Source organism: Heterocephalus glaber, unplaced genomic scaffold (genome assembly GCF_053883595.1).
Source record: "Heterocephalus glaber isolate CG9 unplaced genomic scaffold, H.glaber_assembly_v1.0 deba00001457, whole genome shotgun sequence".
Lineage (NCBI taxonomy): Eukaryota > Metazoa > Chordata > Mammalia > Rodentia > Bathyergidae > Heterocephalus > Heterocephalus glaber.
The window spans coordinates 1,423,181-1,488,022 of record NW_028258305.1 but is presented as its reverse complement, the minus strand read 5'-3'; the positions used below and the strand labels follow the sequence as shown (position 1 = coordinate 1,488,022).

At 39.2% G+C, this 64,842-nt stretch overlaps 2 protein-coding genes and 1 pseudogene across 4 annotated transcripts; 1 reads left to right on the top strand and 2 right to left on the bottom strand.

The window, feature by feature from the left end:
- Positions 1-11,097: 11,097 nt before the first annotated feature.
- On the bottom strand, positions 11,098-12,206 carry LOC106009827 (RWD domain-containing protein 1 pseudogene; annotated as a pseudogene).
- A 15,388-nt stretch (positions 12,207-27,594) lies between these two features.
- Dnaaf10 (dynein axonemal assembly factor 10) lies at positions 27,595-51,874 on the bottom strand. 2 transcript variants are annotated; one of them, XM_004849946.3, is made up of 8 exons: positions 51,568-51,873; positions 44,700-44,800; positions 42,166-42,296; positions 37,447-37,548; positions 34,410-34,525; positions 33,395-33,529; positions 31,087-31,184; positions 27,595-28,784 (listed from the first exon to the last, which is right to left on the bottom strand). In XM_004849946.3, the coding sequence occupies exons 1-8, from the start codon at positions 51,748-51,750 to the stop codon at positions 28,577-28,579; spliced, it is 1,074 nt and encodes a 357-aa protein (XP_004850003.2). In that variant the 5' UTR covers positions 51,751-51,873; the 3' UTR covers positions 27,595-28,576. The 2 variants fall into 2 exon arrangements, with proteins under 2 accessions (XP_004850003.2, XP_004850004.2); XM_004849947.3 differs by lacking the exon at positions 31,087-31,184 and having other exon boundaries at positions 51,568-51,874.
- A 281-nt stretch (positions 51,875-52,155) lies between these two features.
- Pno1 (partner of NOB1 homolog) lies at positions 52,156-62,101 on the top strand. Of its 2 annotated transcripts, XM_004849945.4 has the most exons (7): positions 52,162-52,445; positions 52,683-52,832; positions 54,178-54,261; positions 54,679-54,739; positions 54,946-55,063; positions 59,534-59,604; positions 60,730-62,101. In XM_004849945.4, the coding sequence occupies exons 1-7, from the start codon at positions 52,233-52,235 to the stop codon at positions 60,795-60,797; spliced, it is 765 nt and encodes a 254-aa protein (XP_004850002.1). In that variant the 5' UTR covers positions 52,162-52,232; the 3' UTR covers positions 60,798-62,101. The 2 variants fall into 2 exon arrangements, with proteins under 2 accessions (XP_021118187.1, XP_004850002.1); XM_021262528.2 differs by lacking the exon at positions 52,683-52,832 and having other exon boundaries at positions 52,156-52,445.
- Positions 62,102-64,842: the final 2,741 nt, after the last annotated feature.

Genomic DNA, 64,842 nt, shown 5'->3' with positions numbered 1-64,842 from the left:
GATCGAACTCGGGACCTTGCGCTTGTGGGGCAGGCACCAGAACCACTGAGCTAAATCCCCAGCCCAGCATCTGTTTAGAAGATAGAAATAAAGAAAAAGAAACAAACATATTTATCTCAAATTTTTCATTCCTTCTTTCTGAAGAGCTAACTGAAATTCTCCAGGGACATAGGTTATTTTCTTCCATAGAACAAAAAGTAGTCCACAAGCCTAATAATCACAGTTTATAACAAAGGAACTTTAAAGCACTTCACCTCCATTTTGTGGATAGGAAAACATAGGGACACAGTAACTTCGATTCTATGACCCATCCTTTGTCAAAATGAGTAATCACTAAGAAGCTTCTATGCCAGGGCAGGAACCTTTCCACTTAATGGTTTAAATTGCCCTCTCAGGGTAGATTTGGATTTTTCTGCTGCAAGGCAATTGTATCCTTGCTCAGAAGTTCTTAATCCTAGATAGTTAAATGTTTCCTTTGCTTAAGCAGTGAGCAGACTTACACAAACTTCTTAACTAAAATAACAAAAGAAGAAGAAGGAGAAGAGAAAAAATGGGTATGTCTAGCTTTGGTGATTTAAATTAAATTACTCTTCATCTACCACTTAGTTCATTTTTCTTTTCTTTCTTTTTTTCAAGAAACAAACAAAATAGCTCTTCAAAATAGCAGTGACTCAGTGGTTTGGAAGAAGCTCAAGTTTGATGTTGCTTTGTTTTTTTGGGGGGGGGAGGCAGTGGGTGCCATATTCAAACCCTATAATTCAACCCAATTTGTTGGTCCCCTTTGATTAAAGCATTTTTAAAAATACAGATAGGAAGCTGAGATTTGCACTGAGATAAAGATGGTCAGCATAGATCAAAAGAATTGCACATATGTCAGTTAGATTAAGTGACAGGATGTGGGAAGTGGTGTGTCCCCTATCCAGTTACTTTATGCACAAGTACATTTGCTGAATACAGGTACTCCACAGACAGAAACCATGGAAATTAATGGAAGCAATCTATAATGGTTAGAGTGTTTATTCTGATATGGATCCAAGACCTCATTTCTCCTAATTAGAAGTATCACTGTAATTTTTTATAATTATCCATCTTGTTTTACCCTGGATAGTAAATTATCTTTGATACTTTCATCTGGCTTTTCTGAGAGGGTCAGCATTACACTGTAAGTACTCTATGCCCAACATACATGAATATAGTAATTATGTATAAACAGACTATTTCCCCAAGCCTATTAGAAAGAAAACAATTTAAAATCCTTCCCCTCAAAAAAAATTCATCTAAGGTATTATGGGGCAAGTATTGTAAAATAATGTCAATATTAATAGGGTCCAGAGAAGAATGCTAAATTGGTTTTGGAATTACTTGAAATTAAGGCAAGGAGGGAATGAGAAGGAGCAAATAGTTTGCTTGCTAATAAAATGTAAGAATCATACAATGATTATTTTTCTGGAAGGGTAAGTTGCAATAGAATCGTGTTTCAAAAGACCATAGTCAATGCTGGATGTTAATTAGGGATGGATTCAAACATAGCACATGCCTGTAATCCCAGCTACTCAGGAAGCTCAGGCATAAGGATTATGAGTTCAAGAATAATCTGGTAACCTGGGTAATTTAGTGAGACCCTGTCATAAAAGTTATGAAGATGATCTTCAATAATGAGGACCCAGCTATAAATCATAGCAATTAAAAAGCTCATATTAGGGAACTTTTTTTTTTAGTTCTTTTATTGGTACATTTTAGGTATACAATTCATTTACATTTATCATTGGGTGTTTGTACCTGTACATGATATATCTTGGTTCTTATTTTTTTCCCCATTACCTGTGCGCCCTTCACCCCCTCCACCCTTCTCCATTTACAGAGATTTCGTTTCCATTTTTTTTCTTTTCTCATAGTTTTTCCTTTCCTTCTTTTCCTTTCCCCTTCCCCTCCCTTCACTCCTTCATCTTTGGACCTTTTTTCCTATTTCAAATTATCAGTTATTCATTTTAATCATTTTAACCCTTGTTTACACTATCAATTTCTCACACTAGTGAAACTATTCGGTATTTACATGTGTGTCCTATTTATTTCACTTAAGAGTATGGCCTCAATATGCATCCATTTAGCTATAAATGACTCTAGTGTTTTGTTCTTTATGGCTGAGTAGTACTCCATTTTATAAAAAAAAAACACACACATTTTCTTTATCCAGTTTCCAGTTGATGGGCACTTGGCCTGCTTCCAAGCTTTAGCTATTACAAACTGTGCCATTATGAACATGGGTGCACATCTATCACTGTGGTATGATTCTTTTAATTCTTTTGGGAAGATACCCAGCAGGGGAATAGCTGGGTCAAATGGGACCTATAGTCCTAGTTCTTTGACGTATCTCCATACTGACTTCCACAGTGGTTGCACCAGTCTGCACTCCCACCAACAATGGAGAAGGGTTCCTTTCTCCCCACAACCTCGCCAGCATTTGTTATTGGTTGATTTCTTGATAGCAGCCATTCTTTCTAAGGTGAGGTGGAATCTCAGTGTTGTTTTCATCTGCATCTCTTGAATGACAAGTGATGGTGAACATTTTTTCATATATTTGTTTGCTGCTTTTACTTGTCTGAGAAATGTCTGTTCATTTCAGATGCCCATTTTTGAATTGGGTCTTTGAATTTGGGGGGTCTGATTTTTTTCAATTCTTTATATATTCTAGATAGTAGTCCTTTGTCTGAGGTACAGCTGCTAAAAATTGTTTCCCATATTGTAGGTTGTCTGTTAGCTCTGTTGGTGGTTTCTTTTGCAGTGCAGAAGCTTTTTAATAAGATGAGATCCCAGTTGTTGATTCTTTCTGCTAGTTCTTAGGGAACTTTTTGCAGCTCACCATAGGGGTTGTTTCCTTAATCTGGTCACTAAAGCCTAAAATTCTAGAGCAGCAGCTTTTCATTTATCTTGACTAAGCTTGACTGGCCTCAATTTTGTCATTATCAACCCAAATTACATTTTAGCTAAAATGGTTCTGTACCCTTGATTGTCCAATGGGCCAGAACTAGAATGAGATGCATGAGGCACTTGCTTCAGGCACGAAACTTGAAGGTAGTTTACAAAATTTGAGTAATTAAGATAAATAACATTTCAAATTTCCTTACTTTAATTCTATCTCTGTTGAAAACTATGATTATTGAAATTTTTTATATACTGTTCACCATGGAGTTTTTGCATTCACTTTTAGTATTATTTATCTTGATTAATGAAGTTTTGGGCACTCTTAAATTTTGTATCTTGGGCAAGTACTTCACTCACTTCATACACTCCTGGGCCTAACAAACCCATCCCAACATTTATATAACTTCACATCCTGAAATTCCTTTCTCTTGTCCAATTTAAAGTTTCTCAGTCTCAGCACTTCTGACATGTGACAGGGGCTGTCCTGTGCATTGTTGGGTACTTAGCAACATTGTTGGCCTCTAACCCCTAGTGCCAGGAACAATGCCAGATGCACCCACACTTTCTACAATTAATGATAACTGAAAGTGTCTCCAGATATTGCTGGACCGTCCCAGGTTGACAGCCACTGACCTATCCAACATACCATATGCTGAAAGCCACCCATTTCTTCCCAGTGTGTCCTCAAAAGAAATAGAAAGCAGCTTTTCAGCATCTTCAAAATAACAACCCCATGAGATTCTTTGCTTTGTAGAGCATGTGTTTACTTTTATAATCTAATTAGAGTGATGATAATCATGTTAGTGTGTCTAGACTTACTAAGGTCAAACCGCTGGCCTTTGTAAGGCTTATTCCTGCCAAATATCTGACATCTCAGTAGACTGCTTGGCCATCTGAAGCAGTAGCTTTGCCCACAATTTGGAGACGCCTTGTAATTGTAGCTCCCTTCTCAAACTGTAAACTCAATTCCCTCATTGAATTAGGTTGCAGAGATTAGTCCCCTAACTACATTTTAGACTCTTCAAAGTGAATTTCATCTTGAAATTTATCGATAACCTTTATGTAAGCTATCATATTTTCTTCTGTCTCAGAACCTAATGAGTTCTAATATAACTCTAATGAGTTATATTAATTCAGTAATTCAACTTCCTCTGTGATTTTAGTTTTTTAAACCCTACACTTTGGGGAAGCCATTTAGCCTATAATGAAGAGAAAAAATACTTAGTATTTTTTCTTCTTATTATTCAAAGTATGAATTTATTATGAAAATTGTAAATCCCAGAAGTAGACTTGGAAATCAAATTACACCAGGCAAAAGTCCATTCCTAGACACAAGTTTTGCAATAATACATGGAAGAGTCCCACACTCACCACCTGTCATATGAGTTATAAAGTAGTTGATAAATGAGCTAAAACTTGTTCTTGGTGACATACAATCTGCCATCTTCCCCCTTTGGCTCTGCTGTCCAGTAATAAGTTCTGGGTAATTAATGTGTTTTGCCTTTGTGGTAGAAAGCATGTAAGTGGGAATCATCTTATACTGAAGATAATGAGCTTGGGTGTTAAAATAGTCCAGGTTGTTGACTTCAAACAACAGAAACTATGCTTTAAGCAGAGAAAAGCATTTGCTGCTATATGATTGCACAGCTCAAGGAGTTTCTGACACGATTACAGCCAGGCTAAGGAAAGCTGGGCAGAGGTCGACCATTACCAGAATGCACCACCAGCCAGTGGTGAGACCACCACCACTGTGCCTCATTGAACAGCAGGTGCACAGCTTGTCTGGCAGTCACAGACACAGGACTTCGGTGCTTCTCCTACTACCACCACCTCAGTGCCTCTGAACCCACCACTGTCTCTGCTTCTTTCTGTCATCAGTCTCCAGTTCAAAGTCACTAGCAGGTGCATCTGTTTAGTTAAGCCTGGATCGCATGCCTTCATCCTGGCTGATGGGGAGTTGGGAAGTGTGTAGACCAGCTGTGGCGAACCTATGGCACCCGTGCCGCAGCCAGCTGTTTGTTATTATTGAAAGCTCTAAAAGGTCTTCTATCACTGATCTAGACTTTTAGTTTCTAAAGGCAAAGGTGGGCAGCTTAAAAAATAGATAGCTTCCACTGCAGGTTTGATAAAGGGTGGTAATTAATAATAGCAGATAAAGCCTTGAGCTCTGGAGTCAGAATATCTGAATTTGAGACCAAGCTCTATTATTAATTTTGTGACCTTGGGCAAACCACTTAAAATCTTAATCATTTTCACCTCTAAAATACAAACAATATCAATACTTGCCTTAGAGTCCCTTGTGAGGATTAAATAAAAATGTTCCTGTAAAACTGCTTAGCACAGTACATGGCACATAGTATTTCTATATGCTTGTATTTTTAAATGAGCATATGTTCATAACAGTATTCAACACTGATCACAAAGACAGGTCTTCCCAATGCCTGTTCTCTTCCCCCTTTATAAACCCTAACCCAAATACTAAGAGAGCACTTGCATATCTCCAATTTTTCGTATAGTTTAATGCTAGACAACTCAATTTAACTTTGTTCTCCTCCTTTAATTCATGTACGATCTAGCAGAGAGAATCCCAATGAATAATTAAAATAACTCTGCATATGCTATAGTAGCATAAAAATGGAAGTTCACAGAAGCTAAGCTTAATTTTGTCTGGATGGCTAGAAAATAACGGAAAGAACTTGACAGGGAACATGAAGAATGGATAATAATTTCCAGACCGAAGAGAGAGAAATACTTCTACCCAGCAATGAGAACACCTACCCTCAGCACAATGGCATGAATACAGGTTGTCTAGAGAAGGGATTGACAGGACAAGAGCACAGGAGCAATGGGGTAGTGGGAAAAGATGAACTGGGAAAGACAGGTGGGAGCCAGGTTGCCAAAACCCTTCAGGGTCATACCAGAGTGGTAGTCTTTCACTTGCTAATACCCATGCCAGTACAATTGCTAGGAACCAGCCAGGCATAATGGCACATACCTGTAATCCCAGCACTCTAGGAGCTTGAGAGAGGAAGACTGCAAGTCCTAGTCCAGCATGGGCAATTTAGTAACTTAACAAGACCCTGTTTCAAAATAGAAAGGGTCTGAGGATATAGCTCAGTGTTAAGGCCCATGGTTCAACCTCCAGGAGCAAAATAAAATTTATTTTTAATTTCCTAGGAAGAGACCTAAGGCCCTAGCAATGTGTTATATCATTGACATAGTCAGTATCTTAGGTCACTGTTACAAGTCAAACTTTTAATTCATTATTCAGAAGTTCAATCCCAGGTTGGTCTTGACAAAGCAGTGGAAAAAGCGAAGCAGGCCCTAGTCCTTCCTTGTGTCAAGACTTCCTTTGCCCTTTAGTTGACTCTGTCGCCACCTGAAAGGCTCTGGCTGACATCGCCCAGTGCAAAGCTGCCACAGGCTATGGGTTCAAGTTTGTGCTCCCAGCTCCAGATTCAGCCATTCTTCTTCCTCTTCCAACACATCAGAGTCCCAATTTCTGTTTAATGGGCCAGACTGAGAATGAGCTCAACAGATACTAGTCTCCACATTAGCTCAGGCCAGTAACACTCTCTGCAAAAGTCACTGTGGACTCCCAGAAACAGCAGGAACAAGTAGTTCCTGATCTCATTTTCTGTTACTTCTGAGACTCACATCTTCTCCAAGATTTCCATTCTCCCTTCTCACTCCTGGCGTTGTTAGAACACAGTTGATAAAATGGACGAACAACTTCCAGAGACCAAAAAATTAAAATGCACAAAAGCAGGATGGCTCCCAAAATAATGAAGTTAGCACTATGGAAATCAGTATGGAGATTCATCAAAACTCTAAAACTAGAAATTTCATTTGACCCAGCTATTCCCTGTCTAGGTATCTTCCCAAAAGAGTTAGACATCATCTTACAGGGATATATGCATACTCATTTTTATAGTAATACAATTCATAATAGCTAAATCTTGGAAGTGGCCTATATGTCCATCAATAGATAAATGGATAAAGAAAATGTGGCATTTATACACAGTGGAGTAATACTCTGCCATAAGGAAAGATAAACGAGTCATTTGTAGGAAAATGGATGTAGCTTGAGACTATAATTTTAAGTGAAATAAATTAGACATACAAGCTTCAATATTACATGATTTCTCTTACATGAGAAATCCAAAATATAAATAGAGAGCAAAATAGAAGATAGATAATAGAATGTAGGGAGATAGATCTTTCTCAAATAGGAAGGGGATCAGGAGATGGAGGGAGGAGGAAGGAAAAGGGAAGGAAGTAAAAAAGGAGTTAAGATGTGTTATGTGTGTGTGTCATCTCCACACAAGAAATGGAAACATTATGTCCTGCAAACATGTACTAATAAAAAATAAATAAAAATTTAAAAATGAAATTAGCAGTCACTTTCTTATTTCTTCTCAAGAAATACAAGCCACTTTGAGATAGGCTCTGAATCTGCCCTTCCCTCTGGCCTCTGTTCTCTAAGACCATTAACACAGGGGTAGAAGCCCTGAGGCTCCAACATCCACACAGCTCATAAAAGGATGAGTTGTCTCCTTGCTGTGCAAGTATTTCAGCTCATGACCACAGAGCTGAGTGGATTTCTTTCAAGTTTTGTTTCAGCTGCCAAGAACCCAGGGCCTCAAGGCTTGGGGGCAGCTCCAGGAATCTTCTGGATTTCAGAAGAGAACCAGGAAGTCAGTGCTGGCAGAGTGGTTACTTTAGTGATTGGGCTGGAGGCTGAAGAGGCCCCCGGCTCAACCTCTTCTAAACCGAGGTGGAGATGGCTCTACAGGGCCAGCTTCTTCAGTAACCTCCTCTCAGAAGACACAGGGACAGATAAAAATGTACAATATATTTGAGACAGAGCTGTTCCTTCAGTGCTGATGTATTCTCCTCAGTCTTTTCTCCTCACAGCAAGCCAGGGCATGTGAAGCTAACTGGTGACAAGAGCATTGATCCTATTGAATTTACTCAGTTTTTCTCAAGTCTTCAAGCATAAAGTATTACAAACCTTCACGTGTATACTAGGGAAAGAAAGGAAGAAAAAAAATGATGGCAAACCCTGAGGAAAAGCCTGTGAAAAAAGATAAAGCAATAAAATTTCAAATCTTAATTTCCTGAGATGATGTCTCTAAAGCTGTACTTCCCACACCTCTGAGCAGGACCCTTCAAACTTCCATGTCAAATCACATTATAACCTTGTTTCTTATTTGTTTGTGACAGTTTTCAAGGGCCAGTAAATCGCCCACATGTGGCAACAAAGTTCATAGTAGAGATTTCTTCACTCAACTAAGCTTCCTGCATCGCTTTTTGTGGCACACTGGTGAAGGAAAGAGACTTGTTCCCCCTTTCAGAACTAAATCATGCAATTGCTAGGGACACAGTTTAGAAGCAAACTGAAATCATTCACTTGGTCAGATAATCTGCAGAACAACGACTTCATATGAGACTCCTTGCTTTTGAGTAGAAAACAGCCACGTAGAGACCTCTGATTTTTTCCAGTTAAAGCTAACAGAAAAAGCCCCCCATCCAAAATGATTTTCTTTATCTTCTCTCCAGACACTCCCCAGGCACCCACATCCTGTCACCAGAGAAGGCCTAGTGTTCTAGGTACTGCCTGGCTGTTGGGGTGATGGGGAAGAGAACTATGGAAAGCGTGACAGCAGTGAGAGAGAATGTTCCTGGCATAGGCAGGGCGGGGCACAGCTCACTTTGTCTCCTGAACCTGTCTGGTGGCATAATGTACACAGGAAGAGGCAGGAGTGCAGAGCTGGAATAGCACTCCCAGGACCTGGCATCACCAAGCAGGTGCCAGGCAGGTGGTGTCAGTGAGTGGAAGGAGTCAGATGGGCCCCTAAAAAGGATGGGTCTGAGAAAAGGAAAACCACATCAACTGCTATGTTATTTGCTTTTGTTCTTATTTTTTCAAAAACACAGCTTTCTGTCTTTTTCACAGTAAAAATAACATTCAGAAACAAAAACAAAATTAGTTCTGCGTGACAAACTGATGTTTTCTTTTAGGAGTGGAATTTGTTGTTCTCTTTTTCTTTTGTCAAGCTATAGTTTCTGCTTCCGTTTGGGGTTTTAACTGAACTGTTTTTTTCTCCTTTACATACCTTTCCTCTCCCGTAGTGCCTATGGGTGGGTACATACACACACACACACACACACACACAATCATACCTTGGTCATCTATAAATATATGACATACGTAGTGTAACACTGCTTAAATATTTCAAACTTCTTCATTCTTCATTGTGAAGTGTTAATAGGTGAAAAGGCCTTGGTTTTTGTCTTTTATCGTGTGTATTTTCATATAAAGCTTTCTACCAAATGTCTATACTCAATGAAATGAACCATTAGATTAATTTTTGAGGGGTGGGGGTTGGTACCGGGGATCGAACTCGGGACCTTGCACTTGAGAGGCAGGCAGCGGAACCACTCAGCTAAAACCCCAGCCCGCATTTGATTAATTTTAAACCCTGGCTGTACTAGTGAATTCCAAAGGTATCCTAATTTTTAAAAAAAATGTTACCTTCCTTTTAATGACTTAAAATATTTCCCTTTGGAAATTTTGTTTGGGGGATTTTTTTTTTCCCTCCTCCTAACTCTGTCTGCAAGCCGTGACTATAAATAGAGATGATATACTTTAGGAAGGGACAATAGATTCAAAATTAATCTCTACCAAAGTTAATTCTGGTATAAATTAAATCAAATATGTTTTTCAGCACCACAAATCAAGTCCAACAGCTATAAATAAAAGATGAACTTAGGTTTCATCACTGATAGCTTCTGACACCTCAGCATAAATTCGCAAATTTGTTTATTTGTTTAATGTAGAGCTGTGGAGCTAGACATCTCAAAAATTTTGGTAGATAGTGTAGAATTAAGTGGAATTTTTTCTGTATCATTGAAAAAGCTAATAATTAGAAGCCCACAAAAAATTTCCTCTGCACTCCTCTGCATGCTTATGCAAAACATCGTGATGCTTCTCTCCTCGACACCTGCAGACCAGCAGAAGGTGGCCAGTGAAGGTTTGCAAATGGAGCAGGAGAGGAACTAGGAGCCCTGGGGCCAGAGATGCTGCGTGGCATGGAGGACATGGCAGGCTGCTGGCACCATGTCATCCTATGGCTAAAATTAATTCTTCCAGTATCTATGAGGTGAGGTTAGACGATGTCAGGAAGGCCCAGTAAGAACTAACCTGTGGTGGACTTCGTGGTGAACCTACCCACACCCCAGCTGGGAAATCATGTGCATCCTCATTCTCAAGGGCCAGAAAAGCCCACCACTGGGAAGAACACTGGAGTCCAGCCCCTTGCCTCAGTTCTGTCTTGAGGCTTATACGTCAGAATTACACTGACCAATGTGGTAATCATAAGCCATAAGTAATAATAATAAGTAATAAAAATTCAATCCCTTAGTTGTGCTGCCATATTTCAAGTGTTTGATAGGTTCTATTTCTATTTTTCTGGGTCATTTTTGATAGTTTTTTCTCCTCACATTTTAAAGTCAATATTTTTATCTTTAAAGTATTCAGCGTCTGATGATTATAACATCTAAAGTCTTGAGAGAGAATCTGGTTTTGGTTTCTGCTATGATTGCTATAACAAATTATCACAAAAATTGATGACTTTAGCCAACGTGAACTTATTCTTTTTTTTTTTTTTTTTTTTAGTGATGATGTCCATTTTATTCCTGTGTATAATCTGGGCTTCTGATTCTGTTAAAACTTAAATTTACTGTCTCAAAAGGCTAGAATCCAGGTTTAATTTCCTGTTTATCTCAGTATTTTAACACTTTATATGAAGACAACATTTGGAATCCAAAAGTAACTATCATCTCCAGGATAGAAAACACAAGTTATTTCTGTTTCTTATACATATACCCATATGCACATGGCCACAACCCACCTTCAAGTCTTGGTGTTATAGGTAGGGTCTCCCTCCAGAATTAAATAATGTTAAATATGTAAACTTCTGTTCACCAATAAGAGGAAGTGAACATTTTATCTTGAAGTTTTATGGTCAATTTATTAAGTGTAATGGTGAAAGTTATCAGAAGAATATTCTCCTGAGAGTTATTTTTATTAGACAAAAAAGAAAGGAAAATTAAAAGCCTCTCAGCACAGCCACAGATGCTATGGCTGTGGAGCTCTCCGGAGATGGTGCATCAGTCCTCTGAGTCACTCCCTGGGCCAGCAGGGTTGTAGTCTAGGTCCTCCCCAACATCCTCCAGCTCCAAGGCATCCAGTTCCTGGAACAAAGACTCATCTACTTCCACGTTATTTCCAGCATCCTCCAAGAACTGGATATCAGATGTGTCAAGATTATGATCAGTTTCAAACAGCTGTTTGCCACTTAATTTATTTTTTCCTGCTTGCTCTTCTTCTTTTATCCGCTTCTTTTTAATTTCCAAGAGTTTTGCATCAAACTTGGCTTTCCAACATAAGAAATTCTCTATTGTAACAGGGGTGCCATGGAATAATTTCTTCTCTGCTTCTTCTGCTTCTTTTTCTTTTAGTTTCTTCCTCTCTTCTCGTTTTTATCTGATCTACTATTTCATTTAATTTTTCTTGCACTGCTGTCACTAGAATAAAGATCATGACCACACCAAGGTTTTCCTCAGCCTGTAATGCTAATAATTTTAAAATGTCTATGACATCATTATCTTCTAGGTTTTCCTGGGAAAATATTTCATAAAGAGGAGCTTCATCTGGGTATTTTTCACTATGTGTAAACTTGGAGGTAGTCTGGACAGTTTCATCATTTTCTCCAGCCTCCGATGTCACAGTGATGGTGAAGCTGGGTGGATTTTCTGATAATACTGTGAAGGAGTCGGGGTAGATGGACTCCAGAGCCTCCAGCTCGTTTCGCTGCTCCTCGCTGTAGTCTGCCATCACGGCCCGGACTGTTGCCCATGGAGCACGCCGACGCTCAGGCCGCACGCCACAGCTGAGTCCCAGTGAATTTATTTTTATATGGTTCTGGAAGCCAGAAGAGCAAAAGCCCTGAGCTGAAGTCAGGGTATTAGAAGGGCTGGTCTCTCCAGAGGCTGTAGGGATGATCTGTTACCTTGCACTTTCTAGCTTCTAGAGGCTGCCCTTTCCTTCGCTCACAGCCCCTTCTTTCCATCACTCTACACTACAACTTGCTTCCATCATCATATCTCCAACTTCTATAGTCCTGTCTCCTTCTCCTCCTTTTTTAAGGACTTATGTGCTTACCTTTAGAGCCCATTAGGACAATCTAGGATAATCTCCTTCCTTCGAGATCCTTAACTCAGACATACCTGCAAGTCCTTTTCACCTGATAAAGTGACATTCTAAGCATCTAGGGATTAGGACCTGGATATTTGTGGGGAAGGCATTGTTTAGACCACCGTCCACTCACTGGGTCAGAGCGGCTGATTGCCAACAAGTGTCCATTGCCTCTCCTAGGACTAAAAATACTAATTTTTAATCAGGCTTATTGCTGGCCAGTTAAAACTCCCTAGGTTTAGCTAGGAGGGGTGTGGCACATGCCTGAATTCTCAGCACTCAGGAGGTTGAGGCAGGAATTGCTGTGAGTTCAAGACCAGCCTCAGCTACATAGTGAGTTCAAGGCCAGCCTGGACTATATAGCAAGCCTGTCTATAAAAATCAAAATAGACCATCAAAAGCAAAAAAAATGCCTTACATTTGTTTTACATCCAGATGTGGTCATTGGGGTTTAAATTTTTCCAGTGAGTTGTAAGTGGCAGTGCTGTGTGCAGCTTCTAGGTTTGGGCAGCATGGGGTACTGGGAATCCAACCCAGGACCTCACACACACTAGGCAAGTGCTCTACCACTGAGTCATACTTTCAGCCCAGAACGTGTTTTTGAAGAAAGTAGACATGCTTTCCATTGCCTTCCTTCCACAGCTGGCCTAGAATGTGGTATCTGCCACTCTGGCCACCATCTTGAATCACACGAGCAAGAGTCATTACCCAGTTCCTTAGTAAACTGTGAGGAAACAAGTCCCTGATGAACTGTGATTAACCCATCCTGATTGACCACTTTCTGAATTCTTTCACATGAAATAAGTAAAACTATGTATGTCTAAGCCGCCATTATTTGTTCTTCCTGCCATATGAGGCTAAACTTAGTTCTGAGTGATATAAGCAATGTTTGTTGTTTTCTTTTACATTTGGTAACTTTTTATTATGATCTTTCACTTGGTTTTACATAGTCTATGAGAATCCTAAAAGCATGGATTAATGACACCTTCCTCCAAAAGAGATTTGCATTTTCTTATTCCTGGAGTCACATGTGCTACTACCAAAGGAAAATGTCAGCCTCCTTGATGAGGGCACGGGCCCTGGCAGCAGGCTCAGGGCACAGGTTCCAAGCCCTGCATCTGTAGTGATACTGGCATTTATCCTCCAAGCTTTGCAGTTTGCTTACCTCGCTCGATTCTAGCTTTAGCTCACTCTGCATGTTAGAGGTTATTCTATGATTTATGTTTGCACGTTTGTTTTGCTTTCATTAGGAAGCTCCCTTTGTTTCTTGTCAGAGTTTAGAGTGTTAAAAGGGACATTGTCATCTGGATTTAATGCCATTGTAATGGAGTATTACTTCAAAGTAACTTCACCATTTGGCCAGAAAGAGAACTGATGCCCTTCCTATTCTAGTTTTTGCCATTAGATGTGCTATAGAACTTTACATCCTATTGGCCCATCCAACATTGTGATGCAAACTTGCTATCAGCAGACCTTTTCTGAAAACCTGAAAGGTGCCACTTTCTCTGACCGTAGACTGCATGCATTTATGTGTACTGGAGGTTTGTCTCATAGTCACTAACTATGACTTCCTCCTTCAGAGTTTTCTGGGAGCTCTTTGAAATTCCACAAGCTCATTCCTCTACCTGCAAAGATTCTGATATCTCTCCAGGAATGTATATCATAAAATTCTATTAATAGGATTATATTACACTTACTACTCTACGACTTTCTTTTTATTTGATATTATGTCATACTGCACCTTTGTGTTTATTGTTGCTTCATTCTTCTTCCATAGCTGAATAGTATTCTGTGGTATCACAGTTTATTGAACAATTTGATTATTGATAGATACATTATCTCCATTTTATATCATAAACAATGTTGTGATGTAATAAACATAAATATGTATAAATGTATGAATAAATCCATAGGAAGAATCTCAAAAACTCAATTCATTGGTTCAAAGGGTATGAATATTAAAATTTTTATGGAAGTTTCCAATTCATGTCTCCCCAAAGTTGTGCTAATATAATGTGTTTATGATAGAGGCAATTAATGCCAAGTTAATATCCATTTTCCCAAGTTGCTTTGTAGGAGAATCCCTGTTTTCTTTCAAAGTGGTGGTATGCTAATCAAAGGCAATGCTTCACAGCTCACTCTGACCTAATGGGAATGCAGAGAACTACCTTCTAGCTGCTGAAATGAAAGTGGAAGTGTTGCACGAGACATCCTGGAATACTGCTGACGGGAACACATGCAGCTTTCTGCCTTTATTCCTTCCCAAAGCCTATAGGCTTTGAAGGCTAATGTTCCAGAAGACATCTTGGATCATGATAGGATCTTGAGGATGGAAATAGCAAAATGATGCTCTAAGGACTGGAGAGGAAATAACAAAGAAGGCTAGTCATGTAGAACTATTATATAACACTAGACTGCCTGGGTCTTGATTCCATCATATGAGAAAATAATCTTATTCTTTTCAGGACCTTCATTGCACACAGCTAAATGCAATTCCTAAACAATACAGTTCCCCCCTCAACCATCTTCCCAGTAAGCCAATCTTGCTGAGTGCTTGCTGTGAGCCTAGTCATGTGCTGTGTGTGGACCCTTGCCCTTTTCCAAATCAGGCTGTCCCTCTTGGGTAGGTCTGAACAACCAGTTATGTGACATTGTACAATGAATCTGCATCCTTCCTTTCCCAAATGGTGACCTCAGTCCACAAGAATAATAAAGCAAATTTTAAATTTACATATCAGATCTACCTAAAAAAATCAATACACACACACACGCATGCACGCATGCACACACTCCAGCGCACATACAAAGCCAAATAGTTTCTCACACCATCCACAAAGTTTTCTGTATTTGACGAAGTGTCAGGAATTTCCCAGAATATCTCTTCAGTCCCCTTTCAGAAAAGTCCCATCTAATGAAAAATGGAACATTTCTATAGAATAAAAAATTGCAGACTTAACATCTTAAAGCCACTATTAAATCAATGTACTTCCTGTTAGTTTGTCAATATGAACTTTTTCAATAAGACAGTTTTATTACAGTGATGAAAACCAACAGCACAATTGAGAGATTACTGTTCTAAATTATGATCTATTTAGCTTAAAATCCATACTTGCTATTGAATAAATGTGATAACTGTAGCCTTCCAAAGATGAATGAGCTTCTGTTGACAGCTGAGGCTACTGTCCCTGATTAGTGAGTCTCTCCCTGTCCCTCCATAAGCTTCTCCAGCTGGCCTTTGGAATAACCGGCCCTATTCCACACTGGGGACGCCCATCCCTCTGGTGACCGGCATCACAGGCAGTGCATGGAAAGTAACTTTAGAGTCCCAAACCAAGTTTCACTTTTGCTGGTAAATAAAGACAGCAAAAAAATTCCTTTTTGATCTATGTGAGGTCCTGTAGGACTTGTCAAAGGAGAACCAAGTATGCCACAAGTTCTGGCTCACAACCAGGGGATCTCTGTTATGAGGATTGCATCCTTGACCTGAGTTATTGAGCCTGCTCCACAGGAAGGAACACTGGATATGGAATTAGAGCAGTAGAAAAATCTTCAATCTGCTATATTCTAGCAGCACTTCGCTTAATTGCCCTGGACCTCCATTTTCTCATCAGTAAAATAGGATTACTGATCTCTACTTCCTAGAGTTGTAATAATTACATAAGAAAAGTATATGGTAATTCCTCTAGCACATAGCAGAGACTCAGAAAGGTTGCCTGCCTCTGAATCTATTCAGCATATTAACCTGAGAAGCCCTATCCATCAGGAAGGGGCAGAACTCCCCACTTCTCCTTCTGCAGAAAGATTTTTACTGAGGCCTTTCACATCCTTATGAGAGTACTTGCTTTTTACCCCACAGATGATCAGTGGACAGCATTTTTGCTTCCTCTCTGCATTTGTTACAGGACACCTCTCTTAGTTTGCAAGTCTTCTGAATCTGATGCCAAAGATAGTGTCACTTGCATTGAAACACAGGACAAGCCAGTAGAGGGTAGACAGCTTGGTTCACTCCTTGTTTTAAGGGAAAGGCAAAGCCCAAATTGGCTCCTTTGGTCCTCCCTTCTTGCCCACAACCTCCCTCCTCGAGTCACAATGTGTGCACCTCACCTGGTAGGTTCCACAGAGGTCAAAGCATAACTGAGAGGATGCATGGATCTTTCAAAATTAAGATTTTTTTGAGAGAAGCTGTGTTTCCAGCTTCCTCATCCTGAGACCATAAACCACCACCCCCTTTTCTCCTCAGCTCAGATGAATGGACCTTGCAGAGAAGTAACTTGTCTGAAAAAGAAACCCTGCAAATGCTAGCCCAGGAGGTTGAGGTCCCTATCATTTGGAGAGGGAGGAGGGGAGCAGAGTATGGCCAGGAGATGAAACAGTGCGGGAGTTTCCTTGTCCTCTGCGTCACTGTATTCCTCCCCCACTCTTCCTCACAGTAAAAGCCTTCAAACACTTGAATGCACAGAGACAGAGATTTGAGGCAATGAAGCTCCTTCAGAACTAGCTTTGAATAAACCTCTTTCTTTCCACCAACTATTCTATCTCCTTCAGAAAGCTCCACCTCTGATCACTCAAGGCCTTTGGCAGGGAGGGGACATTCTAGATCTAAACCATAGTAACCAGCACATGGATCCCAATGGCTTCCCTTGGAAGGCTTTGCCTATCATATGCTGAGCAGTCCTCAAGGCTGCCTGTGTCGGCCTGACACAATTAGTCTCTCCTCCCTTCCATATTGACCTGAGAGATCTCCCCTCCCTGTGGATCAGCACCAGGCTCACCCGCCTTGAGCCCCACCAGGCCTTGTAAATAACAGCCCAGCCCAAGGGACCTGCTCTCCTCGAGGGACCCTTTCCCCAAGCAGGCATGGGCTGCACTAATTAACACAGCGAATTTTTCTCCTCGCTTTCCCAGGGTGATCTGAACCCCAAGGAGAGGAGAACCCAAGGGCTCCTGTCTGCCCTGCTGGTTACTAATGAGAGTCTCTGTGGGCAGAGACTGCAGTTGTTGCAGTGTTGACTCCTTTGTAAGTCGTGTATCCTTTGGTAATAAATCCCCTAGTACCCAACATAGTACTTACTCATAAGTACTCAGCACCCACCTGCGGTGGCACCATTGAGCATATCTGCCTGCCTCCAGGAGTCTGCTGCCTGTTTCTGCATCCTCTTCCCGATTCTGCACACCCCCATTCTGATGACTTTTTTCCCTGTATGCTTGCTTTAAATGTTATTCTCTTGTCTTCACAATGGCCCTGTGGATTTGAGGGAGGCTTTGTCTCCAGGCAGCTTCTGCTTACCTAATCCTATCTGATCAACAGGCTTTCTACTGCCCAGCTGACAGCTTGCAGGTATGGGCCTGCAAAGAATGAACAGCTTGTCAAAGGACCTAAAGCTCATGAAGAGCAGGCCTGAATTTGTGTTGAGCATAGGTACTGTGTGCCAAGGACAGACACTGGTCCTGCCTCATTAAGTGCTCACCACAGACCTCCGAGGTAACTTATTTGTAGCCTTATTTTACAGATTAAGAAAGTAAGGTCCAACAGATTAAGGGGATTGTTCAGAGTCATCTCACTAGGACAGTGTAGAATCAGGATTTTAACTCAGGCATTTACCCTTTGTAAATACCAGTTGATGAAGCTCATGGAATTGCATTGGTACGGCAAATCTAGAGCAGCAGATGTTGACTTGTGGGGAGCCGTGTACTCTGCCAGCTCTTGTTACCATCTAGAGACAACACACACAGGGTGGGGGATCGGTAGTATCTCTGAGCTGATTCCACGGTTTCCTTGACTTTAGCTTCAGTCCTTTGCTAGGATGGAGTATTGGGAAGAGACCAATATCACAGGGTATGAGAAAGACAACTCTCCTCTCCCAAAGCTTGACCTAAGCATGGCTGGTGGCTCCTGAGCAGGAGGGGCGGGTTTCCAATGCCATCACCTCCTGCCTGGGCTGCACTCATAACTCAAGGGCAGCCACTGTTCTGCCTGCCCCTCCTCCCTGCCATCCCCCCTGCTGTTATGGCAGCACCTTGATGTCCCTTCAAGGGACAGGCACTGCCCCACTGCATGCAGTGTTATTCGGAGAGTTAACCCAGGCATCCTCCTCTTCCGGCAAGGGATAAGCATCTGACCCACACTAGCCAACCAGACTCTGGAGACTTGAGCTGTGCAAGGAGGGAAGCTATCAGAAGTGATTCAGTGACTTAAGAGGCACAGGAGTGCCCATCTGTGACTCAGATCCCTGGAGGGGCCTTCCTTTCTTTCTAATTAAAGACGGATTCTTGAGCTTTACCTCAATTGCAGGAGCTACCTGAATTGGCTGGGTTTGTTGTTGCTCTTGTTATTGTTTTGTTTTATTTTTTCTGGTGCTGAGGATCAAATCTAGGCCATCATGCACGCTGCATCTCCAGCCCCTGAGGTGGCTTTTTAATAAGCCAAACATTTCTCGGGAGTCCCTTCCCCGTATGTAACCAACCGGTGTGAAAGATTCTAGAAGGAGATGTAGAGGGCAGATGTGAAGCCCCAGCCTTTTTGGAGCTCATACATGTCATTTATCTGCTGGCTCATGTCAACAGGAGGCCATGGCCAGGCTGACAGGGGTTCTAACCTTTCCCAGCATCCTCCGTTAGCCTCTCTTGACTCCTGAGCCCAGTATGTGTGTTTAGCTCTGTGATGAAGGAATCTGACAGAGGAGACCATGCCATCCAGGTCATACAGCTGTTTCAGTCCATCCTCCTGGTCTTCAGCTGGTGGACCCCCACTTGTTCTTGCTCTGCTCCACTTTATATCCCTCTCCCCTTCCTGTCTGCCCTGTGGACTGTAAGCCTGGTATCTGCCTGATGAAGAGAGCCTTTCAGAGACTGCTCCTCCCCCTTCCACAGTTGTGAAAGACCAAATCCTGTAAAAAGCCCCTAGTAGTTTGCTTCCTTAGTGGGTCCGCGTCTCTGGTTGAACTATGATTGACGCATTACCACCTATCTTCCAAATAGATTTGTCTTCACCATAAGTTATCTGAAGACCATTTCTGTTGTTTGCAGGCCCACAAAAATCCCAAACCATACACATTACATAAGGTATGTGAAAATATTTCCAAATCATAGAGCACTAAATATGTGCATATTCCTATTACTTTTGCTAGCATAGATTGTGCTGCAATCATAAAGAACTCTGGGATCAAAGACAGAGATTCAAATATGAATTCTGACAGGTAATGCAGTCAGACATCCATATCCATGGGTTTCACATCTGCAGATTCAACCAACTGCAAATAGTAAACATTCAGAGGGGAAGAAAGTGTACTGAACATGTATAGGTTTTTTGCTTGTCTTTATTCCCCTAAACAATACAGTACAATTATTTATATACTATTTATATTTTATTGGGTATTACTAGTACTCTAACAATGATTTAAAGAATCCTGGAGTGTTTTATAGGTTATGTGCAAATACAACACCATTTTATACAAGGAACTCAAACATCTACAGATTGTGACTTGGGGTTTTTGAACCAATCCCCAGTGGATACCATTATGTCTTTGGATGAAGTAGCTCGCCTTCTGAGCATGTTTCCCCCTCCATAAAAAGAAAAAGAAAATAATTGAGGATCAGACATCCATGCACACAAGAAAAGCTGTCAGCTACTGGTAGCTTAAACATGAACCAAGTTTATGTGTGTCTCATGTGGAAGCAGTACACAGTGTGGGGGAGCCAGGGTCCCCAGATCATCAACACCATGCTTTGCTTGCTCTCAGTCCTCCCTTCACTGGAAGCCCATCCTCACTGGCCATGTTGGCCACACCCAGCTGAAAGGGGTGAGGGCAATTGTAGTCTTGATTATGTGCTCCTGTTACTGAGGAAGGACGGTTAGGTGGGCAGGGGAGGCAACCTGCTGGGCAAACAGCACCAGGGCTGTGGGGAGGGCCATGGACGCTGGTGCCCCATACGGTTCCCTCTCCTTCCTCCCCTTTCACTGCTCCTGCGCTGTCTCCCTGCTCTTATCAGAGTTCTCCCAATGGCAACATTCACAGTAATAACATTTGTAATAGGATTTACATCCCTTAAGCCAAAGTGGTGAAACTGATGGGGCCAGATGTACCTACCACTCTCCACCTACATGTGAAGAGGTTTAGGTTCGGATTCCAGGGGGACTGGGGATGGTGGAAGATGGGTGGGCAGAGAGGGGAAGGGGAAATAAAAATGATTAAAACTCGATATCTATATGTACCCTTTCCTCAGGATGGATGTAATTATCATGTATTGCAAACATATACTTATACAAAAAGAATGGAAAAAAGGGTTTGGATTCTAGAGTTGGACAAATCATATTTCCACTCCTAGAGCTCCTATCTACCAGCTATGGGACCTTGGGGAAATTTCTGAACCTCTTGAAATCTTTTTCCTTGATCTGAAGTATCAATAGCATTTACTTCAAAGTTGTGTAATGAGGATTCAAAAGTAAATCGACAAGGAAACACTTAGTAAATAGTGACTGACACATAATATGTGCTCAACAAATATTAGCAGCTATTAGTACCATGGTTATCAATAGTATTACCTGCATTGGTCGGCTTTCCATCATTATAATGGAATATCCAACACAAGCTACTTATGAAACAAAATGAAGTATATTTTGCCTCAAGTTCTGGAGAGCTAAGAGTCCAAGATTGGGTAGTCCCATTGGCTTGGGCCTTTGCTGATGGCACAAGATGCACTTGCCACAGCAAACTGCTCACATTTTGAGCCAGGAAGCAAAGAGGAAGAGACAAGATTGGGCTTCCACAGTCCCTTCCGAGGCCACGCCCCTAGTGACCAAAGGGCCTATCACTAGGCCCTGCCTCTTAAACATCCACCGCACCTCTCAGTACTGCTGCCCTGGGAACCAAGCCTTTAACCCATGGGCTTTTGGGAGCACCATCCAAACCATAGAGCATTCTCCCTACAAATGTAAACTCAACCAAGTCTCTCTAGGCACACCACTGGTCCTTCCTCTGAGTTTATCTTTGATGGTATCTTGAACTTCAACAGCCTTAATAGTGGGAAAGAGAATGAGGTCCTGTCATTTCTCTTGTCTAAAGAAATTTTGCTCAGCAGATTTGGAAAATCCACAGCAAGTCCTAACGGTACTTACTGGATTAGTGGAGACTGTATCCACCACAGCTCCCGTTCACTTCTGTGTCTGTCTTTTAGGGCTTTTTAGCCCATGATCTCTGAAAGAACAAGGGCTCCCCTGGTTGAATGGTCACAGCGTTTCCCTCTGGTCCATTGTTCCCGAGCCCTTGCTCAAACTGTATGGGGGCCAGGCCGATACTCAGTAGGGTTTCAAAGGAGCAGACTGCAAGAACAGACTACTCCCTCTGAGTGCACCTGTTATCTTTCACCAGATAAGGGATGTGCGCAGCCCAGATCAAACACGTCTTTATCTACAAGGTGGTGAGAGCCAGAAGTCTGCTCCTATTCCTCCTTGGCATTATTTGCTTGCCCTTATCAGCTCTGAAGGGTGTATAGTTTGCACACCTGTTCTCATTTTCTGGCTGGTTAAATTGAGAGGCACCCTAGCTTCCAGAGGGAGGTGCACGGGGAAGGCTCTGGACTCAGGGGTCAGAAGACTTAAATCTGGGACTGTCTCTTAATGAAGCTCAATCTGACTGGCTATGAAAGGCTGGGATGTGACGAAGAACAAAAGATGAGAAAACTTAAGCTGAAGACCGGAAGGGTGTCCTCAGCCTCCTGTGTGAGGGAGGAGATTCCCCTGTGAATCTCCTTTGAGCATGCTTTTTATTCTGTGTTGCATGAATGTGGGACAGGCAGAAGGTTCCTGCTTACTAGCTTGCTAGTTCAGAAATGGCTTTCAAAAATAATATCCCATGCAAATCTGGAGCAAGGAAGGTGAGGAGAAATGCTAGAGTTCTTCCAGGAAGGTAAGTGATGGAATGAGAAAGTCTTTGCTTTGCGAATGTTTCATTAAAATCAGAATTTACAGAATAAATTGGTTAGTGGAAGATGAAGACATGTACTATTTACTTTACAAAATAATTTCTCACTTTATAAATATCTCACTTTATAAAAAAACTGAAATATACAAATATTTCTCTTGGAAGAAACCTCTCATGATACTAAAAATAACACTGAATCTATAATAAAGCAATGAAACAACTTTTGGCTAATATTCCCACCCACTGTGTAAAAGCAAGCGTAGCCGTGCTATGCAGTGTTATCTTATATAAAATGTTTTTCAATACACACGTTTTGGGAAGAACTTTCTATAATTTCTATAAGATAATGTATCTCTCAGCGTCCAGTTTGACTTGTGTGCCTCTTGAGAATTAAATAGTGCAGCTTTTTCCAGTTGGCTTTGAAAGGAATGAATCCATCCCCCGTACCCCAGTGAAAGACACGCAATACCCACATATCGCACGAGGGGGCAGTGCACCCCGGGTCTTCGGTTGCAACAAAGCCTTGGGATTCTGAACGCGGCTATAGGGCAGAGCCTGGCCCTCCCCGGAGAGGAAAAGGCAGCAGAGGTCTCGGAGAGGCACATCTGAGAGTGCCTCTGCATAATTGAGTTTCACGTCTCCTGAACCCTCAGTATTTGCCAGGAGCTTTCTGGCTGTTCCCAGTAGAAAAAGGATTAAATCATTTTCAATGTTGGACAGTCCTGAGACATTCTTAGAAAAAAATTCTTTTTCCTGCTTCAATACAAAATGTATCCATTTAAATCATCAACAGAAGCGATTCTAGACAGGTCAGAAACGTTCTGTTCGCGTTTCCAGTTTTGTGAGTTTAGGAAATACATGAGGAAAGGTGCTCCCTTCCTGTTTGCCGTGCATCTTTGGACTATCCCTAAATAGATAAAGAATTTAGGATCGGCAAAAACTTAGAAGTAAAAATAAAGTGCCAAAAAAAGAAATTTAGAAGAGAAGATCAATTCGAGTTTTTAGGGGGAAAATTTTTCATATTTTCTTCCACTCCGCGTACAACGACAGTGATGACAGAGATTCCCGTGTGGCTTTACACCAGCTGGTGGAGAGGATCCGGAGGGAGTACTGCTGCCGCGACTGGGGTCCAGCCTGAGAGCCGTGAATTGACCACACCCTAATGGTTAGCCAGGGAGACTTCATGTGCCACTGCCTAGCCCATTGGGGCAGAATCCATTTACATTTCCTAATATCCACACACACCCCCTTCCTCAGTACCAGAACTACTGGATGTTTTTGACTGTATCACTCAAAAGTCTGTTATTCTTAGTCTGGTTATACATGTGAGACCACATGATCAAATGATTACCAATAAGAAAGCAGAAGCGGTGTTCTTTAGAGCTGCGAGGTGTCCTTTTTCTTACTTTTCCTACTTTCTTGATGGCTGGAGTATGGGTGTGATGATTGGTGCTGGAGCAGCCACATTGGAGGATGAACTGAAATATACACAGTGAAATCAGTGCATCCTGGCTCCTTCTCCAACCAAGTCCCTGGCCACTGTGGAACCACCACAGCAGCCTGGACCATTGGACAAAAATACTAGGTTTTGACAAGACAAATATATATAGTTTTGGTGGTTTTTGATTACAGCTGAAATTAATCCTAATCAACAGAGATAACTTCAGAGAACAGGCCAGAGGTAAGACACCTTTTTATTTTTTCTAATTATTTGTTTTGTCATTATTTCCTTTTTTAATCACTCATTAGCATTTGTGGAATGTTGTCTGAAGGCACAGCCGAGGGATCTGGTTTTAAGCTGGCCTAAGGACACCACACTCAAAGGTCAGTTGTTAAAAAATTTATCATGGAAACTGCTCCAGCTGTACTGCCTGTGTAAAGACAGCTGTATTTGGCCACAGCCATGGCTGTAGCTATTTCTAGGTTTCCCCTCAGAGCAGAAATTGTGTTTATTCTAAATCTCTCTTTATAATTTAAGGAAACAAAGTTGAAATCCTGTGGCTTCATTCAAGCTTGATGTCTAATGCAAAATACACAAAAGCTGTGGACGCTGCACTTGTGGCCCTGGCAGTGTGAACACAGGCTGCCTCTGCTCCCTCTGGGTTGCCCCGGCTTATGTCTCTTCTCTGATTCTGGTGTGGAACAGAGCAGTTTCTTTTCCCCTAGACCCTACACAGTGGCACAGATTCACAGAGCCCAGATCAGAGAGTTTTCAGGTTGCCACCTGTTCACCCTTGACCTGCATGGAAGATGGGGCAGGCAATGGGCAACGGTCAAAGAATTTCTTGCCACTCTAGTCAGCATTCGGGGGCACTGGGTGATAGGGTGGGGGGCATAGTATCGGAGACTGAACCCAGGGCCTTCACAGTGAGATATATTCCCAACTTATTCATCTATTTATAATCTTGAGACAGGGTCTCAATAAATTGCGGAACTGCCCAGTTTGGGGTTGAATTTGCAATCCTCTTGCCTCAGCCTCCCAGACTGCTAGGATTATAAACATGCTCCACTATGCCCAGCTTGGCCCCCATCTTACTGAGACCACTGTGTATGTCGAACTTGAGGAGAGAGTTCCGGGCAGTCTAACCACAGCAAGAATAACAGGGCAGGGTTGTATCACACAATGAGAGTAGCTAGATAACCAGGATTGGGCCTTCGTGGATGAAAAGTAACCAAGTGGCCTCTTTAAAACATAGCTAAGAGCCAACTTCCCACTTGTATTTCAAACTACCCATTCCTCCTGATTGCAGATTGTAAAAAGGTTGTACTAGCTAGTTTTATATTCAAAGCGTACATAACTTTACTTGAGGGGTCACTTAGTGAACAAAGGGGTAAAAATGTTTTTACAAAGGAACATTTTCCTGGAAGGTCCAAGGCCCTACAATATTTTACCACCTCAGATAGCAACGGCTATAAATTAGTGCTACAGGTGAATGGAAACAAATTTGCAGTAAAAATCTACACAATACCCTAGAGCCTCCCTGACTGCTGTCAGCATGAGTTTCTAATTCCACTCACAGGAAGCCTTCAGAAGCATTATACAGCACTTCAGAAAAATTGACATGAACATGAGTGTGTACCTATTGACAAACCTAAGCAGTTTGGTACCTAGAGGGCCCATCTGTCATGACATACATTTTGGTTTCTGTATCACTTCACCCTACCCAATCTAGTGCTGAAGAACCTCATCATTTCTTGGGATAATGAAATACAAAGCCAAGGACAAGGGTGAAGGGGCTATCAATTGATTTCTGACCTCCAACAGGAATCATTTGCTAGTCTGAGGATAACAGGGCCTAGCTCATCTGTCAACAGTTGTTAGTGGCTCCTAGTAGTGTGATACAGCTTGTGAGGCTCAGGGGAAGTGACTGTCACAATTGATTAGTCATGTATGCAACAGATTAAGGGCAGGGGAGAATGGAGAGTGGACCTAGATGGGTGAGAAGCATTCCAAGTAATGTATTTCATCAGTTCTAACAAGCACAAATTGGGAAGGATCATGTCATCACTATGCTAGACTGTATTTTCCAAAGATAGTTACAGCACTTTAAGGTTCATGTGGTCTCCTGAATCTAGCCAAGGCTGCAAGAAGTACAATTTATGCACTATGTTATGGTTTATATCTAGATGTTCCCCTAAAGCCTCAGGCTCAGGCAATCACAGGCAGGACCTCTGGAAGGTGATTGAATAGGGAAGATATAGCTGGTTTGATGTTAGGAGGTGGGGTCTGGTCAGAAGAGATGGGTCACTGGGGGAGTGGCCTGGGTTTCTGTCCTCCCAGGCTCCTCTCTTGATGCTCTCTCCTTCCTTCCTGTCATGCCATGAGCAGCTCTCCTCTGCGACGCCCCTCTGCTGTGCTGTCCTGCCTTCGAGCCAGCCTACTATGGACTGAAGCCTCCACACTGTGAGCCAAAATAAACCCTTCCTCCTTTAAGATGTGGGTGTCAGGTATTATCTCTCAGTGACAAGAAAGTGACTAAGACACCCTCTTTCCCTGAACTTTAGAAATGGGGAGGGTTTCAACTGCCTCAACTAATAGAGTATGGCAAAACGATGCAAAGTGAATTATGAAGCTGAGACATGGAAAACTGGTATGCAGTAGCTTCTGCCCAACCTTCTCCCAAGATGCTTACCCTTGGAATCCAGTCACTATGCCTGAGGAAGTGAGGCCCCTGGACCTGATCAAGGTCCTGATGCCTGCCAGCCCCACCCCGTAAGGCCTGTGAAGGGCCATCTGGGAAGGAGATCCAGCAGCACTGTGGAGCTGCCTGCTTAACACTGCCTGGAGCATAAATGAGCCTCCTGGAGAGCCCTGCCCAAATCACAGCCCCCTAAGCAGCATAAATGACCGTTGTTGTAAGACCGAAGTTCTGCAGTGTTTTGTCACACAGTAATAAACTGAAATAATCAAGGCCAGCCAAGCAGTGGTCATGACAATTGTCACTGCCTGAGTCTGTACACCAAAATGTGTAGAATATGTATTAATTCATTGAAAGAAAACCTCGAATAGTGGAACAATAGAAATGCCTCATCACCAATACTTTTTATGTACAGAGGATAATAGTGTAAGAAAAAACAAATGAACCGAAGTGATTTAGAAGAAAAAAAATGAATAAAAAATAAGATAAAATTTTAAATGTGATTTAGGATCAGACTTCAAATATAAAGATATATAAGGAATACCATTTAAAATTAATTTTGCATCCATTTTCCTTTTGAAGAGCACACAACAGTCAGGCAGGGTAGCACACACCTGCAATCCCAGCACTCTGGGAGGCTGAACCAGGAGGAGAGTAAGTTTGAGGCCAGCCTGGACAAATCAGACTTAGCAAGACTCTGTTTCAACATAAAAAATAAAATAAAGGGCTCTGGGGATGTAGCTTAATGTGAAGGCCCTGGGTTTGATCCCCAGTACAGTAGAAGAAAAAAAAAAGGGTATACAACAGTGACATAATGATGAAAAAATTATGATTAAAAAGCTATATCTAAACATATTTTTAATAACATCCAGGGGCTGGAGGTGTAGCTCAGTGGTCAATTATGTGCTTAGCATGCATGAGATCTAAGGTTCCATCCCCAGTACACATACACACACACACACACACACACACACACACACACACATTAAATTAAGATAAACATTAAGTGATAAGAAAGCAGCATAAGGTTCCACTGGGAGCTAAAAATTAATTTTCTGCACTTAATAGTCCAAACAAGTGACTCTCCATTAACCCCTGAAATCACCCAACTTTTATATATTACAGATGTTTAGGTGGCTCAGTCCTCTTCAGTGGAGGTGGGGGACAGTAAACTTAATGAAAATGTGACAGAGTAGAGATCTCCAAAGCACAGCTAAAGGCATGACCAAGGCATGGGCCATAATAAAGAAACAAGGGGAACTAAGAGGTTCTTCTTCAGCATTTATAAAGCAAAAGGAAATGAAGGTGTTGATTGTATTACTACTGTCAATCAACAGAATCAAAGCTTCCATAGACTTAAAAAACAGAAGTTTATTTATAAAATATATTTTAAAGGTTTGACAAAAAAAAATAAGGCTCCAAAAATCCCACAGTCTACTACATCTCATCATCATTTACCACAGTCAACAACCAAGTTTCACTAATTCAACTCCTGTATTTTAAGTACAAAGGATATCTTTTAAAATCATGGTATTTCTTTTTATGAGTTATACTGCTTAAAAGTTACAAAAATCCAGTCTGACAGTGCCATTTTTGTACTTCATAAAATAACACTCTAGGGCCAGGGATTTAGCTCAGTGGTTTCGCTGCCTACTGTGCAAGTGCAAGGACCCGAGTTCGATCCCCGGTACCAAAAAAAATAAATAAATAAAATAAAATAATACTCTGAACAAAAACTTACACTGAAATCTCTCAAAATGTATTAATGAAGGTTAATTCACAGTTTTTCTAAGGCAAACTAAACAAAATGAAGTGACTTCAATCACAACATTATAAACACTAAAATGCAACATTAGTGTAAAGATAAAATATGGAACTCTGGAGATAGAGAATAAATTTAAAATGTTTAAATATCAAGAACTATGTACTTTGGCTTATTTATTTTATTGTATGTATATATGCATACATTTTGATACAGGGTCTCACTGAGTTGTCCAGGCTGGTCTCAAACTTGTGGGATCCTCCAGCCTCAGTCTCCTGAACAGCTAGGACTACGGGTCTGCACCACTGCATCTGGCCCCTGACTTTGTATTTAAAATGGAGGGGAGAGGAAAACAACTGGTCCTATAGACAGGGTCTCGTCATACGCAGCAGCAGGCCATGTCCAGTCAGGTCACCAAACGCACCCGGAGAAAGCCTGGCCTTGAGGTTTATGTCTGGGGCCTTTATTCATGAAAATCTAACTTTGTTCAATGAAGGTCACAGGATCCCAAAATATATCCTAAATTCTGTTCAGTGTCCCTCTGGAAATTTTCAAGTCCAAAGACTTCCGGTCAAATTGTCTGGAGTTTGGTAACAATCAGCACTCTCACCATCTGGTCGAATGAAGTACAGACGCAAAGGCCCCTTTTGTCCGGACTCCAGTCCAAGTTTGAAATGGGCTGGGTAGACAGCGTAACATTCTGCAGAAGACTGATGGAACCCGCAACTCCCATCTCCACTCCCTCGGGATCTTTCTTTGACCTCTGAATAGGGTACTCGCTGAAAACAAGAACAAAGTGGTAAGAGGAGAAAAATCAGCATTCACCGTTTTATTTTTATACATAAACTTCAATGACTATTTTTATTTTTCAGTTGACTACTCGCACTAATATGTAAAGAATCGTTCTGATATTGACTTGTATGCAAATAAAGAGATGTATTTCAAACTCAGCCCTATTCCCAAAATATCTCATAAGAAAGGTTATTTCTACTAAAAACTTTTAATCTTCATCTCTGATCAGCATTTGCCTATATTTCTCTTTTAATATGAAAGTCGTAGCTTGATGCAGCATTCTTTAACAATAAATTGACTTGGGGCTCTCAGTAATCTTTGATTGTAATTCTCTAGGTTTGGACTGCTGGACACCAGATGCAAAGAGCATGTGCAGAGGCAAAGGTAACATTCACAGAGGCCGATCTCAGTACATTGAGGAAGAGAATGGACCCCACTGTCAGGAAAGCAAGCTCCATCACACAGATGTAGGCTTAGGACCTTGCCTGTGCCGTTTCCCTGGGAAGGCCTGCTAGGCAGTGATTTCTAACCTAAACATCACTGCTTCAATGAAGGTACAAGCAATTCCAAGAATATTTGATTTTTTTTAGGCTGAAAAGATAAAGTAAGAAGAGCTAATGTTTAGTTAATAACTAAATACTATTTGGTCTAGATGGGGGGGGGATATTACCCTATAAAAATGTGTTCCAGTGAAATGGAATACTCATCTGCAGAAGGCCTTTCAGAGCCTTTTTGGTATCATATGACATTATGTGTAGTTCATAAATGCTTTTTTAAAAAAGGCCAAGAGTTTAAATAGCATGAAGCTGATCAGGCGCAGAGCAGAAAGAAAGAACCTATAACTAGAAAAGCCATTCTCTCCACCTCTCAGACCTTATAAATTATTTTAATTAAAAGAAATAAAATATGCAGATTTGAATAAACAAGTTTAAACAGATTTTTTTTTGTACCTCTTGGCAAACACTGCAGTTGTTTAGTATTTAAAAGATAACATTCGTTTGAAACCCTCCACGTTATCTCTTAAAATTTTAAAAATGTGTGTGTACATTTCAAATACTCAAAAAAAAAAAATCAGCATGATGATGACCATTCATTCAAAAAATAAATTCTGAATAAGTACATGAATTCCTCTAGGAATTCTTGATTAAGTGCTCAGTAAACATTTACAATTTTTTTTTCTTTTTCTTTTTCTTTTTGGTGGTACCAGGGATCAAACTCAGGATCTCGCGCTTGCAAGGCAGGTGCAGCCCAAACATACAATTCTTTGGGGGGGTACCGGGGATTGAACTCAGGACCTTGCGCTTGGCAAGGCAGGCGCCAGAACCACCAAGCTAAATACCTGGCCCAAACATATACAATTTAATTGCGCTGCTATCATGGAAGATATCATTTTACGTAAACCAATTTTCTTTTGCAAATAGAAACCTTGATAGCAAAGCTCCAAACCAACTTGAAGATTAGACTAGTCATTTATCATAGTAAGAATTAAAGTTCACATTGAGATAAACTTCCAAATTCTATTGATACACAGACCCAACTTCACTGATATAACTACACTCATTATGGTACAAAATTCTCACTGCAAATGTGTCCATGTGTGGATTATAAATAAAACTGGTACTGTGAGAGCCCCTGGGATTCACAGAGTAGAGCTCATGGTTATAGATATGGAGAAAGCAAACTCAATAATGTTCTTCTTGGAAAACCAATCAGAAGACTAGGGCTCTGATTTTTGGTTTGATCACAATAATACAATCTCAATTTAGGCCAGTAAATTATCAAGATATAAAACTAAGAATTCCAATCTTTTCCTTACCTTCTAGAGGTAGTGTTCTAATGGAGTGTAAGACAGTATGTAACAAAAGTCTTAGGTCAAATTTTGCATACTTAAAAAAAAAACAGGCCGGAGATTTAGCTCAGCGGTTCCACCGCCTGCCTCCCAAGCACAAGGTCCTAAATTCAATGCCCAGCACCAAAAAAAAAAAACCCTAGCAAAATCTATGATTTCAAATCTACGGAAAAAACTCTTGCTATGCTCTTCTGATATACAGAAGACACAACTATAATGAAAACATTATTTAATGTCAAAAGAAAGCTTTTATTAAGTATAAAATAAGTACATTTTTTAAAAATGCTTAGCAAACAACAGTTATGTAATACCATGACAGTTAAAATCATATCAAAATGAACTAAGTCAAAGGAGGAGAAAGACAAAAAAGTTCAATCTAATCCTACTTTACTCCCACAAGTAACTTTAAAAAGGAGCAGTATGCACTGGGAGAGACTTACTACTTCCAGAGGTGAAGGCTGCCAGCACCTCCAGCTGTCAGAAAGAGCTCTCTGTTCTGCGGCAGGTGTCGGACTTGCCACACAGTGGATTTATGAGCCTAGACAGGACAAGAGGTGCACTACTGGTTTATACGGTGTGTGGTGGCCTGGAAGAGAAGCCTATGCAGAATTCTCACTGCCGTAACTTCAGCTGTCAGAAAAGGAACTGAGGGTGTTTCTGGCACATCCCTTTATAATGGTTACAAAGATTTATAGAAGACCATCAGAAATTAGAAAAAGCATCATTTTTCTCTATTGCTTTAGAGAACAAAGTTCTACTGGGTTAAAACAAAAAGGAAAGATATTAGATGGAAAGTCCATTTAAGTTTATGGAACCACAGAAATTATTACAAAATTTTATATATTTAAATCACTAGTTCATTATGAGAGGGGAAAGCTCTCAAAATACAAAAATATACATGTCTTTCTAAGGAAAAGAAAGTGTAGACTGATTTTTAAAATAGGTTTTGGTTTTTAGAACAGGTTAAGATCCCCAGTAAAAATGATGGAAAGTACAGAGTTCTAGTTTATAGATTAAATTTTAACTTAACAGCTCGGAGAGCCTTATCTTCAATTCACTGCCTTCTGACTTGTCCAGTCTTCAAAATACAGATCATGAGGATTTATAGACAGTGTTTAAGGTCTTAACAAGATAAGGCTCTTCCCAGTCACATCAAACACAAAGATTTAAAAATGGCAACTGGAAGAAGGTTAACAGTTGGTTAGCACCTCAACAGCCAGTAAATCATCCTGGCCAGCCTTGTTGGCTGCGGGGGACCCTGTGGAGTGAGATGGGGGAGGGGGAGAGCGGGAGGGGATGAGAATTCTGCTTTGGAGAAGCAGGGAGGCTGGCTGACTCCACCCAGGCCCTGCTTTTACACTTCATATTTCAGTGAGTGATTAGTCTTGACTTTGGCTTTTAATAGTCTTTTGAGAGCACTAATTATAAGATAAATACACACATCTTAAAATACCCACTTTAAATGTGTTAAGAGTCCCCAAGTGATTAAGTTCAAGCTGCCAAGACTTGTTTTCATTTGTTTTGTAGCTTAAACTTTTTTTTGTAGGAGTTGAGAAAAACATTAAAAAAGGGGATAAGGGAGAAGATGACCTCTTAAAATACACCAGAGACATTTATTTGACAGACTCAGCAATTACTGGCTTAACTAAGTATTAGGAAAAAAATTTTGAAGAGGACAGTATTATTTGCAGATAATCAAAGAATGTGTTGTGAATTCCATACAAAAAATTTAGCAGACTGTACACAAAAAACAACAAGTGTTGTTTGTTGTGGATAGGTACTTAATATATTCTGAATTGACAAAGGTAAAACAAATTCCAATTTGTAGCCACTTTGTTAAGAAGTGAGATCATCCAGCAGTAGCAATAAGGTATAGACAATAATAATTACTGTAACCACAGGAGACAAAATAGGGAGGTTTGAGAAATCCTGTAGAATCTACAGTGAAGAGAGAGAGAGCAAGGTAGTGATTTCTTATTTCCTAATGAACCTGTACATTTTAATCTTATGGAAGCTACCAGCCTGTAACTGGTTTTTTGTTTTATAATCAAGAAAGCTCAGTCACATTTCCAATCCATATCTTGGCAAGTGGTAGGATGTGTCAGCATGAATTTTATGTAATCCCCATATTTCAGGTATTTTCTTTTTTCTTTAGCAGAATCTTCCCTTCAATTTTCTTTCTTCATCTATTTTTATAATGCTAGAATACCATGTCTCCCTCTAAGTTACCTCAAAAGCAAGGCAAAATATAAAACAATAAAATATTTTGAATGCTTAATACATACTAATTCCAGTAATCAGTAACTTTTTAACTTTTTTTTTCATTTAACGTAGCCACCTAGAATATAAAATAAAATTAATGAAATGACATAATGGATATATGTTGATATATTCCAAAAGTATGTAATTAGGTTATATTTTTAAAAACATTATATATTTATTAGAAAACATCAGGCTAGGTTTTGTTGATCTAATTCCTAACATCAGTTAGGTTTCTTATGATTTTCCTAAGTCACAAAATAAGATTCCTAGCTAACTGAGATCATTATCATAATCAAGGAGCCTAAATTGATAAAACTTTGGGAAAGTATTCTTTGCCCAAAAAAACTTGTCAAGATCTCACAAGAATTTAACAAAAATAGCTTCTTTCCCATAAAGACCTGGAGGAACCTTGGTGACTAATTCTATTTATTAGTCTAAAACAAGCTATCATTTCTCTTCACAGAAAGACATTTCCTTCATATTTACCTTTTCTGAAACGGAGGCAAAACCTTTGGTAGGATGTTGTGTTCTCATGTCAAAAACATGAAACTTTCCTTCCAAAGATGTAGCTACTAACTTATTCATACTTATGTCTTTTCTGTCAAACTCCAAGCTACATACCTGGAAATAGAGAATATATGTTATTGATAGGCTCATCATTATTATTTAGGAGGCTCTTTTAAACTAGGTAAAACAGCTTCAAAATGATAAGATCATGTAAAAGCACTCAAATAATCATTTTCTCTTTTGAATCAATACATCAAGTACTTTTACTCTAAAAAAAATCCTTTCCAGGCATGATGGTGCATGTCTGTAGTCCTAGCACTTTGGGAAACTGAGGCAGGAGGTCTGCATGTTCAAGCCAGCCTGGGCAACTCAGCAGGACCCTGTCTCAAAATAAAAAATTAAAAAAGTGCTGGAGATATAGAGCAGCATGAAGGCCCTGAGTTCAATTCCCAGTTTTGCATAAATAAATAAATATCTGCTAATATGATCAACAAAAACATCTTCATTTCCCATGCTTCCCAGTAGAAGCATCTGGAAAATGAAAATCTAACTCTTTACATTATTTTACACAGTTAAATCAAGGTTGCCTTTAGAAAACTGGAGGGAAATAAATTCCTCAGTAAAGGTGTACAATCCCAGAGCACATGGAGAAGCTGCTGCTACTTTAGGCTTTCTGATATCAGCAGAAGAGAGTCCTCTTACGGGATCATTTTATTGTCACACTGCATAGCCCACAGGGTCCAAAGGACCTCTGGGGCTGGGGGCTGGGGGCTCCCGGCATTATACACCATATCTTCAGTGTGTGTTCACTTTCTGAAGAAAAGAAGCACGACTGTCATGAGGTCCTCAAAGGAGCTTGACCCCAAAAGGCTAAGAAGCATTAGCAGACGGCTGACTGAGATGGGTTACCAGAGATGCTTTTCAAACTCTGCAGTAGTTTGAGGTGAAGGAAAACATGCTCAGAGAGATGAAACAGCTTTAGAATATACATTACCCCATTTTTTATATTTGTTTCCCACCGCAATGACATTTTTCTGAGATCAAACAGTTTGATATCACCATTGTCATAGCCAGCACAAACGACACGTTCTTCTTGATTATAAGCATTGCCTGGAAATCAAGATACAACATTTCAGGCCTATACATGCTAATCTGAAGGTTCTGAAAAATGTAATGAAACTACAAATATAACTCATGCCAAGTGTGATTTTATTTTATTTTTTATTTTTTTTTGGTACCAGGGATTGAACTCGGGTCCTTGTGCTTGCGCCAAGTCTGATTTTAAAAATCACATCAGGTACAATCCCATTCTATCCTGACAGGATATCAAGATTATTAATTTGGTGCTTAATTTTTTAAAAAGGCTTATTTGAGATGGCACAGTGGTGCATACCTGTAATCCTACCTACTTAGGAGGCTGAGGCAGGAGCATCACAAGTTCAAGGCCAACCCGGCAACTTAGAGAGACTCTGTCTCAAAATAAAATTTAAATACGGCTGGGGACATAGCTCACTGGTACAGCACCCAGGTACTGCAGGAGAAAAAGCTCACTCATTGAAATTCTACATTCAAGGGAAACACTGAAGTGTTTACTAGATTCTAAGTTAAAAGAAAATGCTCTCTCTATATTTTGTCTGCACAGACTAGCAGACCAACTGCAGTTCAAACACAGTTGGGCCTGGGAAGATAAACACAGGCATGCTTCTACTGACTACTTTGCACTAGGTATTCTGAATGCAAATAGAACAACTTTAAAACTTATTTATTTTGCAAAATGTTCTGGTATTATTCTGTCTTGGCAAGAAAATCTGAAATAATGTAGAATAAGCAGTGACACATTTTTGGTAGTGTGGATTATCACACCTGAAGTAACTTTATAGTCTGTAGTTAAGTTCATACTGCTAAGGGATTGTTTATTCTAAATTTCCTTACTGAGGAAAGGTGGGGGATGGGGGGGGGGCTGTCACTATGTTAGGCTACCTGGACATCTTACCCCAGTGCCTTGCTTCTTCCTTGCCTCCAACTTCCTCCTCATAAACTCCAGCATCTTAAACTGATGATATCCCAAACTGACTTCACCAAATTCCCTAATAAACCACCCAGCCTTTGTGCAGTCTTTTCAATAAAGCATCACTCACTCCACAGTAAGTCCCAAAATTAGGTCATCATGGACATATTCCTTTTCCTTATATCCAAAAAATTGCCAAATTCTATTTATTCTGCCACAATATTATCTTTGGAATCAGCCTTTCTGCTCCATTCTCATTGTTTCTAACCTCTCTTACCTGGAAATATTACAAAAGCTTCTGAACAAATAGCCACTGAACCACTCACTCCTCTCCCTGATACAGTTAATATTCACTAATTTTCTTAAAATCTTGGGTCACATCTCATCCATACAAAAACTCCAAAGGCTCCACTACCCCCAGACCACCCCAGCACCTATGGCCACCGTTCTAGGCCATCTCTAGGTTGCTCCCACTATTCCCTTGAACACATTTTCTTGGGCACTTTAAAGTTATGCTCTATGTTTGAAATTTACTCACCATTTCAGTAGTAAAATTCCTATGAATCTTTGGTATGAGCTCAAAATGCTCTTCCTCCCCAGGATCTCTCCTTCTGGACTCCTTGTGCATCTATCTATGGAACCTGGGAACCATTGATTACTCCTATCTTGTACTATAACTAATATGGATGTCATGCCCTCTTTACTAAACTATCAGCATGACACTAAAATATGAGCCTGTTTCCTTTGCATGCCCACAATGGTTTGCACATACTTGACATTCATTAAAAAAGAAAAAACTCAAACCAGACATAGTGGGATACACCTGTTAGTTCCTGCTACTTGGGGGCCACTTGAGCCTAGGAATTTGAGGCCAGCCTAGGCAACATAGCAAGACCTTGTCACAAAACAAAACACTCAATGGATGAATGATTTTTTTAAAAGTTTAATACGGTATGTATCAAATCATCCTTATGTTCCTGATATCAGCAATGAAAAGGTTTCCACGGATCCAAAGATAACTACTTTTTAAGTATATCAATTTAAAAATAATCATTCTAAATACTAGTCTTGAAACTTCTCCAAGTGTACATATCCTAAATTTATATTATTGTTCATAGTGTACATTTGGTAATTCTCATACAGTAATTTCTTTTAGAAGTCAGAAATCTAAGACTTTTCAGTGACTAAGAGAGTCTGACTTAAAAAGTTAAACAGTTCACTTGTACTATTAAATTCTACTTTTCATTCCTATAATCTGTATCATTATACTAAGTAAATAAGAGAAAGAAAATAGATATTTAGAACTAAATATGCAGCGCCTGCCTGGCAAGCGTAAGGCCCTGAGTTCTATTCCAGCTACCAAAAAAAAAATATGGCCTAAATCCTTTAGCACCAAAACTTAATTTTATTTTGGTGTTCAGTAAGAGACCCAAGGGCAAGCATCAATTAGTCCTACAAAATCGGTATTTTTGTAAGTATATTGATAAAGGAACAGTTACCAAATTTATAAGAAATAATTTTATTGAGGGATAACTAGTTCCTAGAAAATAAACACACTATATAAAACGTAAGATTTGTTAGGCTATGATTAATTAGTATTTGAGATTCTGCTTTGCCTCATTAATGGCATTTGGTTCTAAACTAGGAAAATCTTACCTAATTAATCAGGAGCAAATAATAATAACAGCAAATATTTTTGAATATGTAACAGTTTAAACCTAATTCTGACATACTTTACATGTATTAACTAACTCACTGAATATTTTAAAAAATACTATCAAGTAAACTCTATCAGTTCTACTTATAAATGGAACAACTAAGGAACAGAAATTTAATAACTTGCTCCAGGACATATAGCAAGCACCAGAGTGAAGATTCAAGCCCCTGTCCCTGGACTGGCATGGACCCTTATGAACTCAGAAAAATCCACAAAACAGACTAGACAGGGACTATCAGGATTTTTTTGAGGCACCGTGCTTTTCACCATCTGAACTTCAAAAACAAAAGCACCTCAATAATTTACCAAATGCCACAGTCCAACAGTCTCTCTTATTTTCTCCTTTTACAGGTTCCATATTGGCAACAGGATCATCTTTTTGCCTTGGGTCCCACACCTTCACAGTTCCTGCCATGAACAAAAGGGAGTTAGCAAAATTCCATAGTGAACAATTGCATCTCTTTTCTGCATTCTCTTTCCATAGCTTCCAGTGTACACGGCAATATTATAGATATTATGGCATCTAAAAATATTAACGTTTTTCTGCTTTCTAATTGGTTAAGTTGTATTTGACAACAATAGATCTATAATTCATGTTGCTGACTACATGATTTTCAAATTATACACAAGAATAAGTTCTCATTTTAATACCTATGATTTTTTATATGGGGTTTTAGAATACTATTTCACATACAATTAAGTTTAATTTCCCCCAGGGCTAGTAAGGAAGGAAACATTAAATAATTAGCAAATAATTCTTTTCAATTTAATTTCAATCCCCTCATGTTAATTCTTATCATAGGACTACTAACTAAATAGTGTCACTGCCCACAAGAAATGGAAATGCATGTAATGCAATGGCTAAAACCAAGTATCTGAGAGAGAACAGGAAAAAGGAAAATCCTTGGAAGAGATAATAAACTCAGGAAAGCAGGAGACATCCCACTAGACTTATCTCCAGTGATACAGTTGGTCATTAAAAAGGCTCCTATAAGGGCCAAGGATGTAGCTCAGTGGCACTGCACCTGCCTGGCAAGCACGAGGTCCTAAGTTTAATTCCTGGTACCAGAAAATAAAATAAAATTAAATTAAATTAAAAGGCTCCTGTAAGAAGAAGAAAAACAAACAAAAAAACTTCTTACAAATAGGAGCATTCCTTTACAGTGTTCATACAGATTGGTAAGATTTACAGGAAGTTCAAAAGAGTTAAATTAGCAAAGAAAATTTAAGAAATTCATGAAACAAAATTAAAGAGTAAGAAAACATAAAAAGAAGAGGAGTATTATTTTTATCATCATACAATTAGGGGGATGGCCAGGGATTTAGCTCAGTGGTTCCATCGCCTGCCTTGCAAGCACAAGGTCCTGAGTTCAATCCCCGTTACCAAAAATAAAATAAAATAAAATGAGGGGGAAAAGAAAATAAATGCCAATAGGGAAAATAAATGCCAATAGGAAATCTACCTCATCTATTATAGCTGATGATGTAAACAGGTTCTTTGGAAAGTTTAACAACAAATTTTAAGAACCATAAACTGTGTTTACCCTCCAAGAGTCAAAAACATGAAATAATCATTTCTTCAATATTTTTAAGTCACTGTCCCAAAACAATAAACAAAAAACTTAAGGCATACTGAACGATTATTAATAGGTGCATGGTTAATTACACTGTGACATAGCCATACACTGGAATATTATAATCATTAAAGTAATAATTATGAAAACTATACACAAACAGCAATATTTGCATGTAATAAACCTTAAATGAACAAAGTCAGATATTTAATTGTATTCACACTGATACTCAAAATTGTATGTAAATCTGGATATTAAAAAAAAAAACTGGATAGGAGCTGAGCAGGTGGTGCATCTGTAATCCCAGCACTGGAGAGGGTGAGGCAGGAGAATTGAGAGTTCAAGACCAGCTTGGACTATATAGCAAGTTCAAGGCCAGCATACACTATACAAAAAACAAACACACAAGCTGGATAAGAAAAAAAAAAAAATCTAGTGGTTGCGGTACTTTGATAAGTTGAATGTTATTTTTCTTTCTCTATTCCATATTGCTTTTATGACTGACAAAAACAGCATTTCTAAAACACAACTGCTCTTGAATAATTATTAGAAAATTATATCTCATTGTGTCAGTTACTTTTATCTCATTGCTGAGACAAAATACCCAAGACCCAAAGTTAAAGAGGGAAAGGTTTATTTGGCTTACAGTTCATAGAGGTTTCTGTCCATAATTAGCTGGCTCCAAGGCAGGGTGGCAGAAGACAGCAAAAGCAACAAGGAGACCGTAACGGTGTATTTCTGCCTCTTTTATCTTATTCAGACTACTTACGGTAGGCACCACTCACACCCTTAATCCTAGTGTCCTCAGGCCTACCACTGCACCAAGAATCAATCACACTCTGAAAAAGTCCCAAAGACTGCATGAGGTTTTAGGAGACATATAAACACAAGCCATAACATTTTGTCCCTGGCCCCCCAAAGAATCATGCACATCCCTTTATGCAAAAGCCATTTAGTCCATCTCTAAGAGTTGCCAAAGTCCTAACAGTTTCAGCACTGCTGTAAAGTCCAAGTCCAAAGTCTCCTCTGAGATTTAAGGAAAACTCTTAGCTGCAAGTTCCTGTACAAATGAAAAGGTTAAATACTTCCAATATTCAATGGCACAAGATAGACATTACCATTCCACAAGGTACAAATAGGGGGATACAAAGGAATGGAACCAAAGCAAGTCCAAAATCCAGCAGGGCAAACATTAAATCCCACAGTTTCATCTCCAGCATCCCCGGCAATCTGTGGCAAGTTGTGAACTCCAAAGAGCTCAGCCCCTGTGCCACTACCAGTGGTTGTAGCTCCATGGCTTCTCTCCTGGGCCGGCTCTGCTCCTTCTTTGCAGTTTTCCTCAGACAATCCACATTCCTGGCTTCTCCAAACTTCTGGGGTCTTGACTGTACCTTCAGCTTCACACTTACAGCTTCACACACTGCCCTCTCAGGGCACACTGCCTGGCCTCCCAGGCCATCTTCTGAAGTCTGGGTGGAAGCCTCTCTACCCCATAACTCTTGTATTCTGCATGTGCCTAAAACCAGCATTACTTGGTCTGCTGCCAGCTGGAGCAGTAGCTAGGCTTTCTTCTCTTGGCTGTAGGGATCCAGAGCCTATGAACCAAATTCCAAGGAATAAATTTCCTAGGCCACATCTGTTCTGGAAAATGGTGCCTTGGGACTGTCTTCTCAAAGCAAAATATTTCACATTTGCCATTCTGAGGCTGCAAAGGGTGGAGTCCTACTGCTTCCTATGAAGCCTTCAGGCTGTCTTTTCTATTCTCCTGTTCTGTCTCAGTAATCCAGATCACCTCTGCTCTGTCCTTACAGGCTACAACTTTATGTCCTTTCTGGCCAAACTCAAAACGTTTTAAATTATTCTGCTGGGCTCTTTGCTCTTGATTCTCAACATAAATTTGGCTAAAAGCCCCCAACAGCAGCCATGCCACGGCCTCATATATTAGACTGCCTTGAAATTTCTTCTGTGAGATTAATTAGTCCGACACCCTTAATCTCAGTCTCAGGCAGTCTCTGGATAGAGCAAAATGCAGACAAAATTTCTGCCAAGCCATAACAAACATCATCTGGAATCCAAAAGCCAATGGAGTCCTTCTTCCCAGCAGAAACCTCCTTAGCTTGGTCTTCACCAGCTTTCTGGTCTTCTGAGCTCTGACTAGAATCTCCCACATAGTACAGCCTAAGGCATTCCAGCTCTACCTTTTAAGTCAACATCTCTGAACCTTTGCTAACTCTTCCTTTTCCAACAAACCAGTTCCAAAGGCTCTTCAACCACATGGCCAGTTATGTCTTAGCAACAACCCCACTTCTCTGGTACCACATCTCTGTTAGTTACTTTTCTTTCATTGATGAGACAAAATACCTGACACCTAAAGTTAAAAAGAAAAGGGTTTAATTCTTTTAGCTCACAGTTTGTAGAGGTTTCAGTCCATAATCGCCTGGCTTCAAGGCAGGGTGGCAGAGCAGCAACAGTTCAGGGCTGACAAACAGTAGCAAAGCAATAGGAGATCTAAATAGCATCTTTCTGCCCCCTTTATCTCAGACTACTTAGAGCCTAGCACAAACACCCTTAATCCCAGTGCCCTCAGGCCTAGCGTCACCATGAATCAATCACATCCTCTAGATTCAGCCACCTCTGAAAAAGTCCCAAAGACTGCATGAGGTTTTAGGGGGACATCTAAACACAAGCCATAGGGCCGAGCATTTAGCTTAGTGGTTCTGCCACCTGCCTCGCAAGTGCAAGGACCCGAGTTTGATCCCTGGTACCAAAAAAAAGAAAACACACTAAACACAAGCCATAAAACTCACTTTTCTTCTAAAACAAATTTTCTCATAGTCTTGAGAAGCCATTTAAAAACTAGCCAAAACAGCTAAAGTACCAATCTCTCATATACACTTCATGAAGCAACAAAAACTCTCCACTCTGTGATAGTCATTCAGAACCAATATGGACACCAGGAGACCTGTCCCTCGGGTCACCAGAGGCTGGAAAAGCCCACTCGGTACTGTGGTATGCTCTACAATGCTCAGCGGATGGATTACAGAAGTTCAATTTTCAACCAGCTGTCAATATGACAATTTTCACAAGTACTGATTCTGCTTTTTAAAAAAAGAAAATGAAAAGCTGCCACCCACATTATATCATCAGCTGCCTCAAAACCTGTAAAGACATTTTAAATCCTTCAAGGTTCAAAGGAAACTATCAATGTTAGTAGCTGAACTAACTCAAAACTGAAATAATAAGTGCTGTGCCTCTAAATACACTCAAAAGTCTGAAGCAATTGAAGGATATGCAATCACACTTGCCTATTAAAACCGTAGAAGCAAAACTATTAAGAGAATCAAGGTGACCAAAGAGAATTTCTGTGTAGAGAGGTATACTGTTGCATAGATTTCCACTAAAAAAACAAAACAGAAAAACCTTTTTACATACATAGAATACAGCGACTTACCATCTCGGCTGCCAGTCACAATTTCAGGCGCTCCTTCCCCAACTCCTAGCCCTCCAATACCATCTATAGTATTTATAATTTCTTTATGGCCCTTTACAGTATATACTGGCATCTCTGGAGCTTCCAAATTCCTAAACAAAGAACACAGTTTCTTATACCGTATGTACCAAACACTTAAATCCATTACTAAAATTTAAGCAGGTACACATGCATTTTTGTTGCTTAAAAATAAGGATTTTGCTATGAAGGTAATTTATATATTTACTTCTGTTTTCTCTGTTTCAGGTTCTTTCAAGCCCCAATGCAAACTATAATTTTATTCAGCCTGAAATCTGAACTCCTGAGTCTAACTAGTGTTCTTCAATCATTCAGAGATCTATGTTGGGTCCTCCACATATGACTTACGAGGTGTGCTTGTTAATAAAGGCAGATTTGTGAGTTCTCCTGTAGACAATATGAATCAGGATCTGGGGATGGGACTCCAATCCACAGACTAGTTGGTACATTGCAATTTGATAGAAACCACTGCTTTAAATCTAGTGTAAAATCAAAGTCATATTAGAGTCATTCAGAATGACTCCAAAGCTGCCCTTGGTAGTTTCATCCTGAGAAATTTTTGGAGGCTAAAATATGCATTGTGTTTACTTTGTATACATCTCTTACTCTATAATGTATTATTTTCCAGTCAATGTCATACTGATTTTCATTTAGTGACATCTTAAAATGTTTCCTCATACTAGTCACAATAAATATTAGAGCCAGCCTGGCTGAAATTCATCTAACCCAAAGTTAACTCAAAAGGCAGTCAGAAAAGTACCAATTAATACATGAACTTGAGGGATGAGTGGCTGGATGAGGTTATATTCAAATCTCTTTATAGCCTCCTCCATTTCCTTCCTTTTTTGCTCTTCACTGGTAGCTTCTATCCACATTTCTCATAGTTAGTTTTCAAAAACTTACACTTTTTAAAAAAAGAAATGTGAGTTATTTATGAAATGTAATCTCAACTTATTACAGCAAAATTGATTAGTAAAATATCATTGGGGCAGGGATTTAGCTCAGTGGCACCATGCCTGCCTTGTAAGTGCAAGGTCATGAGTTTGGTCCCTGGTACCAAAACAAAACAAAACATCATTAATCAAAACTTTGATTAAGCTGGGTACAGTGGCACACATCTGTAATCTCAGCATGGAGGGAGGCTGAAACAGGAGGATGGCAAGTTAGAGTCCTACCTGAGCAACTTGGCTAGACTTTGTCTCAAAAATAAAAAACAATAAATAAATAAATAAATAAATAAATAAATAAAATTTTAAAGGCTGGGGATGTCACTCAGTAGGCACAGCAGCCCTGGGTTCAATCCCCTGTATTGGAAAAAAAAATTGAGCTAGTTCAACTTAGTTTAGAGATGAGGATTTGTAATATCATTATGAAAGAAACAAGAGACTAAGCAGGATTGTGCTAAAGAACTGTTTTTATTATTTTTATAGAATTTAAAATGTGATTTGTTATAAACTTGAAATTATAAGATATCAATGAAATTAAGTTGATAATATTTGTACCATATTAGGGAACTCTATTAAGAAGATGGCCAACAGTTATTCTTGTTAAAATATATTCATTTAAAAAAAGGCTGGCTTCTCTCTCAATTCCTCTGAAAGTATATGACATAGCATGTAAGAAGTGATGAATAAATGTTAATTTAACTACTAAATAATTAAAGCAAGGGGAAATCAGCTTCATTCTACTTTATGATTCTACCCTAGATGACTATGACAAAGTCATTATAAAATAGCACATTCTAAGTGAAAATCTAGAAAGGTCATATTAGAAAGTAAGATAGGGGATATAGTTTCTAGAATATTACCATATACTTTAAATAACTAAAATAATAGTTTTTTTTTAAATAAAGAGGAATTCAATTCATTCAATTCTAAATATGAAGAAATAACTCAAGGTAGGATATGAAAATTAAAAGCAGTTGGTACAATTGTGATTTTGCTCATTCAAAACAGATTTACCTTGATTTGTTCAACAAATATGTTCCTAAGAAGTTGTGCTTAGATGTTAAAGCATAAAAAGCAAACTGTAAATGAGAGTTGTACAGTAAAAAATTAAAACAAAACTCAATGTATCATTCTGTAATGCCAAATCTCTTGCTGAAATGTAAATAATTAATATCTAACTTTTCAATGTTATACATGTGCATTTTTGTATATTATAGTCTCAACAGTAGAGGGGAAGTTTTATTTACAGATATTGGGCATTAAATGGTAGCACAAAACAACATGTAAGGAAGTAAGTATTGACAATATAATTCAAAATATCTGAAGGAAAATCTGTTAGTATTTTTAAGTGGATTTTGAATATGAACTCTAGAAAAATACATCAAAAGATAATTCCCAGACTTTTATAGTTAAAATTGAACAAGAAAAGAAACACTTTAAAATTAAAATTCCCTCCTTCAGAAGAAGGGTAGTAAGACTACCAAAGAAAGTGCTTGTTTTGTCTGTTTGAACACTGCTTAAAAATCTTACCATATATGAAGGTTTCCACCAAAATCTCCAGTAGCTAAATATCTCTGTTGTAAAGATGCTGCACCAAATGTTCCACATTTAATGGGTTTGGTCTTTTCAATCTTGAAAGAAGGGAGGGAGAGAAGGGACATCATTTATGTAAACAATTATTTGGAATTCACAATATTTATGGTTCTATAAAACATATAAAGGCAATTAATAAAGGCAATTAAAACATTTTCTGATTAAAAAAATCCTCTTCCTTTGGTCACCTGTTATGTACTTTTAAATTAAAAATTTTTTAAATTTACTTTTTTCTTTTCTTACTAACAACATTCAAATGCTAACAACTATACCATCTCCATTGGTTTGCAAACATGAAAGTTTCAGCATTTTATGTAAGTAATATTCTTTAAGATCCTCAGTAGAAATGAGAACATAATGAAGATACTGTTCTTTCCAGAAGATGACAGGGAAAAAAGATGTTTATGTGTCTCATAGTTTCCCTGCAAAGCCCTATAAACTAAAGATGTTTATGTCTACTTGTTCTGGGGAAAAGAAAAGAAAAAAGAAGATATGGGGCCTCTGGAAATCAGGTAAAGACCATATCATGGAAAAGGCTCTTGGAAATTACCTACTAATACCCTCCTGTCACAGAAGATTGGAACCTAGAGCTGTGCAGATTTGCCCAACTCATACAATATTTAACGTTTAACAAGCTCTTACTATAGTTGAACACCCCTATTCCAAAAAAATCCAAAATCCAAAATATTCCAAATCTCGTACTTTATGACCATAGATATGATGGCACAAATGGAAAATTCTATACTTACCTCAAATCCTGTGATGGGTCACAGTCAAATCGAAGGGATATGAAAGTATTGTATAAGGTGTACGTTATAAGGTATAAATGAAACTTACATGAATTTTGTGTTTATATTGGGAACCATCCCTAAGACATCTCATTATGTATATGCAAATATTCTAAAATTCAAAGTGTAAATGGAAAACTTCAGTTCTAAGTATTTCAGATAAAGGCTACACAACCTGTATATCCAAGTCATTAAATGAGGCAAGAGGAATTCTTGGATGAATGAGACTGGCTATACTCTCAAAATTAGATGTTCCTATCTGATTCCTCTACATATGCGTATTCACCACACCACTCCCACACCTCCCTGGGTCTTCCATTAATTCGTTTTACCTCCTGTTGCTTCCAATTCTTCACTGCCTCCTCCAACCCCCAGTTCCACTTGCCCTGGTCACTGAAGTCCCTCCTTCAACTTAACTGCTTTTCATGGTATTTTGGCTCCTGGGAATTCTGGGATCTGGAATTAGAAGAGGCCACTACTGATGCCTGCTCCATACCACACTCTTGCCCTGTGTTACAACACTTCCTATTTACTATTGGCTTCAACTGATCAAAGCTATTTATTCTTTTTTCTGGTCATTTACAATCTTTCCACTTTTAAATTCTTAATGTTTACAAATTTAATATAATTTCCCATGAAAATCCAAACAGAATAATGGAAGAGAAAAATGTCTCCCTTTTACACTTTTCAGAAGTAATGCTGATCCTTCTCGATGTTTCCCTACACATTTTAGTTTATTTCTTTGTGCAGAAAAAGAACTGGTGAGCCAGATGTAGTGGCACACATCTGTAATCCCAGCACTCAGGAGGCTGAAGCAGGAGGAACACCACAAGTTCGAGGTCAGCCAGGAATACACAGCAAGACCCTGTCTCAAAAATAAAAAGAGAGAGATAGAAAGAAATAGAAATAGCTACTCCAGCACTCCAGTACTTCAGTGCTCAAAAAGCAGTACCGCAAGGTGCAGTCTTTGATACTTGCATATATCTGAAAATTGTTACCTTCAAAGGAAAGAAACCAAACTGAGAACCAGTCAGTCTGTTACACAACAGGCCCTATACTGGACATTTTCACCTTTATCATTGTATGGTTTCTAAAAAAATAAAGAAATTTTAAAAAATGTGCCTACATTTATTGGCATAGACTCCCAGGAGGTGGCACCAAGGGCTAAGGTACAGGAAATGTCCAAAGCCCTTTGAATTCTGGCCTTGGCCAGCTCTGTCTGTTTCCTGCTTCTCCTCTTCTCTCTACTACCTTGCAGCCACACCAGTCAGTTTTCTCTTTGTCTCCAGACACACCAGTCATTTCCATCTAGGGGCATTTGCTGTTCCCACTACTTAGATGGCTCTTCGCTCAGATCATCATGCCTCTTGCCTCTTCCTCAGTAAGATTGCACTTCAAATCCCACATCCTCAGCGACCTTCCATGACCCTCTGATCTGAAGTGGAAACCCCAAGTCACTATCTCTCACCTTACAGAATCTCCTTGATTATAATACTCAACAAAAGTATTTTACTCACTCAATTATCTATCTCCTCTCTAAAATGCAAGCGCCATGAGAACAGGGCCTTGTCTCATTCGTGTTACACCTAGTAGGTGCTCAACAGTTGTTGAATTAAAGTATAAATGAATATCTATCATATTCATATCAAATGAATATCTATACCTCAGTCCTAGTCCTAAGGGAGAGAGAAACCAGTGCTGGACTACTTCTTGTTCTCCCTTTTCTCCCACAGGTTTTCATGTGTATGGCTCTGACAGTTTGTGGTATCATTTCCATGCAACTGTGAAAACAGCTTCTATGTATCAAATGATATATCACACATACATCAGATGATTCTGTTCTAGATGTGCTTCCAGAAGAGACCAACCTTCTCTTAACAACTCTGCAAATGTTAAGTATCAAGAACATCACTTTGGTGATGAGGAAACAGGTTCAGCAGACTGAGTGACCCGCTGTAGGTCCCAAGAGCTAGGGAGACTCCAAGGTCTTTCTACTGAAGGAGGCTGCCTCCAGGCCTGTATGTGAATCTATTAAGTGGGCATTTTATTATGTAGCTCCATTCTGTAAAACTGAGAGTCATCACAAGTACCAAAGAAATGTTCAGTAGTGAATTAAACATACTTTCAGATTTCTATCCTTTTCTTTTGAACCACACTCATGGTATTACTAGATAAATATATTGGATTATGCTTTTGTACATTTCTCATGTACATTTCTTTTTTTGTATGAAAAAACTAGATTTATAGACACTAATGGTCTGTTGTGCAAGAATCAAACTCAAAAGTATATAAATATATTAAAAATAAATTCAAACACAGTAACACCTTGTCATCTGCATGCAGTGAGGACTACACTTTGTTCAGAAGGGCTGAGCACTGCCCTTTGGAAAGCAGGCATGTTTTCTCTTTCCTCAGACATTTATAGAAATCCTAATAGCAGTGAAATCAAGAGAAACTAATTTTTTAGAGTTCATAGAGTTCTAACTCTGTTAAATATTTTACCTATAGAGAAGAAAAGATGCATAGAATCCGGCAGAACTTAAAATTTTTCTTACTAGACATCAGTTAAAAAATTGAAGATTTGGTGAAAATGATTCCACTGAAGTATGTATTAATAATTTTTGCTATATGATACTATAAGTGACCACCCAGGATGGTTCCCTGGACCTAGCTTTTGGTATTCTTTGCTACCATGATATGTTACCACGATTAAAGAAGCCCACCATCTTCCTGCGACAGCTATTTTTGTTCTGTCTGTGGGTGGGTCTAGTACAGCTTGTCAGTATTTCCTCCTCCACATCCTGGCACTACTTAATTAACATTAAAAGGTTTAGTCAGCCAAATGCTAATAAGCAGTGAATTCAGTAGCATGGGGGCTAAAATGCAGAACTTTATTAGCTAATTTTTACTTTATTACTGATTTTATAGTATAAATACCCACAACCATGATTCCATTTTTCAGGGCCATCCCTGTCCATGTGATACCTTTGTGCCAATTAGAAAAAAAAACTGCATTTGATAAGCATATCAAGTCTTACACATGGGAGGCCTGATGAAGCAAAAAGAGAACACCCAGCTGGACACCTTTGTGTAGGGCACCAAACTGCTCAACTGTACACACAGGCCCTGCCCTCCCTTCCCTGTCTATTCTTTCAGCAGTGAGAGAAGCGTAGCATCACCAAAGGCTGATTTGCTCCCTTCCCCTCTTATCTTAGATGCACAGGCTTTGAGGCACATGGTTTAGGGTAGTTTTATCATGATAAATCAAGTATGTTTCCTAAAATTTTAATAAATAATCCACCTGGCCCAATGGTTCTCAACCTTGGTACTCATTAGAATCACCTGGCAGAAGTTCAAAAAAAGGGTACTGATGTCCAGACCTTCTCCTAGTCTAGATACATCAGAGCACCACTGCCTCAGAATTTCTAGGAGTGGAAACAAGGCATAAATATTTGAAAAACACGCACATACATAAACAAAAACAACAAAACACTCAAGATGATTCAGGCACACCATAAGGGATGAGAAGCACTGAGCCTGTATTTAACTTATATTATTTTATTTCAACATACAATCAAGGTTCTTAGATGTGTTTTTCCATTTGCTTTACCCTTCTTTAAATAGCAGGCTTTTTAAGAAAAGGGATTCAGGGCTGGGGATTTAGCTCAGTGGTTCCGGCGCCTGCCTTGCAAGCACAAGGTCCCGAGTTTGATCCCTGGTACAAAAAGAAAAGGGATTCATCTTTCAAACACCCTTGCTTCTTTTTTAACATAGTGCTTTGAAATTGCACGTTCTCAGGAATTTATAATAGAAAGAAAAGAAGTTTCTGGGTAAAGATATAAATTTATTATTCCCAAGATTGAGGTAAGGGATGGCGCTTTCATCTTTTTTTTAATCTATATTTTCTCCAATGAATACGTATTATTTTTCTAAAACTTTTAAAAAATTTCTTAAATTCTCCAGAAACTCTAACAGAGACAAGACTATTTCACTCAATTGAATACGTAGATTGCTGAAACCTGTACAAGTCTTAATTCTTATTCAAAAAGCCACCAGTCTTTTAGATGGTTCCTGGTTGAGTTTCAATTGGGCTTTATTACCAATACTTTTTTTCACTAAACTATAAATTTCTCATCACATCCTATTTATGCCCATACATTCACTCATTCTTTTAGTGACTAATTTATTGAGTGGCTCCTCCTTACAAACCACACAGAAGACACTGTCTTACTCTCCAGGAGCTTACAATCTAGTTAGAGATAAAAGGGACAAAATTCATATTTCTATCACAAGTAAGTAGTACCGGAATGCAACAAAAAGATAACTACTTTGTGTGGGCCATCAAGAAGGGCATCATACATCAGAAAATCTGGAACACCAACTGGGAGCAAAGTGAAGAAGAATATAAGGGAAGGTGGAAAAGAACAAGCCATATTTAGAAATTCTGCCTGGCTAGGGAGAGCAAACTGAACAAGAAAAAGGCACTCAGGGGAGTTTAAAATGGGTCAGCACCTCGTCTAAGCCTGCTTATCCAAAATGTGTATTCATCTTTTTCTTACTAGTTTAACTCCCATCTTCTCTAAGCCAATTCTCTCCACAGCTCCTCTGTGCGTGTGTGTTTGTGTGTGTGTGTGTGTGTGTGTGTGTGTGTTACTGGCCATTGAACCCAGGGCCTTTGCACTAAGCTACATCCCCAGCCCCTTCTAAACTCTTTTCTTTTGAGAGTCTCACTAAATTAAATTGCTAAATTGCCCAGTCTAGGTTCAAATTTATGAATCTCTTACTTCAGCCTCATGGAGTGCTGGAATTACAGGTGTGCATCCCTTTGCGTGGCATCTCCATAGCTTCTGATCCCTGGATCTATCTCCTCTGCACTTATAGTCTATTACAATCCAAAATACCTACATATGACTGATCATTTCCTTTAGATAGTTCAACTCTAGTCATTTAAAAAATTTTGAACAGCTACAGAAATGCTGCTAACAATGTTAGCCTAGCATGGTTGTCTGCACCTTTAGTACCAGAAGTATCTAGGAAGCTGAGTGTAAGAGGATCTCAGAGCTTCAGGCCAGCTTGGACAACTTATCAAGACCCTCAAATAACACTTTTTTATGCTAATTATTATCTTTATTCTCTACATTCTTTCACTAGTGATCTTTACAAAGCTTATAAATCTGTTCTTACCACACGCTGATAAAAGCCTTTCAATGATCTATTTTTCTTTGTAAAAAAGGCACAAATCTTTTAAATGGCCTACATATTTTGCAATGTGATTCCTGCTTACTTGTCCTGTTTCTTAAGGAGACAAACTTTTTCCCATTACTGAACTTCAGCACATGCTGTTTCCTCTAGAAAATTCGTCCGCCACTCCTACTTTTAGTTTCTACTCATCTCAGGCCTGTTTTCACTCCTCAAACTATGTTCTTTGTGTGAGCGAACTCACCTCGGCTTGTATTTATGCATTCTTCACTTGATTATTAAACTAAATGTGTCTCCCACCAAAGAATTAACTCCGTGAGATCAGCAACATTGTCACTCACATGCCTGGGAATACCAAGCACCTAACCAACACTTGTCGAAAGAATAAGCGTTGGGTTGTCTTCTCTAACACAGGTACTCTGGTGGCTGCGTTAGCTCTGCTTCCAAGAAAAAGCATTACGTGGTTGCACTAAAACTTTTTACAAACGATTGCAAACTAAATGGTTCTCGAATTTAGACACGAAATCTTTGCATCACTTCCCAGAGACTCTGTGCTGCACTCCACTGGGGGTGGCAGGAGAAGGGGGGTGGAAGGGCGCGGAGGTACAAGCCTGCTGAGACTGCAGGATTCAAAAGCAAGGTTTTATGTCCGAAGCATTTCTTAATCTGCAATCAACTTCCCTTGTCCCTAGGTGCTCGAGCTACGCTTTTAGGGGGTGCTGAACAAACGATGTGGCAAAAAGCGTGGGGACTATGGGAACACTCGTCCCTAAAAGCAGCCCAGGGCCTGGAGCTGGATAGCTTCGAACGGCACCCACCTCCCGAAGCAGCTTCAGGTCCCCGTGCTGGATCTCGTACAGCTGAATTACGCCGGTTCCTCGTGCGAAGTTGCCCATGGTCACAAACTTGGCGCTGCAGGGAACCCACTTACAATCAAACACCGTGTAATTGAGGCCCTTCTGGATATGGGCGATGATCTGAGGCTTCTCGAAAGCCGACATGGTCTAGCCGACTTCACTTACAACCGCCACACATCCAAAACCCAACAAAATATTGACCTAGAAACCAGCCTCCAAACTTAACGACAGTTGGTCCTTTCCGCTTGCCGTACTCTGCCCCTCTACAAATTGGATTTAGTTATCTTCAATAATGCCAGAAGTACTTCCGAGGTCGCACAAGATGTTTCTCCACAGACGGCACAAATTTGACTAGCACCTTTACCCACTAATTTTTGCTCATGTACACACTAGTGATTACAAAATGCCTTGGCTGTGAGTTGCGTGGTTGGAGAATGACCCTAAAAATCAGGCATATTATTAGGATAGCCCAGGCAGACACTCACCAATCCTGCCTCAGGACCCTCAGTGTAGGACCTCAGAAGGGCGGAGGCCTGGGGTTGATTGGCGAAGTCTGGCTCCCGCGGAGCGCCTGCGCAGTGCAGTACTGCACGTGTTCCCGCTAGACTCGCTTGCCGATTGTGGAGATGGCGGAAATGGCGGAGATGGAGACGCAGACTGCGGGGGCCGAGGAGGGGTTCACCCAGGTCACCCGCAAGGGTGCCCGGCGGGCGAAAAAACGACAGTCTGAGCACTTGTCCAAAGCGGGGGAGGACGGGGACGTGGCCCGCATGGACACGGAGGAGGCCCGGCCGGCGAAGAGGCCCGTCTTCCCGCCCCTCTCCGGGGATGGACTCCTGGTATTATCCGCAACCCTGGGATAGGATCGGAGCAGGGGCCATGGGCAGGTCCAGATAGTGGTCTCTGGATGATGTCGAAGCTGTAAGGGGCTGTTTTGCTGTGAGGGTCTTGAATGACTTTTCTGAAACTTAACTGGTTCAGATAAGGGCAGCGTTTGCTAGGTCGGCTGTCATTTTACAACTCCACCCACAGCTCTCCAGGACGTCTCCTGAGTTTTTGGTTTTTTTTAATTGTAGAGTGGGAAAGAAGAAACACGGAAAATTCCAGTTCCAGCTAACAGATATACGCCATTAAAAGAGAACTGGATGAAGATATTTACACCTATTGTAGAACATTTGGGACTCCAGATACGCTTTAACTTGAAATCAAGAAATGTAGAAATCAGGGTAAGGAGAATGTCAACCATTTCCAAACATACTGGTTTTTCTCCTCCTCGAATCAGAACACATAAGTAGATTTTCCTCAACGAAACTTGGTTTTCTTCACCTTTTAAAATATATAATAACCTTAAACTTAACCAAATGCCATCAAAATCTGCCTCAACACGAATGTTAACCAAATTCATAAATTAATTCTGAAATCGTGCCAGAGTGGTGACAGTGCTTGTGTATAAAGTATGTAAATAACAAATTAAGTACATTTTCCTTCTTGAAGATTTTTATATTGTCAGGACTAGTATAAACATGTCTGTTAATAGGCTATAATCATGGACCAGGAGGCAGTACTCTTAAGTAGTTGGTAAAGTTTAAAATGTTACAGGATGTGACTGATAGAACCTATCTTTGTTCCCATTGCCACTCTAATTCTGGCTTTTAGGATTTCATGTCAAGAGTTACTGTTTCCTTATAAGGGTTCCTTTTCATTATTATTTAAGTTTCTTTTCTTCACTCCATTTTCTGTGATAGTGCCAGATCAATTTTCGCAGAACACAGTGCTTCTGTTTGATATTCTGGCATCTCCAGCACTTCTAAAGGATAAAAGTTAAAGTGACTGACCATGTCTGCCTTTAAGTAGGAAACCATGAAGATGACAGCTAAGATGTGTAAAGCATTTATTGTATTTACGGTGGTAGACATTTTATGAATATCAGCTATTTCTGTAGATATCGAAATTGAGGGCAAAATCTCTACTTAGTTTCTCCTTCAGTAACAGCCATGTGAGTATTTAGAACCTGACTTGTTGATTTGGGAAACATCACCAGATAAATGGTCATGAAGTCAGAAGATTAGGTCAGGACTCCCAAGAAAGATTATCTTGAAGGGAAGAGAAGAGGATCAGATGGTGCACTTGGAAGGGATGGACAGAATGAAGGTCCAACAGCATTGAGCTGTTGCAGAGGAATGTTGCTGTTAACCCTAGATGTCTGGAGGGTCACGTAGTGTATTCAGTCATTTTACAGTCTTTGGGTGGAATTGCCCAGCCTAGCTGGGAAGGGTTTGTTTTGCATATTCAAGACAATATTTGTCCTACTAAAATAAGGTTATCCAGACTATATAGCACAAGGGTTGTGGTGTAAGAAATTTAAATAATTGGCAAGGGCCGGGGATTTAGCTCAGTGGTTTCACTGCCTGCTGCGCAAGCGCAAGGACCTGAGTTTGATCCCCCATACCACAAAAATAAATAAATAAGTAAAATAATTGGCAAGGTTATTTTTAGTCTGCTATTAGAGTATTTTCTTTTTCATTCTTTTCTGTAAGTTTGTACCTGTTTTTTGTTTCTTTTTGTTTTCAGACTTGTAAAGAAACCAAGGATGTTAGTGCTCTGACAAAAGCAGCTGATTTTGTAAAGGCCTTTATTCTTGGATTTCAGGTGGAGGTGAGTGATTTCATGACATCTGTAATGGAGACTTCACATTTTTTTTGTTTGTTTGGGTTTTTTGGTTTTGTTTTGTTTTGTTTTTTTGTGGTACTGGAGAGTGCACCTAAGACCTTCACACTGAGATATATATCCCCAGCCCTTTTTTATTTTGAGACAGGGTCTCACTAAGATGCAAAGGCTGGGCTTAAACTTGCAGTCCTCCTGCCTCAGCCTCCCAAAGTGCTGGAATTGCACTACTACACCTAGCTAGAAAAATATTTAGTGTGGACAATTCAATGGATAAGTCATTTTTAAAAATGTGAGTGTTCTAACACTAGAGTGCTTTAGTCCCCCGTTGATTCTTATGTCACTCATTCTCAGGTACTGTGTCTTGGCGATGAAAGGACCTTCATGGTGTTTATTTTTATATTCTAGGATGCACTTGCCCTCGTCAGGTTGGATGACCTCTTTTTAGAGTCTTTTGAAATCACAGATGGTAAGTTTGTGGTCTTCTATGAAAAACTGTTCTTTTTGGTTGCTGATTTTGCATTGTGTTTTGATTCTTAGTTTTTCAATAGCATCACTTGTGCTGTGTTATTAGCTCTTGTAAAAAATGTTTATTTAGTTAATAATTAGACTTTATGTGGAAGAGTCAGTGCACTGGAGTAGTTTGCCACCTGACTCTTGCTTTTCTCCTTTTAGTTAAGCCTCTAAAGGGAGACCACCTGTCAAGGGCAATAGGAAGAATTGCTGGCAAAGGAGGCAAAACCAAATTCACCATAGAGAATGTGACACGGACACGGATAGTTTTGGCTGATGTGTAAGTTTTTGATCTTGTGAAAATTCTCACAGATTTATATTTCATCTTTTGTTAATTGGGAAAAGTCCTAACAGTTGTGTTTTATATGTAATGTTGCCACTGAAACTTTGTCAGTATATGTTTCTGGGTGAATACTTACCTATTTTGAAAGATTAAATTGGTTGAGAAAATTTCAGTAATTACAGCTTTTAGTTAGCAATGAAGGAAATGGTTAAAATCACTGTTAAAAAGAAATTGTATTACAAATGATCTCAATAGGGACACCTATTAAATCAGTAGGGGAGAGCAAATAATAGGTGCTTCAGGGCCAGGGACTTAGCTGAGTGGCACTGTGCCTGCCTCACAAGTGCAAAGTCCTGGGTTCCATCCCCGATACAAAAAATAATAATAATAATAATATAATAATAATAATAGGTGCTTCAAATGACTTGTGAGGCTTTCCTGTTTTAAAGTACTATGTATGTTTTATGTGGATATATGTATATTTTAATATAAATATGTATACATGTAAGTACATATATTCTCAAGGCCTTTCGTGAAAGGAAGATGAGTATTGCACATTGGTTAAAAAGCTATCAAGCAGTTTTGTGTTAACATGAGATCATACGGGCTTAAAATGAGAATAAGGGTGGCAGAGGAGAAGCTGGGATTACCCCTTCCTAAGATTGAAGCGGCTCTGCTATCAGTTTGAGGATCTTACTAATACGTGGCTCAGAGCTTACATAATGCCATGAAGTTGGCAGATGAAACCGATGACTGATGGGAAGAAGGGCCTGCTTGCAACTAAATACAGAAGTAATCATTTAATAGCATCTTACTTTTGCTCATATTTTTGGTTTTGTATAGGTTGAGCCTAGAGTCTGAAATATGAGCTATGGAGCTTTTTTCCATTAGACATTTCAAAAATGTGGCTACGGGAAGGAAGAGTCACTGAGATCAAAGGAGAGAAGGGTGTGTTTCCAGAAGAAGCACATACAACTATGTATAGTACACAGTACTCAATAGTGTGATAAATGACTGTTACTGTTTTAGGTACTTACCGTAACATGCTATGCTTTTCATCCTTTAGAGCATAATCCTACTTATATAAAAGAGTTTACTGTAAAACATTGTGCTGCTATGCCAGTGGTAGCCTCATGTATCTCATGTTTAACTGCGTATTTGGATAATATCAAGGAGCCATCACAGATGATTGACGTATACCTTTTCAGTTTGCACTTAGAAGTTGGCACTCTGTGTGGTACTTTGTGATACACACGGATGAAATTGCCTAATAACATTTCTCAGATTATATTTCCATCATGTGTCATATGACTATTGAAATTTAAATTTAAAAAAAATTTGGCCTATGTGGAGTCTACTAGCTAATTAGAATTTTTTTTTCAGACCACTATTTGTTCAATAATAGTTTTGAAAATCTTTCTAAAACAAATCACATCCTTTAATGTCTTGTTAATGCTTGAGATTTTTTTTAAAATTATATGGAAAAATGTTTAAGCACTTTTCAGTTTTGTTTTGAATTCTGTTATATTTGAATATTATTATAGTTTTTTCCCTTGCATTGCTTTTCTTTGAATATTTTAATTTTTGTATATGCGTGTTTAGTGAATGATAAAGTTATACAAAAAAAAAGTGAATATGTATATTTTAAATATTGAATAGAGCCCTGAAAAGTTTTCGTTAAACTTTTTAAAGAGTTTCTTGTGGCCTAATTAACATACAATAAAACTTGTTCTGAGTATCCAGTTCAGTGAGTTAGCAAGTGTAACACAGTCCTGTAGCCCTGACACGCCACACTTCCACCGTCCAGCCTCCTAAACATTCCTAGTGCATATTTACAATCATTCCCCTCCCCGACTCTGTTCTTAGTCATTGCTCTACTTTCTGTCACTGTGGTTTTACCTTTTCAAGAAATTCATATAAATAGAAATAGCACAGTATGTAGGCTTTGGGATATATCTTTTAGTTAGCATGTTACGTTTCTCCATTTTGTTGCATGTTTCAGTAGTTCCTTTTTATTGTCAAGTGTTATTGCATAGGTATATTGTATTCACAGTTGATAGTTCAGTTATTTCACTTGGGAACTACTTATGAATAATGTTGCTGTGGAATTTAATATCTTTTGTATTTTTCTTACAAACTGAATTATAAACTACTTGAGATTAAAGAGACATACTGCCCTGTTTTTGCTATAAATATGCTAATTGGAAATCTCATTTAACAATTTATATTAGTTACAAAATATCCATAATATAGACTAGTATGCACCTGTAAATGGTATTTTTGATGAGTTGTTAGTAGCAACAGTAAAATGAGCGAGATATAAAAGTAAAATCAGTTTTAGATAATCAGTACCACATGGGAAATAATGTTGCTTAGGTGCCTTGAGACCTGTATTCTTTTCTAATTATTCCCATTACTTTGGTTCTTTTGGTAGTAGAACTACTCACACTTTATTCTTGTTTCTGTCTCTTTAATTTTCATACTGCATTTTAAGTAATCTTACTCTTATCAAAGTGAGAATACATGTAGTTTGAAAAGCCAGGAATATCTGCTACCTGCCTTCATTTCACCCTCAGAAAAGCTAGTTCACCTCTCTTATTAGACACTTTTTTAAATTACTTATCTTCATCTGGGTGCAGTGGTATAGTACTGCTATAATTACATCTACTCAGGAGGCTGAGGCAGGAGAATCAAGAGTTCAAGGCTGGCCTGCACAACATTTGGGAGACTCACGTCTGGAAAAAAAATTATCTCAGTATTTCAAAATATCTTTATATACAGCTTCTTGATTTATTTTTTCAGATTTACTTTCCATGAAAGATACTTTGCTTTCTTCACATTTTCTAGGCACTGCACACACTCAGCTTTTTATTTTTTTAGCACTTTAGCTTATTCCTCCCTATGTAACCACCTTGTGGCTTCCATTAAACCAGTGCTCATTCTTACCTTAAAACAGAAATACTCAGTGCTCGGGATATTCATAGCTGAGCCAGATGATATTTCTCTTTTGTTTGTTTATTTTTTGGTACCGGGGATCGAACTTGGGTCCTTGCGCTTTCGCAGCAGACGGCGAAACCACTGAGCTAAATCCCCGGCCCTGATATTTCTCTTTTGCAACTTTGCTTTCACTTGAAGTAATTCTTACTTGCTAGTGTGCTTTCTTCATTTTCAGTGTACTAATTCACTAAAGAGCTATACATCCTCTGTATTTGTGTACGTCTGATGTTTTAGAAATCTCCTGGAGCCTTTTGTTCCAAAAGCACCCTGCCTTCTGCCCATCATGTTGGCTTCTCCTTTCTCCTTTGCCTCTTAGCTATTAGAAACCCTGGTTCTTGACATCTCTTTCCTGGAATTCTGCTTCTGGATATTCCCATTGGTAAGGTATGTGACGGTTTACGTGGGTCCGTGAAGTCATTTCCACCTCATTCATCTGCTTCCCATCTTCACAGTTTACTACTGTCACCATCCTCTTCTTTCTTTTGAGTTTGTCTTAGCTATCATTGTAGTAACATTTGGGGAAGAAGCACATGTAAATTTGTGTGTGCAATCCATCTTGATGTGTAAAAACTGGCCTCCATTTGAGAGAGTTTTAGTTATAGCAAGGTGAAAGGTTAACAGAAATTGAAGAGACAGGATTTACCTCATAGCTTTTGTGGAGGGCACAGTGGAACGTTTTAGAAAATGGACTCAAGAAGGTAAAATTCTGAGTTATACTATTTGAGTCATTCAGTAAGGAATGACTATTAAGAGTCTGATGATCCTCAATGTGTTAAAGAATTTGAGATGACCTTTAAAAAGCTTTGCAGTTGAGACTGAAATATGTTGTAATTTAAGTACAGTATCATTTGTGTTTCTAGATATTCAGTGACTAGCTCTGGGAGTGTGTAGTCTTAGGTTTCTTGTTTTCTCCTGTAGTGCTGTTCAGCATGTTCACATATCCTACAAAAGTGCTCTACCACTGAGCTGCATCCCCAGCCCTACATTTCTTTCTTTTTTTTTTGGTACTGAGGATTGAACTCAGGGCCTTGTGCTTGCAAGGCAGGCCCCGGAACCACTGAGCTAAATCCCCAGCAACCCTACATTTCTTGATGTAACTTCTTTCTTTATCTGTACTATGGAATTACTATCTACCTAATAAAGCTTATGTGAAGATTAAGTGAAAATGTGTGTATAAAATCCTAACATAAAAGTACTCACTGGATGGTAGCTCCTATTAACCAAGAATCTTAAATTCTTAGATTTTTTTTCTTTTCTAATAATTTTTTATTGAAATACAGTTCCCATATTATCAAATTCACTCCTTTCAAAAGTGATTTTAGAGTTATTACAGAGTTGTACAGCCGTTACCCCACCTTCATTTAGAAATCTGGGTCTATCATGATTTTCCAGTTTTCGGATTATAGGATATAAGTAAAGAAATGCTTTTTGTAGCTAACTTAGGAACTTGTTTCACTTTATCTCTTTCAGGAAAGTTCACATCCTTGGCTCTTTCCAAAACATCAAGATGGCAAGGACTGCCATTTGCAACCTCATCCTGGGTAACAGCAGTTTCTTTCTTTGGTATTTGTCTGGAAAGAACAGGGAATTTAGAAACTCAGACTGCATTGACAAACCAACTTTAGGGTAATGTTAAAGATGCAATGTCAAATCCTTCAGGAGTTAGTGAGTTTGGGTCTAGAGAAAAACGTAGGAATATTTTGTTTAGATTCCATTTGTTAGCTAAAGAAAGGGTTTATTAAATATTGCTGAAATCTCTGCTGTTTTCTGATGAAAAAGTGCACAGAAATAACAGGGAACATAACAGTTTAGGTTCAACAAAAAGGAAGCTGCTGAACAGCTTCAGTCAATTTAATGGATCCACTTAATCTGAGTTATAGCATCATAGCAGCTTGCTGAGAAAACTTTAGAATTCTCTTCTGGGGCCCAGGGCTGTTTGACTGGCTTCTTTTTAAATATTTTGATAGTACTTTTGGGTCTTAGAAAAAAATGTAGAAAATATGTGAGTATAATTTTCTGTAAGGTTCTTTTGGTGATTTAATATACCTCTAATATGCCAGGTATGGTGGCACAAGCCTGTCAACCTAGCTACTTGGCAGGCTGAGGCAAAGAGGATCTGAAATTCAAGGCCACCCAGAGCAACTCAGCAAGACCCTGTCTCAAAAAAAATAATAAAGGGCCTGGGATTATAGCTCAGTATTCCTAAGTTCCATCTCCAGTAATATTTTTTTAAATTTAATAAAAAAATTGTCCATGGGCTGGGGATTTAGCTCAGTGGTGCCGCCGCCTGCCTCGCAAGCGCAAGGTCCAGAGTTTGATCCCTGGCACCAAAAAAAAAAATTGTCCTTGTTCTTTTTTGTAGTAGTGGGGATTAAACCCAGGGTCTCATGGATGTTATGCAAGTACTCTGTCACTGAGCTACACCCATCAACTCTTCTTTTATATTTTATTCTAAGAGTCTCATTAAGTTGCTAATTTGCCCAGGCTGAGCTGGACTTAGGAGTCCTCCCTCAGCTTCCTAGAGTGCTGGGATTACAGCTGTGTACCACCAGGCCCAGCTCTGTCCTAGTTCTTATTAGGGTTAGAGAGCCTATCCAGTGTAGTTTTTATATATGTAAGTATATTTATACATATATATGTATAGCTAATTTTTTTTTCCTTTACAGGAAATCCTCCATCAAAGGTTTACGGCAATATTCGAGCTGTGGCTAGCAGATCAGCAGATCGGTTCTGATTTCAAATTAGGAGACTTTATCTTTGGACTCTAAAGAAAAAGACCTTGTACTTTTCAGGTGGTCACACAAAACCATGTGAAGAATGTCTAAGTCACTTTAAGCCTGGATCTTTTCTTCTGTTCTCAGCCAGCAGCATAAACAGACGGGAAAGGTTTAATAGTATTCACATTCAGTGACTTTTAGGACAATTTAAGTAACAAAATATAATGTATCATATTTTTCATTTAAAATCATATATAGCAGATTTGCAATTTAGAATCCTCTAAAGAAAACTTATTGCATAAACAGTTTCATATAAATTTTGCGTTTATTTATAAATTTGTAAACATTTCTTCTCTGTAAATTGTAACTAAAAGAATCATCTCAAAACCTATGAATCCTGACCCTTAATATGTTGTGTGAATATTTTATAATCAAGTCATAATCAACTCTTTGGCTCCAGTAAAACAAGTAAGTGTGATTGTCATACTGATTTTGCAGTTTAGAAAATAAAAGCCCTGCATCATAAAATTGATGTGAAGACAAGTTTCATTTTTGAGTACTTAGTGAAATAGACATTACCAGTGTTGAATATATTTCTTTTAAGTAGAAAAGGTTAAGTGGTGAAAGAATGTTTTTCTTTCAGGGAAATTACTGTTCTGCAGAAGAAATAGATTCTTTTAACTAGTCTATTGGAATGTGATTTGAAATTTTTACTCATTTTTTTTTTATTCTTATGTTCTTTTATTGGTACATTTTAGGTATACAGTTTGTTTACATTTATCATTGGGTATTTGTACCTGAACATGATATATCTTGATTCTTATTTTTTCCCCATTACCTGTGTGCCCTTCATGCCCTCCACCCTTCCCTGTTTACATAGACATCATTTCCATTTTTTTTCTTCTCTCATAATTTTTCCTTTCCCTTCTTTCCTTTCCTCTTCCCCTCTCGTCGCCCCTACCCCTTTGGGCCTTTTTTCCTATTTCACATTATCAATTATTCATTTTAATCATTTTAACCCTTATTTACACTTTCAGTTTCTCACACTGGAGAAACTATTTGGGATTTACACATGTGCGTCCTATTTATTTCACTTAAGAGTATGGCCTCGATATGCATCCATTTAACTATAAATGACTAGTTTCTCGTTCTTTATGGCTGAGTAGTACTCCATTTTATTTTAAAAAACACATCTTTCGAGTTCAATCCCCGGTATCAAAAAAACCCATCTTTATCCAGTTTCCAGTTGATGGGCACTTGGGCTGCTTCCAAGCTGTAGGTATTTCAAACTGTGCCGCTAATAAACATGGGTGGACAAATATCTCTGTGTTATGATTCTTTTAATTCTTTTGGGAAGATAACCAGCAGGGGAATAGCTGGGTCAAGTGGGACCTCTATTCCTACTTTGAGGTATCTCCATACTGATTTCCACAGTGGTTGTACCAGTCTGCACGCCCACCAGCAATGGAGAAACAGAGCTAACAGACAGCCTACAATGTGGGAAAAAAATTTTAGCAGCTGTACCTCAGACAAAGGACTACTATCTAGAATCTATAAAGAACTGAAAAAAACCGACTCCCCAATTCAAAAATGGCCATCTGAAATGAACAGACATTTCTCAGACAAAGAAGTAAAAGCAAATACATGAAAAAATGTTCCACATCACTGGTCATTTGAGAGATGCAGATGAAAACAACACTGAGATTCCACCTCACCCCAGAAAGAATGGCTATCAAGAAATCAGTAACATGCTGGTGGGGATGTGGGGATAAAGGAACCCTTTTACTCATTTTTTAAATGGAAAGATCCGACTTCATTAAACATGTGATTTTGTTACTGCATCCTGTTACACATACCAAAATTTTGATGGGATTATCAGAAAGTTCATATTTAAGAACTAAAAGTTTTATTACACTTCTGTTTGTTCTACAGCAGTTATAAAGTATGATGAAAATGGGAAATTTTGCAAAATTTACAGTAAAAGACATCGGCAGTAATCCATGCTAGCCTTCACTTTGAACACATTCCATTGTTCTTGCACTTCCAGAAGCAGGTCTGGAAGTCTTTTTTTTTTTTGAGTCTCTAGTTGTGTTCTTGGTGGCTGCCACACTTGAATTAATTGAAAACATGGCAATTTCTGTCAAAAGCATTACAGTGTATTCTCATCCACCTTACCAAATTTGGTAGTGTGTGACTTCTGGCTTTTCCCCAAAGTCAAAATGATCAGCTACTGGGAGTTTGAAGGGGACAAAATGTTAGAGGCAACTCAATTCTCAAAATAGAGAATAAACAAAGAAGAGGTTGCACTATTTAACGCTAGTAGTTATTCTATTGTACCAGATCAGGTCACGTTTAAACCCTAAGGCCAAGACAGTAATACCTCAGCCCTGATCTGCGCTTATCCATGTTTCTATGGCAGTTGTCCTGTTTATTCAAATTATTGTAGGGCCTGGGATTTAGCTCAGTGGTTCTGCTGCCTGCCTTTTGAAAGCTCAAGGACCCGAGTTCTATCCCTGGTAGCAAAAAAAAAAAAAAAAAATTGTGTCTGCAACTACCATAAGGACTCAGGATCTTTGGGTACTCAGTCTATCACAACTCTGACAGATTACACTTTACTTACAGATTTACTGATAAATTTCCTTGCATGATGGGCCTAAGACAAGAGTATTTTCTTAGGTATTCAGTGGCTAACAGTCATTCAGAAAAGATTTGGCTTCCAACTCATGCTGCCTGGAACTGGGTAGGGAAGAAAGTTTGTATTTGTTGAGCATGTGGCAAAGATTTCCTGATCTTAAAGACATGTTAGGTATGTTAAAATTGGGATAGCATGCTTAAGTTACATATAAGTATTCAGTAACAAGATACATAACCACTGTGCAACTTGAAATACTTGTCCAAACATCAATTACTTATTTGGTTAAACAAACCAAGAGGTTACAGAAGCCTGACTCACCCATTTGATCTAGTTAGTTGCTAGATTTAATGCTCAAAGTGAAAGACTGAACTAGTAATGAACTTAAAATGTTTAGCTAATGCAATGAATTTTTAATATGGGAGTTTTTTGAGCTGATTAAAATTTCATAACTGAAATACCATTTTCTTTGTAAGTTCTAGAAACTCTACAAAAAAGTTGCAATTCTTTACTATATTGTCTACACTTACCCTTTAAAAAAATTGTTTAAAAATATAGTGAGCTGGGGACTTAACGCAATGGCACTGTGCCTGCCTCACAAGCACAAAGTCCCGTGTTCGATCTCCAGTACCAAAGAAAGTACCAATAAAATATATATAAAGCTTACCATGTTGTTTTGAGATAGGGCCTTCTTGTGTAACCCAGGCTGACATCAAAGTCATGATCCTCCTGCCTTAGTCTCCCGGAGTGCAGATTATAGGTGAATGTCACCATGTCCTGCTTAACCACTTTTAATTGTACATACCATTAGCGACATGTTTGTTTATGTGCAAACATCACTACCATCCATCTTCAGAACTTTCTTCCTTAACTGAAACTACCCATTTTTGTTTTGGCAGCACTGGAGATTGAACCCAATGCTTTCATACTGAGGTATCTCCCCAGAGGCCCCCCCCCCCTTAAATTTCAGTCAGGGTCTAAATTTCTCAGGACTAGACTTTGTGATCCTCCTGCCTTAGCTTCCCAAGTGCAGGAATTAAAGGCATCTACCACTACACCTGGTTTCTGCCCCTAATTTTAACACGTAACCCTCCATTCCCCCAGCACTTGACAACTACCAGACTATTGTCTGAAATTCGTTACTCCAGCAATCTCACATAAGTGGAATCATACAATATTCGTATCACTTACCCTTGCTTCAGGGTTGATCCATGTTATAGCATATGTAAATTTGTTCATGTTGTGGCCAGTAGTCATTGTATCTGTACTTTATCCATTCACGTACTGTACCCTTTGATACTGTGAATATTGGTGCCACGAACATTAAGTATACAAATGAGTCCTTGTCTCTACTTCATTTGGGTATATATCCAGAAGTGCATGCTGGATTATACCGTGATTTAGTATTTTGACTTAATGCCACGCTGTTT

Bases quoted from the DNA above. Each gene is read 5' to 3' on its own strand.
- Dnaaf10 (XM_004849946.3), bottom strand. From the start codon at position 51,750: ATGTCGGCTTTCGAGAAGCCTCAGATCATCGCCCATATCCAGAAGGGC. The intron at 33,530-34,409 runs GTAATGTATATT...CTCTATTTCCAG, and splicing joins AAACAAATATAAAAAATGGG to GTATGTAGCTTGGAGTTTGA. The intron at 31,185-33,394 runs GTAAATATGAAG...TGTCCTGTCTAG, and splicing joins TTGCCTCCGTTTCAGAAAAG to GCTCATAAATCCACTGTGTG.
- Pno1 (XM_004849945.4), top strand. From the start codon at position 52,233: ATGGCGGAAATGGCGGAGATGGAGACGCAGACTGCGGGGGCCGAGGAG. The intron at 54,262-54,678 runs GTGAGTGATTTC...TTTATATTCTAG, and splicing joins TTCTTGGATTTCAGGTGGAG to GATGCACTTGCCCTCGTCAG. The intron at 55,064-59,533 runs GTAAGTTTTTGA...TATCTCTTTCAG, and splicing joins CGGATAGTTTTGGCTGATGT to GAAAGTTCACATCCTTGGCT.